The sequence below is a fragment of the Rousettus aegyptiacus genome, unplaced genomic scaffold (genome assembly GCF_014176215.1).
Source record: "Rousettus aegyptiacus isolate mRouAeg1 unplaced genomic scaffold, mRouAeg1.p scaffold_m13_p_1, whole genome shotgun sequence".
NCBI classification, from domain to species: Eukaryota; Metazoa; Chordata; class Mammalia; order Chiroptera; family Pteropodidae; genus Rousettus; species Rousettus aegyptiacus.
In genome coordinates, this window is record NW_023416284.1 from 22,008,142 (window position 1) to 22,073,714 (window position 65,573).

The following is a 65,573-nucleotide window of genomic DNA, read 5'->3' on the forward strand; positions in this document are numbered from 1 at the left end:
GTATCCTAGTTTATGTAGAAAACGAGATTTGGAATTACAAACTAAAGTTACTTTAATCCTAGCTTTTACACAGAAAATTGTTTTTTCTTCTTCTTCTACTTCTTTAAATGTATTAGTCCCTTCAATCATGGAGAAAACAAACAAAAAGTATAGTTACAAACCATTGCTACTATACTAGCTCTTATCATTGTCCATGTATTTACCCTTACGAGGATCTTTAGTTGTCTATTCAACTTCAAGTTACTGTTTAGTGTCCTTTCATTTTACTTTGCATGATGCCCTTAAGCATTTCTTGCAGGGTAGGTCTAGTTGTCAGGAACACCCTCAGCTTTTGTTTATCTGAGAATGTCTTAATCTCTCCCTCATCTTTGAGGACAGTTCTGCTAATACAGGATTCTTGATTGACAGGTTTTTTTTTTTTTTTTCCTTTTAGCACTTTGAATATGTTGGCTACTCTCTTCTGGCATCCAAATTTTCTGAAGAGGAATCTACTGATAATCTTACTGACACCTCCTTGTATATGATGATATGCTTTTTTCTTGCTGCTTTCAAGATATTCTTTGTCGTTGTCTTTTCAGTGTTTGATTATAATATGTCTTGGTGTGGGTCTCTTTGAGCTTATCCTACTTGGATTTGTTGAAATTCTTGGATTCTTCATGCCTTTCACCAAATTTAGGAAGCTTTCACCAGTACTTCTTCAAATATTATTTCTGCTCCTTTCTCTCTTTCCTCCTTCTGGGACTCACACAATGCATATGTTGGTTCACTTGATGGGTCCCACAGATCCCTGAGGTTCTGTTCACTTTTCTTACATCATTTTTTTTCTGTTCCTCAACCTCGATAATTTTCATTGTCCTATCTACAAGTTTGCTAATTCTTTCTTCTGCCTGCTTACTTCTACCTTCAAATCCCTCTAGTGGATTTTTAATTTCAGTTATTACACTTTTCATCTCCAGAATTTCTTTTTGGTTTCTTTTAATTTTTCTTATCTGCTTATTTTTCATTTTGTTCATACATCATTTTCTTGACTTTTCCACACATTCCTTTAGCCCTTTCAGCATAGCTAAGACAGTTGTTTTTGAAGTCTTTGTCTAGTATATCTGCCATTGGGTCTTTTTCAAGGACAGTTTCTGGTGCCTTATTTTTCTTCTTTTGAATGGTCCACACGTTCTTGTTTCTTTGTATGTTTTAGAATTTTGTTGTTGTTGTTGAGCACTGGACATTTGAATCTAATAATATGGCAACTTTAGAAATCAGATTCTCCCCCTTCCCCAGGGTTTGCTCATTTTCGTTATTGTTTATTGTGTGTGTGTGTGGGGGGGGAATATTTGTTTTAGGCTGTACCTGGCTGAGGATCAGACTGAGGTGTAAAATTAATGTCTTCTTAGGTTTTTTCTGAGCCTTTCCCTGGGCAAGAGTGGTGACTTTCTAATTTTCAATTTATATACAGTTTCTTTTGAATGTCCTAGTTTTTAATGCTTGGTTCCCAAAAGGAGGAAAGCAAAAATATGAAGTGGGTAAGGGTACAGGCCTTTTCAATCCCCTGTAAGTCACTTTAGCCGAGTTGGGTGTGTCTTTCAACAATAGGGGGAAGTGCAACAACAATGGCTTCCCATCTCTTTGTCTGCACCTCTGTTATCAGAATCAGCAACCAGAGCAAAGATCCCTGTGTCTGGAGGGCAGCATCATTGCTTCCTACTCTATTTCCTACACACTGTGTGCAAGCCGCTCCAGCAACATGTGCACAGCTGTCTGCCATAAGATTGAGAGGCGGGGAATAGGTCACTGCTAGTGGGCCAAGAGCTGAAACTGACCAAAATTAACAGAAATTTACCATCCAAGTTTTCTCTGGAAGTTGCAAACCTTCAACACAATCAAGTTCCAAAACAGTTACATCAGACAAATTCTACCAGTGTAATCATTGTCCAGGTGAGGAGACAGATTTTTGGTGCTTGCTCTTCTGCCATCTTCCCAGCATCCCTCCAAACAACAAACTTTTCTTATATATATTGCGAGACAGAAGAAAATATGGAAGTCAAAAATAATTATCACATCATTAGTTTTATACATGTTATAAGAAGTACAAGATTGTTTTCTTGGGATATACTTTATATGCAGTAAATTCCACAAAACTTACATGTACAGATCCATGAATTGTTACATAAGTAATCATCACCCAGATGAAGATTTAGATATTTCCAAATCCCTATAAAGTCTCCCTTTCCACTTAATACCTCCCAATACCTCTGAATTCTATCACCATAGAGTAGTTTTGCCTGCACTTTATGTAAAAACAGAACCACACATAATGTAATTTTTGTGTGTCTAGGTCTTTTGCTGAATTTTATAACTAAGTTTCATCCAAGTTATTGTATGCAGTTAATTCTTTTTTATTGCTGTTTAGTATTACAGATATGACTATATCATAATTTATAATCTATTCTACTGTTGATTTACATTTAATTTGCTTCCAATTTGGGGCTATTATGAAAATGCTACTATGAATATGCTATTCTATGTCTGTTAGTGGACATATGTATATATTTCTCTTGGGCATATACCAGGAACTTAGTTGTCCAGTCATGCAGCATATGTTTGTTTAGAAATAGAAGATTTTAAAATAACTAAGTGGAATTTCTAGATGTTAAAAATATAACATAAAAGTCGCTGGATGAGATTAATAGCAAATTAGACACTGGAGAAAACATATCAGTGAAGTTGGAAACACAATAAAAACTATACAAAATGAAGAACATGGAGAGGAAAAAAGAGACTGTGGGAGGGAAGAGGAGGGAGGTAAATGTGATAAAAGGGGTCAAATATGTGGTGACAGGAAGAAATCTAACTACGTGTGGTGAATACACAATTGTACACCTGAAACTAACTGGATTTCACTAACCAATGTTACCATAAAAATTAATTAATTAAAAGAGACTAGGAAAATGAACACACTCAATGGAACAATTTCAAATGGTTGAATATACCTATAATTGGAATCCCAGAAAAATAAGAAGAGAACACAAAACAATTTAAGGAACAATGACCAAAACTTGTCCAAATATGATGAAAATTATAAAGTCATTGATCTAGAAAGCTGAAAGAATCCCTAACAGGATAAATAACAAGAAAAGTACACAATGGCACATTATACTCAAATTCCTGAAAATAACAATATAGGGAAAATACTAAAAGCAGCCAGGGCAAAATACATACAGAGAAGCAAAAATTAAAATGGAAGCGAATTTCTTGTCAGAAACTATGCAAGTCAGAAGACAATAGAAAAACATCTTGAAAGGAGGAAAAAATATCCAGTCAACCTAGAATTCTATATGCAGGGAAAATATTCTTTGAAAATGAAGGCAACTGAGTGAATTTTATGGTATGTAAATTATACTTCAATAAAGCTGTTATGAAAATAAAGAAAAACTAAAGATTTTTCAGAACAAAAAAAGCTAAGACAATTCATAATCACCAGACCAGCACTTGAAAAGGTATTAAAGGAAACTCTTGAGGAAGGAGAAAAATGATACTAGATGGAAACATGGTTCTACATAAAACAATAAAAAGCGCTGGAAACAGTGACTGTAAGAACACTTGTACTATTTTTTAAATGTCTTTAAAATGAATTAGATGGGAAGTTGTTCAGTGGATGTAGAGTTCTTTGCATTTTCAAGGGTAACCTACCCCACCTCTGATTCCTGCTAAACCTTAGGACAGAAGCCCTGGCAGGCTGTAACTGAGGAGGGAGTTGACCACTCAACCTCCTGAGTGCCTGAGGCCAATAAAGAATTTGATAACAGACTTTGTTTATTTTGTTTCTATCAGTATTGAAAAGCTAATAATTCTTTCTTCCCTGAAAAATTACCATGTTAAAAATGTACTATGTAGCATAAATTACTTATGTTTATAGATAGATTTGCTTCCAGCAAGAGGTCAATTAACTTACTTTACTTTTATATGTAGGTTTTTGATTGGGTGAAATTATATAAGTGTATATAAATGTAAATTCTGCTTATTAATTATTATTCTATAATAAAAGAATTCCAAGTCTTGCCAATGTTATCTTCTCTACAGTTCTAAAATCAATCTTTTATTTTTGTGAATTCTAATTCTGTATTGAAAATATCTATTTTTTCATTTATTTTGTCCATATTTTCCTCTATTTTTGTAATCATTTTAATTATAATTATATGACGTCTTTGTCTTTATTATTCCAACATCTGGGTCATTTATGGGTTTATTTCTATCGTCTGTTCTTTTGATGATCAATCACATTTTCCTGCCTCTTTGTATGTCCAGTGACTTTTTATTGTATGTCAGTCATTGTATATAAAATACATTTAGAGGTTCTGTATGCTGTCTCCCACCAAAGTTTCACCTTTCTTCTGTTAGTCAGTCAGGTAGGATAAGGGACTAGTCACCTCAATCCAATCAGGGATTAAGTGAGACAAGGCAAGTTGTAGTGCCAGCATGATTCAGTCTACCTCCAATTCCTTCCTGTTTTCAGGCTGGCCCTTCCTGGGCTTTTGACTCAAAGTCTAGTGTCTCTTTGTCTCCCTGACCTTGAAGGACCTGCAGGAGATTCAGTTCTGCCCTTTGGAAGTTCTTCACTTGGCATTTTTTTTTTTTTTCCTCTTTAACCCCACAGTTTCAAAGTCTGAAAATTTTCTTACGGGGAAAACTAGCTATATTTTTGAGTCAGGCCTCATTTCTGTAATTGGGCTTTATGTCCTAAGCATCTCAAGATTAGAAGAGATTTCATTTTGTATTTAGAAGCTCTCAGCCTAACTTCCACACTCAGTCTTGGAACTTGGGAAGTGTCCTATGGTTACAATCAGCTGTGTTTTTAGAAACTGCAATTTTCCACAACAGCCCCATTCAATTGCCAAAAGACTTGCTGGTTCCTTTTTCTACCAATAGAGACTCTCTTACCGGTCAGACTTAATATCTAGTTTCACACACAGAATGAGCAGATGCTCCCAGGGAAGAAAACATCCTGTAACCATCAACTCAACTCAGAAGGGAGACTCCCTTGACAAACACAAGTCCCTGTCTGAGTCCCAATTCTTTTAGTCATTGTTGCCTCCATAGTTCTCCAGTATCTTTAAAATATGATTTTTTTTTGTAATTTATTTGGTTCTTTCTAGTTATTGCAATTGGAACGCAAATACCAAAAGTACCAAAGTACAAGCTTGACTTGAATGAAGAACCAAAAGAAAACAGCTTTCAATTCTCAATATTGATTTAAAAGGTTTCCAGGAGAAGTCTATGATCATGGTGCTAATATGATTAACAAAATAAGGTAAAAGTTTGGCTAAAAACCCAGAAATATTCTTTGGCCATGTATTACACATAGTTTGGATTTACTAAAAGACATGCCTTCAACTGTGCTAATAGCAATGACATATTTTAGAGTAATTTAAAGATTATATACACTAATTTCGGGATATGCCCAAAGATGGAATATAATGATGAAACACATTAAATCTGAGCTCAGAACCACTCTCAGACACATGGTAGGAATCTCAATTAAATGCCGCTAAATCAGTTACAATTAATTTACTTAAGATGTGATGTGTAGTAGAAAAGTTAAATAAAACAACTAAAATTTTCAAACAAAGAACAAACCATGGTCATTGGTGGAAAACATATTAATTTTGAATATATATTTTCAACAGTTACTTGATTTACATTATTGCTTACTATTAAAAATGTTAGTAAAAACTTATAAAAAACACTTACTCAATTTAAATGCTATATTTTAAAATTTAAAAATATATTTCTCTACATAAAAGAAACTGTTTTTTCTAAATTGGAGAAACTGCACACGAAACATAAAACCAAAGTAAGATTTCAATAAAATATAAAACAATTAAAACAACAAAAATAAAATGTTTATATGACAATGAATAAGATGCCCAGACAATCTCAAAATAATTTCTATAGAGACTACTTTTGATTGATATAGATTGAGGTATAATCTTGATTGAAGAGAGATTTAAACAAATTTAGCAAAAAGTTGTCATTTTCAGTTCTTTTAAAATAATAGCCATCACTGAAAAATTTGAGAAAAGAACTTAACAGATTCTGCATGAATATAGAAATGGCTTGAACAAATAGTAAAAAAAAAAAATCACATTATGAATGATAGTGATTTATATAATAAAATTAAAACATTTTTTATTTTTTGTGATAATAATTTATCACGCATGACCACAACGTAAATACAATGTTTAAACATAATATGTAAAATTGATAGCCATCTTTGATAATTTACTGACTTTCAGTTCTGAAAACCACAGCTTTACACGAGTTTTCTATTCTGTTATTATATAGGTATATTTGTTAATGTAGGTGGATGGAACACATTTTATTTAACAATGTGTTTCCTTGATTTATAACTTTTAAACATTTTAGACATATTTCTGTAGGTACACAGTATGTGGCCTCCATGTGTATACTCTTGCCCAGGATCCCACAAATGCTAGAAGTCAGTGTGAGCTCAACACCCCAACCACAAGTACATTTCATAACTAGACTTGTGCTTACTGAAAATTAGGGGTGGAGAAGCATGAGTTAATGACAATATCTCTCTTTTAGAGCTAGGTGCTGGCATGTGTGGAAAGGGGCAGTCCTGGGGGAGCCCTAGAAGTGATCGTTCAGGGAAGAAGGTAACGGTCCCTGAAGCTGGAATGTAGTCCAAGGAAGTGACTTCAGGGTCAGTGAAGGACAGCTGCAGACACAGGGGAAAAACACGATCCTCCTTCTAGGGCTAAAGGAGAGGAAAATAGATGTCAAGGCAAAGAATCAGCTGCAGAGAAAGTGCCTAGAGGCCTGAAGACAGAGAAATCAAGGTGAAGTCTGATAGGATTCCCTACAGAGGCTGAGGGAGCAGGTGGAGCTTGGTCTAGAGGTGAGATCTCAGGCAGAAACAGGCAAGGTCACAGGGGATGCAGGGCTGTCCTAGGGACCCCAGGCAGGCATGTGCAGAACCGAGGACCTGGACTACCCCTGGTCAAGGGCAGGAACAGGGTTGGATTGGATTTAGAGACCCGGACTGTGATTGAGCTGAGGAGGATCCAGTAGAGAAGGGAAACTTTATTCTTTCTGTGTCAGGGGTAGCTTCTCTGTACCACATTTGGACCCCACCACCACAGGGCATGGCCTGAGTGGGTAGGGCCAGGAAATGGGCATTTATGGCCCTGTAAGAAGAAGGCATACTAATTGATAGCCACTGAAAACAGTTGGCAGATGAGCTTTCTCTGGATTCTTGGGGAAAGGGGATGTCCCACATCTAATCAAAGACCAACCTGGGCTCCCTTCTTCTCCATCCTTCCCTTTGGATTGAGGGAAGGTTTTACATCAAATTCTTGAAGGTTTAGAGTAAATAAGGAGGCCAAGAATCCAAAAGATTGACAGTGCAAAGGAGTCTGTTCTTTCTCATTCCTCAGGCTCTTTGCCTCTGGGTCCTTGCCCCAGGTTCCTGCTCTCCCGAGTGACGGGAAAGGAGGAGAGCGATTCCCGCACACTGTAACTCTAGACAGAGGCTTTCTTTCCACCGTGTCTGACCTCCCAGAAGCAATCAAGTCTCAAGTTCTTTTTCCCCAGGTCAGACACAGAAGACTAAATTAGACATTTCCCAAAGGAAACTGACTACTTTACTAAAGGAAAGTCACATCAAAAACAAGATAGTACAAGACTGCAGGGATGGATGAGGCCACAGGGAATCATTTTTTATCTGGACAGTGGCAAATTCAGCTTCAGGAGATTCAGCTGCTTCTAGTGTGGACACCAGATCATTTCTGAGAGACCCAGCTTTGCATGGCCCCTGGAGCAGAGCAATTCATTCCACCAGAGTAAGTGAATTCACGATGTGGGCCCAGGCTGCCTCCTGGCCTTGGCATGAGATGCTGGTCAGCATTGCATGAAATGCAATAGTGGTTACTGATCAGGGAACCTTTATTTTCTATTTTACATTTTTCTCAACTGCTTTGAATTCTTTTCATGAAGACGTGTTACTTTTAAAATGTAAAAGAAAAAAGATTGAAGAAGGAATAAGTGACCAATGGAAGGTGATTTGTCAAAAAGAAAAGAAGAAACATATCAAATTTATCATTAGAAGGCAATTGAGCAATAGGGCCTGAAGATAAGACAGGGTGGCTGATTTGTGGACCCTTCCTGCCCCAGCCCACTTGGCAACATGCGCACACTGCTCTCATTCATTAAGCTCCAACTCCTCCAGACCCAAGCAGTCCTGTTGTGGGGCCCCTAGTAACATGGCTGAGGAGAGGAGTGGTTCCTTTCCCCACTTGAAGCCAACTGCTATGTCATCAATACATGAGGAGGGAAAGCACTGGTGGCCAGAACCGTTGGCAGGGATTTGCACCTAGTGACAGAGTCCCAGCTGAGCCAAAGTGAAAGGCAGCAAGTCTGGCAGATCCCTGTCCCAGCTAATAGCAGGATGGATCTCCAGCTTGGTTACCACCAAGTCTTGGCACAGAAGTCTTGGCACAGTGGAGGTGATGACAGAGTTGCAGGTATCCAACAGTCGCGGAAGAAAGCAATCATCCAGACTGGATTCAGGAATGCATCTGGGTAATACAAGCTTGGAGAATCCCAGAAACACTTGAAGAAAAGCAACCAGAGACCGGAATGTCTGAGGGCGCCCTCGAGTATTTTAAGCTAATGATATTCATATTTCATTCATTCATCTGATATACTGAGGTCATACTATCTGCAAGGCGCAGTAGCTAGCAGAGGGGATACAGTTGTGAATAAGGTAAACAGGGAATGTATTAAGTCAAATTGGATGAAAATAATATTGCCAATATTCAATCTTTTTGGATCTACAAAAATGGCACTCTTTAATGAATCAATATAAATATATTCTGGCAAGAGAGAAGGAAAAGAAAACCAATGAATTACCCAATTAATTGCTCGATTACAATTGTGAAAATAGCTATAAAGGAGCTACTTTTGAGGAAGCGAGAATGAAGAGGAATTAACTTAGTGAAGGAGATCGAGGGACATCATTTCTGGTAAAGTTAGATGCGAAGGCCTTTGAGAGCAGGAAACTGGTCTGTTACATGGACTGAGAAGGTGGCTGAACCAGCCGAGAGGAGCAGTGACGGAAGAGGTTGAGGCTAGGTGGGAAGCAGGAGCCAAATCAGACAGGACCTTGTAGGTCATTTTAAGGACTTTGGTTTTATCCTAAAAGATTTAAAAAACGATTACATATTTTTGGCATCCAAAAACTAGGAAAGTATAGGGAATATTCTGGTTACAAAGAATATTCTATCCTCTTTTCATAGAGGCGCCCAGCACTCTACTGCTACTGCGGCTAGTATGTAGTTGCATCAGAATTGGAATCTAGGTCCTTCCAAAAAGCTTTGTCCACCTAGGATGCCACTGGGAGATTGGCAGAGGTAAAGATGGCGTGGAGGCCAGAATCTTTCTAGAAAGAGGCAAAGGGGGACCCATGCGTCCCGGACCCCCGCCCCTGGGCCACAACTCAGCGCCCAGCGGTCCTAGCGGACGCAGCGCACGCAAAAGCAGTAGCAGAACAGGGCGTCCAAGCAGCTGTTTAGACTCAACAGCGCCAGGCTGAGTGTAGGCAGGATGTTGAGCGTGGAGGAGGCGGCCGGGTACGAGCCGGGTCGCCGCCGGTGGCGCCCTCCTGCCCGGCCATGAGGGGGTGCCAGCAGCAGGTGGTAGGGCGCCAGACAGAGAGAGAAGAGGAGCAGGAGCCCCAGAACAATCAATGGTCCTGGCCAAACGCCGGTGCAGACCGGACAGGCCCGGGCCCGAGGGCACTGTGAGCGCCAGTGCCAGGCTCACGAAGGCCACGAGCACCAGCAGGAAGGCGGCCACGAAGAAGACCACGGTGGCATAGGCCAGACCTGGGAGCGCCCCACAGCTGAAGCGTGGTTCAGCTATGTGGGGAGTGCTCGATGCAGCCAGAGGCACCGCCCACCGGGGAGCCAGGTGGTGGCACAGGCGGGGCGCGGCTGGGCAGCACATGTTGGGCGGCCGCCCAGTGTTCGGGCAGGCGCACGGAGCCACAAAGGCACGAGGTGATGGACGCAGCAAAGGCCACCGCCGCGTACGTGAACTCGTAGCAGGCAGCTGCGTGGCAGGTGGCCTCCGGGAAGGGCCAGTAGTCCTGACCCAGGTAGTAGGTAAACCATAGCGGCAGCGTGAGCATAAAGAACACGTGGGCCAAGGCCAGGCTGAGCAGGGAGACGCAGCACCTGGCCCAGGCATCTGCCGCTCTTAAGCAATGCCAGGGCAGTCAGGTTGGCCGGCAGCCCGAGGCCCAGCACTACACTGTAGGCCACAGGGACTACAACGAAGTGAGTGGGGTCATCCTAGGGACTGCAGCTGCCAATACCCAGATCCCCAACACTTGCAGTTCATCTCAGACTCCAGGGAGAGGAAAAGGAGTCATTGCCGAGGCTAGTCACAAAAGAAGCCCTCATACCACCCCTCCAACCCCTCTCCCCACCTCCCCTCATTCCCCTCTTCCTCAGACTTTGCTGGGAAGAGATGCAAGAAGAGAGGACGTCCACATTAGAGAGGATGAAGACTGAGCTCAGCCAGCATCAGAAGTGGGAGGGATGAAGAGGAGGGGATGGACTCCAGAATTATTTGAAGTAGAGTGGGTGTGTTGACGAGCTGTAGAAAATGAGGGAGACAAAAGTCCCAGATAGCTAGGAGATTTCCAACCTGGTGACTGGGAGGGTGGAGGTGCCCCTCACAGAGGAAGTGTGGTTCAGCTATGTGGGGCACAGGCACTTGCAGTAAGCCCAAGCAAGCCTGAGCCAACCAGCAGTTCCAGAGAAACCAGGCTGGAATATAGAGAATCCTTCCCAGAAAGAGCACAAGCCATCCAGGTCAATGGAGGAGGGAGCAGAGCATGGATGGATGGCAGGTCTTGTGATGCACTGATCCTGAGGACAGGATCATAGTGACCTATGCATAGTGACCTTGGACTTGTCTTGATGGAGGTTCTCTCCCGAGGCTTGCCTGGAGTACCTTGAGCAAGGTGAAAAAAGGTTTCACGACTCAGGCCCTCCCACCTGTTTCTTATCCCCTCAGCTTCTGACCACAAAGAAGTTCTTGGTCTGACTCAAAACTTTGGACAGGAAATCAAAAAGAGCAGATTCTGGATACACATGTTTATTTGCCATGTGGCCTTGGGCAAATTACTTAGCTTCACTGAGCCTGTCTTCTCTGCTGTAAAATGGAGATTAAAATATCTACCTCACAATGTTGTTGGGAGGATTATGAGAAAACATAAGTAAAATTCTGAGCACTGTGGCTGACACTGGGGAGATACTTCATAACCATTAGCTCCCCTCCCCTCTGGCAGCACATGGATAACTCCGTACACCCACACAAGCACACACACAGAGTTAGAAACGCAGACACCCCAGGTGAGCGAAACAAAAATGTCTGGGCCTATTCCTTTTCTCTCCTCAAGGTGGATAAGTGCGCAAGTCAATGTCCTGTTCCTATTTTGGACACATGGACACTCTTAGGGTATCCCAAAACTCGGTTTCCTTCAATACCAAAATGTGTACTTCTGCCTTTGAACCTCTCAGCTCCAATCCTTTGTGGGACCCTGAATGAATGTATTTCCTTCTCCTTCCTCGCAGCTCTGTCCACCATGGCTCTAACTCCCCAACTGCCCCACCCTGAACGTCCCCATGCCATCCCACTGTATCAGTCCTCTCTTATCTCTTGCTGTTCTGGCTGCTGCAGCTCTCTGGGACCCTTGGAGTCTGATTTTAAGAAGCTGAGACAGGGCAGATCCACTCCCACTCATACACCCCAGACCCTCCCATCAACCAGTTAATCTCAGGACATGACATGAAGATTGGGCCCAACAGCTGGAGGGGCTGGGGCCCACCCGTGGCAGCTGTGGGCTGAGTTTGTGGGGTCTGGCCAGGGCCCCAAAGGAAGGGAGTATCACTGCAAGGCAAGAGGGCACAGGGAGAAAGAAAAGCATAAAGAGGCCCTGGCAGCTGAATGTCATCGTGCTGACCTGACCTAGGTTTAGGCTGCAGTTTAGGGGCACATTTCCTGGGACCTGGCTTCTCCTTGGGCTGAAGAGCCACTTCTGGAGCTCAAGATACTCCTGCTCCTGTCAATCCCAACCGCTCCACCACGCCAGCTAGTCAGTCCACTTCTCTAGCACCCTGCTTTTTCCCCAGCTTCTGGGTGGGTCCTGCAGCCAAGCTTGGAGGACCCTGTAGCAACTCATCAGCTTACAGACCACGCTTGGGTAAGAAAGAACTCTCAACCTAGTGCCAGCTGTGAGAGGTTTCACTCAAAGTCCTGGCTGGAGACAGGCTGGCTGTAGAATCCTAGATGTGGTGGTGATGGTTAAGAGGTCAAGACCCTAGGGGCTCCAGGCTCTACTTTCATGGGCTTCAAATTTTTCATGCAGAGGAGCAATTCTGGAAAGCAAGACAGACTTAATCTCATTGGACAGATCATCCCATCTACCCTCAAGTTGGAGAGCTGGGGTGCCATGACTACCCACTTCCAACATTGGCGGCTGGTACAGTAGAAAGTGTGCATGTGGAGTCACTTAGGCCTCAATTCTAGTCTCAGGTCTGACACATAGGCACTCAAGCTTTCTGAACCCATTTTCTCATCTGTACAACAAACCAGTATTTAATAACAGCACTTACTAAGCACTTATTATGTGCTAGGCACTACTGTAAGCACTTTAACTCACAAAATCCTCACAGCAACTCCAAGTATTGTTATTAAACATATTCTACAAACAAGCTAGTAAGTGGCAGAAACCATTATATATAACTTCTCTTCTTGGCTGACCAGTTGTGAATAAATCTTAACTAGTTTAAGTCCATCATAAGAATTACATTCTCTTTGCTAGTGACTGGTCTAGGAATGAAAATGTGACATAATTCTGGCCGGCAGGATATGAGGGAAAACCTAGGGGTCTTCTAAGGGAGCTTTCTTCTCTATTTTCACCTTTGGATGTTATGTGCAAATCTGCTGTCTGGAGCTGCTGCAACTGTTTTGCAACTGAAGGCAGTAGCCTACAAATTGAAAAGAGCAGAGCAGAAAATGAAAAACATCAGCCTTTGATGTTATTGTAAGGCAGCCAAATTATCCAACACTGAAACCGAAGCTATGCTATCTCTGGCCCTCTTATGTGAGCAAAATCTTCTTTATTGCTTTGACACTCTATGTGTAGTAATATATATACTACTATATACTATATATATATATATATACACATATATATTACTATATATATAGTATATTTACATATACTACTATAATATAAAGTAACATGTATGTAATACACACATATATGTGTGTGTAGTGAAGACGGGTGACGTGATGGTAGGTACCCTAACATGGTCATTTTCCCTTGAGAACTGTCACACACATATCCTTCTGATACCCCAGGACCTCTGGGATTCATCCCAGGCTTCCGGCGCTGCACTAACAGGTAGCATTCCTTGGAGTTGGCTGTCCCCTGCCTCCACGTAGGTGTCCAAGGAACACTGCGCTGAGTGCCCCACTTCACTGCCAGAGACTGGCAGTTTCAGGTCCTGTAAAATGATGACTCAGTGCCCCTCTCTATTAGTTTTGCAAATCTAAAATGCCGGAGATAAAAAGAAACAAGAGGGAATACCTCATGTGGCTTGGAAGGGCACAAGCAGAAGCAGGCACTTAATACTCAATGTGTACATTTTAAGTATGTAATTAAAATCTTTAAAAAGTGCATGCCTTTTGAAACAAGACCTTCACTTCTAGGGAAATAAAATAAGCATGCATAGGTGATTTACTATGAGGTTTATAAAAAAAACTGGGAACAATCCAAATGTTCCTCAGTGGGGACTTGAGTAAATATATTATAGTACATCCTAACAATGGAATACTACACAGCCATTAACATCAACAAGGTAAAATAGACATGGAATGCTATTACAGTATGTTAGTTTTAAAAAACAGGTAATAAAGTGGTATATATGGTCTCACTTCCATTAAAAAAATCTGTAAAAAGGCATAAAAAAAGTTGAGAGGTATAGTTATACAAAGAAATTGAAAGTAGTTATTTGTGGGCATTAAAATTTGGGGAGGTTTAAGTTTCTGCTTATTTTTTATTTTTACACAAGAGGAATACTAGTAAATGTCCAAAAATAACAGTAAATGTCCAAGAGAGAAAGCAGGACCAGGTAGACAAGATGTCTACTTCATCATATTTTTAGCCTGGACATATTGTATTGGTAACAATGTGGTATATTCCGGGTGTTCCACAATGTTCTTGCTTTGACAGTGACATGGCAGAGAGGCAAGAGATACTCTACTCTCTGGATTTCTTGAATGTACTTGGAGTCTTCTTCCTAGTAGGTCTGACCACCTTCTTCTTAGTTGGGACTAAGAACCGGCAGATATCCAGCAGAAGCAGGAGTGCCAGGCAGACGATAGCTGGGATGCAAGTGTCCAGTGACTCTTTCAGACACACCAAAGTGAAGATAGCCCCTGGAATGAAGAATGAGGTCTCTGAGGCTCCCTGCGTACACCCCGAAAACTCAGGAGCTCAAGGCTCTCCAGCTTACACTGACCCAACCCAGCTCAAGCCCTCCCATGAAGAGCATGCCCAGGTGCGCGCGCGCGCGTGCACACACACACACACACACACACACACTAAACTAGCTGCATTGGTCTCTCAGGCCTCCCAGAGATAGAAAGACCAGAAATCAGAAGCTTTTTAAACTTATGTAACCCCTCTCAGATGGCAAGAAATAGGAACAATCCAGCCAAATAAGGCAGGAATGTGGGTAGATAGACATTTGGGGACAAATTCTCCCTGACCCTACTCCTTTCTCAATCCTACTAGGAGGTTGGAGGCCCAGGGGTTGGTGGTGGAAGTGAAGAAAGATCTGAAAATGAGGAAAACTCCAGAGATGGAAAGAAAGCCTGGGGGAGGGCACTGGTAGTGGTGACTGCAGTGGTGACACAAAGCTGGGGGATATAGAAGAGCCTGAAGATGTCTGGCCTTCGACGCAGCAGCTGTCTTTGTAGATCAGCATTTCCTATAGGAAGAGCTGATATGGGGGTGGGGGGGGGCTTCTAGGGCAGCTTGGGAAATTCTCTGCCTTTCCATTCAGGAGCCTCAGCTTCCCTGTTCCCAATGGCCAGATCGACATATAAGTCAAGTGTCAGCAGCTCTCCTCTCATTTCAGAGTGAGACAGGCGAAGAACAGTAGGGGTTTCTAGGTTACAATACATCCTCATAATGGAATACCATGCAGTCAATTGAAATGATGAGGTAGAAGGTATATCTGACATAAAATAGTGTTCCAGTATATTAAGTTTGAAAAGCAGCTGTCCTAGTCTGGGGATGATGGAAACTGCAGTAAAGCAGAAGTGCTCCTGGTTCCAAAGGAAAAGGAGGGGTGGCAACAGTAAAGAAGAAGAGAGGAACAGCCAGGTCTTTTCATCGTTTTCCCCCAGAAGTCCCCCTTTCCCCTGCCCTGGTGGACTCCCCCTTACCCATCATGAGCACAATCAAAAGAAGGTGACTGATCTCTTGCAGTATCCGTGGGCCCAGGACCAGCAGCAACCCCGCCAGCAGTTCCAGCCAGCCCACAGCCACTTGATAGGTCATGGGATCTGGCTGGTAGCCGAACACCTTCAACGGGAACACCTCAGCGAACTGGACGAACAGAGCTTTCTAGGGGAGGCAGGGAATGCCTGTCAGCCACTCACCAAGGACCCGTGGCTCAGGGGCTCCACAAGGGCATTTGGTGCCTGCACCCTTAACTCTAGGTCAGGACTGAGATCAGCCTGGAAAAGAGCAAGCTTCCCTAGGGAGCCGAGCTTCAAAATCAGGCAACAGGCTTTATGCTCCAAGGAAAACGGCTGGATGATGACACAGAGATGGACTGATGTTCTCACTGGACTCTCACTAGATTACAACCCAGCCCCAAATTCCAGGACGAGGAAGCAAGGCTTGGGCTGTCTCATCTACTGCCAAGGCCTTGGGAATTCCACAGCTTCTCTTTCTTACTGCCTGGACTGCTTTCTCTTTTGGGACTATGTAAGGAATATATTTGGTGTTAGGGAGGATGGAAGGCAGACTGCTGCTTATTAAACAGATTCTACTCTGAACCTCATATGCTGAGTCCTGGATGCCACCTCAGTAGACACAAGTGGAACTGAGAGACTCAAAATGACTCATCTTGTTAAGTCAGGCTCTGTCCTGGGCCACACAACTTCACCCCAACCTTCAAGTTAGCTAACTTTTCCAACTCCCCCACCACTATCTCCCCTACTCGGTGCTCAAGGAAGAAGTTCTAAGTTGTCTGGTTCTGAGGATGAACTTCCTAGAACCCACCACCCTAAGCTAGGAAGGAAAGGTAGGCTATGAAGGGGGTCGCCAAGTCTGGCTTATCTGAGCGGCTTGAGGGAATGGTGGGCATAAGAACATGAAAGCTTTCCTGAGAATCTGGAACTAGACAGAAGGCCTAAGGACGACTTCGAGGCCTCCCTCTCAGGCTCTGTCCTCCAGGAAAGGGCGCTCTGGATTCTAAGTTAGGAGAGTGTCTAGTTTGGGTCCTACTTCTTGACTAGTGTTAGAAGATACACTTCGTCTTCAGAGTGGGTTTCCCACCCTGCCAAGCCGGGACTGATAAACCCCTGCCTCGCGAAGCATCCAAGAACTCAAGGAAGGTAGGGAAGGGGGCGGGGAAGGAGCTAAAAGTCCCTTTTCCATTCCATCTTCCTCCCCCAGGGTCCTGGAGCTTCTAGGCCACCCATGCTCAGTTGGAAGGGGACGTGCTGCGCCACTTCCGTTTGTGAAGGATCCACGAAACTCAGAGGAACTTCTCAGGAAGGCGCCCACGTCGAGGTCCAGATCCGGGTTTAGGTGGTCTCCCTCCAGCTCCACCGCCAAGTCTCTCGAAGGCAGGCGGGCCTGCAGGGCACTTGCGCGGGCCGGCGGGGGCGGGGCGCGCCGGGGCAACGGCAAGGGTAACCGCTAGGGCCCATCCGCCCGCCGCCCACGCAAAGCCGCTCACCATCTGCTGCGACGCGGGAGCCGAGATCTCTTCGGAGAGCTTGGCCGCCCCCGTGAGCGCGAAGAAGCCACCCAGCAGGACACGCAGAGCGGTGAGAAGGAGCGCCATGGCTGCGCAGGCCCTCCCGGAGGGCGGGCTCGCGCGCCCCAGGGCAGGTTCAGCCGAGAACCCGCCCCTGCCGCAAGTTTTATTTCCTCCCGCCCCTGGGAGGCCGGAGAACTTGCACCAGGTCTTCCCTTTCCTCACCTCTTAGGGGTGTTGCCTCCCTCTTTTGTCACTGTCTTGGTGGTCGGAAATATTTGTCGCAGATGGGGACACTTGAGGCCCCCTGGCTCTTAACTGACTAAACAGGGGACCCTGTGAATCCAGGGGAAGTCTCTCAGTATGGAGTCAAACATGAGTATCTGGACGTGGCTCGCATAAGAGCTCTGTTAGGATCAAGAGACCAGGGCTTCATTCCTGCCTGTGCCACCTTAGCTTTGCGATTTGAGCTGTCACCTAACTTCAGCGGGCCTCAGTATCTGCTTCTGTAAATAAGGATAATGCCCTATCGGTCCTCTTGATTCTGTAACAGGCCTAACACAATGACTGGCACATGCAAGAGCTCAAAAAGTTATTTGCAAATTAGTAAACTAACTTATGAAATTATTAGTAATAAATCAATAACTAGTCTTTATAAAATAAACTGCTCTTTTGTATCTGCTGAAATGTATTTTTCCTCTAATTTTTCTCAGCTGAAATTAAAATGTAAAAGGTGTTTGAAAATTCAGATACTTGAAGCCCTGGGACAGGAGGCTTTCAGCAACAAAACACTACAGGCCACTCCTGGGCCATTTGCTCTTACCTGGAACTCTGTCTAGACTTAAAGGGGCAAACAAACTATGGGCCAAATTCCATCAGATATCTGGTTTTCTTTACTCTAGCCCCCTCCCCCAGCTAATAATGTTTGTTTACATCTTTTATAACAAATTTTAAAGGCAGCTTTCATGACACAGGAAAATTATAGGAATTTGTATTTCAATGTTCATAAAGTTTTATTGAAACACAGCCACACATTTGTCTGTGTATTGTCTACAGCTGCTTTTGTGCTGCAATCACAGAATTGAGTACTATAGTTGTCATGTATGGTCTGCAAAGCCTAAAATGTTCACTATCTGCCCCTTTATAACAAAGGCTTGTCAAACCCTGGTCTACTGGGCCAGAGAGGCCCCCCCAAAGGGGTCTCAAGCTCTCCTGCTGCTTCCATTTCCTAGTAGCCAAGTTGCTCAGATCTGTTTTCTACCTACACACAACCTCCTAGAGGAGGAGGCAGGCTGAAGACTAAAATGTCCCACATGCTTCTAAAGGCCAAGCTAAAGTTTCAGGTATGCTGTTACATTATAAATTGGGCCTTTCATTACCTACATCTTTGTCACTAATCCAAATTATTTTATCAATCAATAAAATAAATTCTCTACCTTGGACTATTAAAAGTATAATTATGTATCCATGTATAATTATTAAATTCTTCAACAAAATGAGAAAATTAAACATTTAATCACTGAAACACATATCCACATTAGGAAATTATATTTTAGGATACTTATCTCATACAAAATTTAACACAAAATTATAGAATTTGATAATAAGCAATATGCATTTACTATTCTTTCTCCTTTACTAATTTTTCTATCCTTGGAATTAAAGATGTGACTCCAAGTCTTAGGGCAGAGCCAGAAACCAACAGATTTCTTTGTTTTGACTCAGTCAAAGCTAAAAATGTAACATCACATAAATAAATAGTTGAAAAAGGCAATAGAAACTTCATTGCCTTTTCATGGAGTTCTGGGTAACTTGTCTTTGCATTTATCCAAAACTGAATTACAGACATTGATTTAAAAACTGATTGTAATCCTAAATCTGAAGATAATTGAGCTAGTTTTTCTTCTTCAAAGTCCGTGAGATTACTATTTTGGTGATTCATAAAAGGATTAATTATCCACAAATTTCCTGAATGCAAATCTTCTCGTGGATAACAGTCATTAAACAGTTGAGAAAGTCTTTCCAGGTGCTCAAAAATAATGCTTGCAATGCTTCTCATATTTAAGCCTGATGAATTTGAGAATTCGGAAAACGAAGGGAACATGTCAAAATCATTCTCTTTTGTGCGCTTCAACCACATTTTTAACTTTTCCTTAAATACATCCATTTTATTATACAGAGCGAAGAGCGTAGTCATAGTTCCTTGGAGACTTAAAGTTAGTTCATTTATAAGTGAAAAAATATCTGATAAATAGGCCAGCTTTGCAATCCATTCCTCATCAAGAAAATACTTGCCCAAATCTGAATGCTTTTGATTTAAAAAAATTTCAATTTCATGTCGTAATTCAAATAATCGTGTTAAAATTCTCCCTCTTGATATCCAACGTACTTCAGCATGAAGTGGTAAATTCACATGCTCAGACCCCATCTCTTCACACAAAATTGTTAACATACGTGAATTCAATGCATTGTTCTTTATAAAACTTAAAATTTGTGCTGACTGCAAAAGAATTTCATGTAAGCATGGAGACAACTTTTCTGCTGCTAAATGTTCACGGTGAATAAGACAATGTGTAAATGCCACTGTATTCACGGCAACTTCTTGAATTTTTGCCCTTAAACAAGAGTACCTGCCAGTCATGCTTGCAGCCCCATCTGTACAGAGACCAACACAATGTTTCCAATTCAGAGATTTACTATCAATATATTTATTTATTAGTTCAAATATTTCAAAACCAGTTATTTGAGAAGGCATTTCAATACAACATAGTAATTCTTCTTTTATATCACTACAATCATAATCAATGAAACGAATATAGCAAAAAAGAAGGGTGTTATTTAAGATTTCTGAAGACTCATCTATCTGAAGGGCAAACCACTTTGATTCTCTGACTTTTTGAATCAGCTGATCTTCAATGTCTGCAGACAGTTCATCAATCCTGTGTCCAATCGTGTTATTAGAAAGAGGAATGGTTTTCATTTTGTCTCCAGCACTTGAACCCAAAACTTCTGAACACATTTCTACTAAATATGGTTTAATTAATTCTTCAGCAGTGGAGAATGGCTTCTTGCTGGCAGCAATTTGGAAAGCAATTAAATAAGACGCTTTCACAAGTGACTTTTCAACTAGTAAACACTTTTTAAAAGAACTGTTTTGACACTCCATTTCAAGAGATTTTTGTTGAAAAAAATCTACTGGTTTGTTTTCTAATTCTGAATGTTTTGTCTTCAAATGATGAGAAAGATCTGCTGGCTTCATGTTTTCAGCAGATAGTATTTCTCCACAAATGACACACTGTGGCCTTGGTGAACTTTCTTTTGATCCCGGACAGATAATAAAACCAACTTTTAAATATTCTGCATCATAAGTCTGGAAAAAACCTATTCTTTTTTTCTTTGCAGGTGGAGAATCAAGTTCCACATCACTTTTCTCAATAGGCACAGGTAAATCTGAATGAAATATTTGAATTCTGTTATTTTCAAGAACAAATAAGCAGTATTCTTTATGCTTTCCCCCACATGTTTAAAATTTATATTTTTTACTGTTTTTATTTATCAAAGGAAAACACTGAAAAAGTTTAAACACAAACCATGATACTTCTATGTCATTAAAAACTGAATTTCTCCTTTGTCCAAAGCTTGGTCACAGACCAAAGTAAAACTGTAGGCTGTGGTACATAAACTAGCAATGCTATGTATTCAATAGATTACTAGAATTATGGCTGCAGTCCACAGACTACCTCAAATTAAGAATAAATTACTTCACTTTTTTAAAGTTCAGAAAAAAAGAAATCTTGCAAAAAGTTAACATTTGGTGAAACTAGATGAAGGCTATATTGGTGTTTATTGGGCTGTATTTTCAATCTTTCTGAATTTTGAATTTTTTCCAAATTAAAGTTGAGGGGAAAAGACAAGTGTTAGTGAGGGTGCTGAGAAGTGGATGCTCTCAAACACTGCTGGTTGGAGCACAAATTGATACAACTTTTTAGGAGAGCAATTTTGCAACATGTATCAAAAGCATTAGAAATCTATGATAGCTTTTGAATCTGTAATTCCGCTACTTAGGATTTAGCCTAAGGATATAATTAGACAATGGACAAAGATTCATTTATACAGCTTAACTCAACATCATTTATAATATTAAAAAACTGGAATGAATCTAAATGTCCAATCTTAGAGGGATGGATATGTTATATACATTGGAATCTAAGCATCCATCAAGAATCTCAATGTATATTTAAATTTATATTGACGTGGAATGGTTTCAAAGCAAAGTCAAATGAAAAAGCAGTTTACAACAGTATACAGAGTACAATCCAATATTTAATATAAAAAATTTTTTTAAATGTACACGCACCCACACACACATTTAGATGTCCACAGATCCTTTACTACCTTCTACATGTGAATGTATATATAATATAAATTCATGTACACAGAGAGTGTATCATTTTAACAGGAATATAAAGCAGTCAAATGTACTGAGGAAAGGAAACAGGATTCTCCTTGACTCCCACCAAAAGAAAGTCACTCTACATAAAAACTCAAGATTTCTTGTTGACAGACTAAACTTTTAAATACAAGTATATTCTGTGAAGTAAAATTATCAATAACAACAAAATTCAAAAAAATGCTTTGGGCAGAGTAGGCTGGGAAAGTAATTGAAAATATAAGGGTAGTGGGATTAAAAGCTATAACATGGACTGGAGCAATAATTTACAACCATTTCAAGTATGAATTCAAACAATTTTCCTGATTACTAACACCTCAGATATGTGGTTTTACCTCTAATTCACAAATCAATTCACGGTGCTTAAAAACAAGAACTAAAGTTAAATCACTAATGCTTTTAAATAAATTTATATCTTAATTATTATTACAGCTTGTTTGAACATGTGAAAAAATACAGTGCACACATAGGAAATGTTTGTCCACTCTACACATAATGCTTTATATGGGTATTGAATCAATTTAGTAGTTATTAGTGTTAATGACAATAATTATAAGGAATGAATTTAATATTTGAAGTATGTGATCCAAGAATTAATGAATGTTTTCAAATTTAAGATATTATCAATAATATTCATTTCCTTTCTTAAAAAAAAAAAAACAAAACCCAAAGAGAACAGAAAACAAACTTTCAATGTGTAGAAAGCACAAGGACACATACCTGTCTGACATTCCTTGTGTTGTATATGTGGTTTGCAAGAGATGGCCTTGGTCTGTGTGACAGGCTTGCACAATAATGCTTTGTTCTTTAAAAGCCTGGAAGACTGGGAAGATAGAAGTTTCATGGCATCTGCCTGTGTACTTCCCTAGTTCAAAACAAATTCAAAAACCAAAGAGATTTTTTTTAGTATCTTATTACTGACTATAACTGCTATCAATTGAAAGATGGCAGAAATCAAGAGAAATATTATTCCTCTTAAAGAGTAATTACAATAGACAACTCTTTAGAAAATATACACTAATTCCTAATACTTCTAATCAGTATTAGTTCCATTTACATATTTTTAAAAATACTCTGGCTAACCAAAGTGTCCTATAATAGATGACTGGCTAAAGAAGCTGTGGTACATATATACAATGGAATATTACTCAGCCATAAGAAGAGATGAAATACTGCCATTTGCGACAACATGGATGGACCTCAAGATAATCATGCTAAGCGAAATAAGCCAGACAGAAAAAGTTGAAAATCACATGATATCACTCATATGTGGGATATAAACCTAAAAGCAATGAATGAACAGGACAAACATACAGAGAGATTCATGGACATGGACAATGGACTAGTGGTTACCAGAGGAAAGGGGAAGTAGGATGGGTGGGGTTGGAAGGGAGGAATTTAAATCATTTCTTCAATTAAAAAAATAAATAAAAAATAAATAAATTCCTAAGTTATGCTTATCCTGATCAACAGACCACACAGCGTAACAGGACACTAGGTCATTAAACATAAGGCTTATATATTATCTCAATAAATGAATTTTTAAATAAATAATAATCCAAAGGAGAGGTAACAAAAAGCCTTAATTCAGATAGTTAAATGGCCAAGGTGTCATTAAAGGGGGTGGGGAAAAAAAAAATACTTTGGCTATAGTAAGTACGATCAAAACAATGAAAATAATCTTCGCTGATTACGACAATTGGCTATTCAGAAAATTTAGATCTGGCCTCAGATGAGATGCAAAAATATATTCCATATTGATTACAGACCTCAACATGAAAAATTTAACTTTAAATACACTGGAGAACTTTCAAATGACCAGAACAAGGAACAAATATTCTTAAATAAAACACAAAAGAATTACAAAGTAGAAAAGACTGATATATTTTACTACCTTGAATTTTTTTTGCAAAGTCAAACAATAATACAGTGAGAGAACTTAGAGTATGTTTTTTTTATCCAGTAAATATTTACTGAATGTTTACTACAAGCCAGGTATTGTTCTAAGTCCTAAGGATACAACAGAAAAAAAATATCCTGCTATTATGGGCCTTACACTCTAGAGGGAGGCAAAGAAGATAAAAAAGTAAAACAAATATAAAATGTATAATTTTAGGTAGTGATAAGTGCTATGAAAGAAATAAAGCAGGGTAAGAGAATAAAGAGAGATGGTATAGAGGAAGGGTGATGTTGGAGTAAACATCTGAGCAGAGACCTTTTGAATGTTCAAAAGAACAAGTCATACAAGGGCCTGAGGTCAGAGGATTCCAGGCAAGATTGTAGGTACAAAAGCCCTGAAGTAGGAAAGAGCTTGGCATTTTTTAGGAATAGCAATAAGAACAAGGCTGAAATAAAGTAGGCAGGGGCTAGAATGATCTGTTTAGAGAGGTAGGCAGAAGCCAAACTGTATATGATCTGGAAGGTCTGAGTAAATAAAGACAAACAATTAGGTTTGTATTTTAAGTGAGATGGAAAAGCCACTGGTTATAGATGCAATAATTTCAAGTTATGTAATAATGCAAAAGGTATAAAAGTGTTTACATAAAAAGTAAGTTTTCCATGCCTGTCTGCCATCTATCCAGACTCAATGCTGAACACAACCACTATTCCCAATTTCTTATACATTCTTCTAGAGATGGTCTGTGTAATTAAATAAGTTGCTTCTGATGGTAGCATATTATTAGCAAAGTTCTACATCTTGTATTGTCACTTAGGCAAGCTATCTTGGAGGTACATTTATATAACCTTGTATAAAGCTGCCTAGTAAAAGCTTTATACACTGAATGTATCTTAGGTAATTTGAAGTGTCTCTGCTATTAAACATGTAAATGTTATAAATATTTTGTTGTTATAAACGATGCTGCAATAAATATCCTTAAACATAAATTAATTATACATATGCTATTATATCTACAGAATAAGGTCTTTTAAGTGCTGTTTGTTAGGTAAAAATTATAATAAAATCTATATAATATATAGGCTCTAATTATGATGGTCCTGCCAAATTGCTTTTCATAGACATATCAAATTAAATAACCGTCACCAATGTATGTGAGCCTGTTTCCTAACACTCTAGTCAACAACAGTATTATCAGACTTTTCATTTATTTCTCAAGTGAAAATTATCTAACAGTAGGATGGTTAGGTATTTTTCATGTTTAAGCATTATTTATATTTTATCTTCTGTGAACTATTCATATCCTCTGCCCTGTTTTCCTTTAGCTTTAAAAAAATTCTATGCATATTTTTTGAATGAGTAATATAACATGTGACATAAATCCAAAGATTCAAATAATAAACAATGAAAAAATAATTCTGCCTCTTAAAATTCTCCCTCAGTCATTAAGTTCTCCTCAGAGGCAACCACTATTATCAATTTATTGGCTGCCTTCCAGAGCCATTCTATACATTTGTACAAGCATGTTTTGTGTGTTCTTGTGTATATTTAAAATACAAATGGCAGTAGTATGCTATAGTTTTGTCTTTTTTCACTTATTTATAAGACCACTCTATGTCTATACATATAGAAATGCTTCATTCTTTTTCTAATTAGTACGATAACTCAGGATGAACTCACAGTGGCCCTGATCACTGATAAAACTAGGTTGTTTTCAAGTTGCTGCTACTACAAACAATGCTGCAATTATTTTCCTTGTATATACTTCATTTCATAAACATGTGAAATATATCTGAAAGATATATTCCTAAAAATGGAGTTCCTGGGAAAATTGGTATTTACATTTCAAATTTTAACAGGTTTTACTAAATTGCCCTCTGTAGCAGTTTTACTGACTGCTATTGACAATATGTAAGAATGCCTTAACAGTGTTATCCATAATATTTATCTGCCAATCTGATAAAACTGTAGTTCTAACTGGCATTTCTCTAATTTTGAAGTTGAATATTTTTGTATATGTTTAAGAACTATTTTTATTTCCTAGTTTATAAACCGATGGGTCATACTTTTGCCCATTTTCCCAATGGGTGTTAGGTCTTTTTACTGATTCATAGGAGTTCTTTACATATAAAAAGAAAAAAAACTATCCTTTTATGACATTAACTGCAACCTTTTAGTTCTTGTCATTTCTCTTTTGACTGTGAAATATAAATTTCCCTAACAAATTTTTATGACTTCTGGGTTTTGTGGCAGATTTAGAAAGACTTTCTCTATTTCTGCATTAAAATTCTTTCCTATATGTTTTCCTTGTACTTTTAGTATTTTTTTTACATTTAAGCCTTTTCTCCATCTGGTCTTCATTTTAGCTTAACTTGTGAGGTAGAAATCCAATTGTATTTTCTTCAATATGTCTATTTAGTTGTCATAGCACTAGTTATTGAATAATCTAGATTTCTTCTATTGATCTAAAATACCACCTTTATTATTTCTAAATTCCCATATATATTTAGATCTATTTTGGATTTCCTTTCCAAAAGGAAAGTCTGGGAGGGATAAAAAGATCCTGTTTTAGACATTTATTTGAGATGGCTATTAATTGCTTAAGTGTAATTAATCATCTAAATGTCAAGCAGACAGCTGGAAACATAAATCTGGAACTCAGAGGTCAAAGCAAAAGAAATAAAACTGGGAATCAGCTACCATCTAGGTGGTGTTTAAAATCACAGGACTGTGTGAGTCTCCTAAGAAGTAATGCAGATTGAGAAAAGGGACATGGTACTTCAAGAAGGAAGGAAAGATCAACTGTATCAAGTGTTACTGAAAGAATGAGGAGAATAATGAGAACTGAAGTTTAACCATCAGATCTTGCAAAATAAAAACTGATAGTGACCTTGAAGAGCAGTTTCAATAGAGTAATGAAGACAAAAGCCTGACTAGAGTGAGCTAAGAAAAGATTACAGGTAAAAAAAATGGAGGCAGCAAGTAGAGGCTACCTTTAGAAGAGTTTTTCCAAAATGAAAAGCAGAGAAGAAAAATGGGACAGTGGCTAGAGGGCCATGGTGTTAAAAAAGTATTTTTTTCAAGAAATATTACTGCATGTTTTTGCGTTGATGAAAATGAAGAGTAGGAAGGGGGACGATTCCAGAACACACAAAGAAATTCTATAAATCAGGGGTCTCCAACCCCCAGGCCACACAGCAGGAGGTGAGCAGCGAGCGAGCAAGTGAAGCATCATCTGTATTTGCAGCTGCCCCCCCAGTGCTAGCATCACTGCCTTGGCTCCACCTCAGATCATCAGGCATTAGATTCTCATAGGAACACCAGTCCCTGGTACCAAAGAGGTTGGGGAACACTGCTATAAATCAATAAAGAAAAGAGACAATTCAAAACAAAAATGGGGAGAAATTAAAAACAAGAAATTCAAAGAAAATTCAGAAGTTCAAAAACAAATATTAGCAAACTCACTAGTAATCAATCAGTGATATGCAAAATAAGACCATAAGATATTACTAGCAGATTGGCAAAAAAAATTTTAAATCTAATAACACTAAATGATAGGTTATGGGAAATAAGTACAATCGTAAGCTGCTGGCAGGCATAAAAACTGGAATGGACACTCTGAGGGGCAATTTAAAATCTAAAAATGCAGATATGCTTTGACTCCAAAATTCCACCCTTCCATATCTACACTAGAAAAACACCTGCACATGTGCACAAGGAAACATCTACAAGGATGTTCATTGCAGCAGAGTTTTTGAATAGTGAAAAACTGGAAGCAACTTCATGTTCATCAATATCGCAATGGACAGATAAAAGATGGCACCTACATACAATATAATACTATTCAGCAGTCAAAAGGAATGTATCAAATCTATTAAATATCACATGGATATTTTTAAAAACAATATTATTTTCCATGGATTTGTGTATATGAATGTGAAAGATTAAAAATGGTCTGAAAGAATACATAGCAGACTCCTAATAGTAACATCTAGGAATATGAAAAGGGGACTGGTGGTAGTGATTCATTTTTATTTTATTTTTTTAGGTGAGGCAACCCTTGGTTGACCTCACAGATTATAAGGACCTTGTCAACTTACAATCTCTTATTTTTTATTTTTTATTTATTTTTTATGCCTACAGCACCTGGTCTTCCTAGGTGGTCTCCCATCTAAATACTAACAAGGCCTGACCCTGCTTGGCTTCCGAGATCAGATAGGATTGGGGTTGTTCAGGATGGCATGGCCATAGATGTGATTTATTTTTAAAAAGAGAAAACAGGTAGGAAAAAAAAGCAAATAAGCCGAATCCAACAGTGTTTAATTCTGGATGATGGGAACATGGTAGAGCAGGAGTTGGCAAAGTAGACTCTGAGCCTAGTCCAGCCCACCACCTGTTTGTAAATAAAGTTTTATTGGAACACCACCACTTACTGCACTACAATGGCAGAGGTGAGAAATAGCAATAGAGACCGGGTGGCCTGCCAAGTCTGAAATATTTACTATCTAGAACTTTACACGAAAAGTTTATTGACTTTTACAGTAGATTTTCTTCTATGTACTTTCTAGAATTTAAGACCATTTAAATAACCTGAAGAAGATTCACACTAAAGTCCCAGAGAAACAAAGAACAAATTCTAAAACTGTCAGGGTTTTTTAAAAGTATAGAGTACTACACATTATTATTATGCTTTTTAATGGACTAAACTGAAAATATTAACCAGAGCTACTCTGTAACACAGTTTAAATGACTGGTGAATTATAGAAGGACTCCACATAGGGAAAACATACATAAGGCAGTCACATTTAATATGAGGGATATGTTTCTGAGAACTGAATAATTCAAAACTAACACAATTAAAGACTAATTGTTCCATACATATGAAGTGAGAAGGGATACATTCTCAGAGGACATAAATTTACAATTCATATAGAACATTTTTATAATACATATTAATACTTAATATAAAAAATACACAGATTTTAATTTTATGATGTGGTTAATAATAATTCTATAATAATGATTAATCATGTGATTTTAAAATAAATATAGTATATAATATACAAATAACTACAAATTAACTTAATGACAGTCACTAATATAGTATACTGCCTTAAAGTAATTATCATTATCATCTTCCAACAACGCAAATGCTGGAAGTTAAGAGGTATCAAATTAGGACAAGCTATCTCTCCACATTATGGTGAAGCTGGTCTGATTCCCTGAAAAGACTTTTACTAAAGAATGAATCTAATGGGGTTTGTTTTCTCATTTTTTTTTCACTGCAGACTTCTTGATATGCAGACACATTGTCCATCTTTTGCCTTGCCATCATGTAACAGCAATCCTCAGTTGGATCATCTTCTTCAAAAACAGCAGCTTTTGCTGAAATATGGTCAAAAGCCTATACCAGTCACTTCGGTTGATTAATATCTTTATGGCCCAGGCTAACTGCTAGGCCCTCTTCTTGCTACCTTTGTTTTTCTAATTCTATCAAGTCTTCCTTTATTAATTCACGGGAAAGAACCCAAGCAAAATTTCAACATCCCCTTATAAACTGCATAAATTTACCTTCTTTACCACTTTCACAAATTCTTTAACAAGTATTACGTTGTCTTCCAAGTTAAAGCCTCTTTAAATTACAATAAAGCTAAAGTTTTGATAGCTCTGGAGTTAGCAGATATAGCTTGTCTGCTCCCTTTTACATTCTTAAAACCTTGGTGAACTTTAAAATTGGAAAGTTGCCCATGAGATGTGGTAAACCTTTTTGTCTCACTGTCACCCTCCTTTCAAATCATTAAAAAGACTTTATGCCTTAGCACAGATGATAGGTTAGTCTTAGTTAGAAGTGCGTTACGGCAGCATTGACCTTGTAGCCATGTTAATAGGATTTTATCCACTTACTACATTATCCTTGGCTGGTTATAAGATAATTTTGCAAACTAAAGGGTATACCTGCTTTAATGCTGCCTTTTTTTTTTTTTTTTTTAATATAATCTCTAATAGTCTGCAGGGTGCACTCTCCTAATTTAACAGAATGAGATATTGCGACAGTACTTGGCCTTCTTCAGAGTTTATTACATTTAACGTCTGTTCCAAATTTAATGAATTTTGGACACACTTTTTAGCACTAGCACCACCACTTAATGAACCTGAATGGGATCATTATTTGATATTTAAAAAATTATTTTTAATTGTAGCATGAGCAAATAAATGTTAAGAGAGCAGCACAACAGGCAGCAAAAACATTAACATAAGATCTAACACATTAGATTCATGTGCTATTGATAAAGCATGATGGGAATTTTGTTCTCCTGCTAAAGTGATACTGATACAGGACACCGGTGACATAATTTGTAATCCTTTCAGCGTGTCAGATATGAAATTATGCATTTATTCAAAAATTTTTTTAATTTTGAAAGTTTCACAATATTTCAAATTTAAGTCATAAAGTGAGAATTTATTTTTACTTTGCACTATTTTCAACCACACATAATTCAAAGATGCATAAAATGACACTATATTGAACTTTTTCAAGAGGTTTTCTAATCTAAAAGAAAATTACTCAAATGCAGTAAAAATAAGCAACAGGATGGAATTAACAAGTATTGAAAGAAATTAAGGAGCCAGACACAAATAATAAATCATGAATGCATTCTTATTAGTGATTTAACTTTAAGATTCAAAAACAAAAATTATGCATAATATATTAATCCACTTTTTTAAAGACTAAGCTGCAAATAGAAATGAACTCAGATCTATATTAGAAGGCTACATCCAAAATGAAAATAAAGTTGCATTATCAGGCAAAATATTAACAATAAAACTTACATCTTCAATGATCTTTGCTGCCTCTTTAGTTACTGCACCTGTTAGAAATTAAAACATATATTTTTACTCCCAGAATATACAGAAGTCAATGCTGAAATCAAGAAGTTACTTTCCTCTCACTAAGGTAGTCGAGTCTCTAATCCAGAATTTCTCAAAAATGGTCCAAGGGAATTTGGCATCAGTATCACCTGGGGTCCTTGGTAAAGGTAGGAATTACTGGGCCCTAATCGCATCCTACTGTGTTAGAATCTCTGGTAGTAAAAGGCAGATATATTAAAATGCTTTGGGTTCTTAAAAAAAGAAACGCTACATACCACTTCCTCGCCTATCCATGCCACTCTGCTTGCTCCCCACTGCCCTCCAAGACAAAGAAGCATGTTTCCTCATATAAATGTAAATGTTACCAATAAGAGCTACTCACACTAGATAACACTCACTTCCACAGTCTCACCAAATACCTTTACATCAAGTCATACCTTTTAAAACACTGTTAGTGTTCTCTGTAGGCTGGGCAGGAGACACTTTTGCCAATGACACCACACTGGTTATAACTGGCGTTGTATTTGTCCTTGTAGATGGGAGAGCCACAGAAGCAGTTGGTGCCTTAGAAATATTTACTGATTAAAAAAAATAAGACCTAGTTTAAACAAGAGTCACATACAAAAAAATACCCTGTTTAACAACTAAATTTTCAAGGTGAAATGCAAATATCTAACTCTGTATAATGTTGGATTGGGTGAGTCTGGTCGGATTAGTGTTCATTAGAGCTTTGAGAGAGGCCGATTCTCTAAAATTATTAACTTCAAATGATATTGAATAGGTAAAAATATAGGTATTAGCTTCAGGACTAACTTCAGGATGAGCTTTTCTATTCATGAATATTAAAATTCCTACACCTAATCTTGCTTCAAATAAAAATTTACCATGACGATTTTTATAAATAAGTTGTTGATATAGCTGTTCCGACCATGTTAAGAATACTGGTTTTATTAACCCACATTATGGAATAAAAATGCTACCTCCCACCTGAATGGTCTCAAGGAACACAAAAGATTAGCACAAGGCATTTCTGGATTAAGGTGATGATTTATTAATAAGACTGCAAAGGTAGACAAGGGCCAGACCATAAGAAGCCAAAGCACATGGCTTCTGTCAGTTCAGCAGCACTCCAGGCTTTGATCAGAAAACAGTATCAAATATTTTAAATCTAACTCAGAGAAGTCCTGCTTCAGGGAGCTAGCTACTCTAAAGATATGCCATGTATTTATTCATCTGGATATTTTGACCACATTATCTGTCCTACTTGCAAAAAACTGTTTTATTTTTAGCCAAGAAAAACTTTGCTACCCATGAAGAACTGGTCTACTTTATTTTTTCTCTTATAATTAATGTGTTTTTTTTTTTCCTTAGCTACAAGGAAGCTCTGGATCAAATCTTAGTCAGAGCAACTCAACATACTCATATCGTCTACCTTCGTTTGCCCCAATTTTCTATTTTTATTCTAGTTTATTAAGTGAATAGCATACATCCCTTAGTTTAAGTTATTTATGTACAGGTAAATTCAATCAAAAGCAATCAAATCTAATTTTACTATAAAGTTAGCATTTATACATTTATTATTCTTGGTGTATTTATGATACCAAAAAGCATGATTAATTTTCCCTTAAGGGTAATCTTCAGGATTCTTACAGGAAATTCAGGCTATGTGAATCTAGTGAAATTTTGTTATTATTTACAATATGCTAAAATGCTGATAGTATATCCCAGCACTAACATAAAGATCCCACTAGCCAAGTTTAATTTTACCTTTTCTTTGTGAAACAAGGTCATTTGTAATTTGCTGATGACAAAACTCCAAGACACAAAATAGGTTACAGAAATGTTTGATGTTTCCTCGCCATTTTATGGACTCACTTAGCTTACCCTGTCGTTTACAAGCATCACATTTGGCCATCTGAGAAAGAAAGGTAAAATAGGATAGGCTTAAAACTATAAAATAATGAAAAGATAACATTAATCATAAAACCAGAAGATACTATGAAAACAGGATATATGAGTCAGTCGAGATCATAAAATGTAAGGTTCCTACCTTAAAATATCATTGTTAAAAATATATTTATGGGGGTGGTATAATGGTTAGCACGTCTGCTTTGCACACAAAGGGTCCTGGGTTTGCACCCCAGGTGGAGTCACAGACCATACCCGGGGTACGCCAGGCCCAAGTGTCCTGGGGGTGCCAACCCCGGGTACGCCAGGCCCTGGGTACATGCCGCAAGTATGTGGGAGGGGACACCCCACCTTCAGAGATCCAGTTCTTAAGGCGAAACAGCAACATCCATGGGTCAGGGGTGGTTGAAGTGGGGGCGGGGGGAGGGCGGATTAAAGAGGGGAAGGGGAAAAAAATTATACACACACACACACACACACACATTTGTTTCATATAGATACCCTCAATCAAGAGAGTATAAAAGTTGATCTCCTGTATTAAAATTACCAATTAAGGAATCTAAAGATAGGTTCTATTTTTAAAAGGTTAGGAGGCAGCATACTGCAATACAAAGAATATGGGATTTGGGTCATAAAAACTTTGATCATTCAACAAATATCTAATGAGGTATCCTTTGTTTTGAGTGCTGAGATAGATCTGGTCACATAATTATGAAAAAGAATTATATTTTGAGGGATAGGCAGACCAGTAAACAGGTGATTTCACTGCAATGTTATAGGTGCTGTCATCTACCACTGTCTTCAAGGGCATGTTACTTAATCTCCCTGGCCCATACTCTTTTTCCTTATTTATAAACTGGCAATAATACACATCTATCTCTTGGGATAGTGGTAAGGATTAAGTGAAATAACACTTATGAAGCATTGGACTTGTATTAGTGGTTCAATTAATTGTAGCTTTCATTGTCAGACTTTCGACAAAGTAATTTTTTTTTAAAAAAGGAAGTGGGTAAAAAGGTCATAGTCATTTGACTTATGAGGTGAGAACAAAGTCTGACTTCAAATTCCTCAGGGTAACCTTCTGAATGAGAGAGGCTTAAGTCAGAATAACTGCATCAAGTTCTAACTTGAAAGAACTCAGTTATAACTAAGGTCAATGTGCCTTATAGAAAAGCAAAAAAAATAAAAGGAACATATCCTCAAACAACAGCAGTCTCCAGAAATTCTATGCTCTTTATCCCGAATATTTTAAGTTTATATCAATTGAATTTTGCTTTAGGAGCCCATAGTTTATTTTACCCAATTTTAAACACAAATGTTTATTCACAAAATCTGAACATATTTTAAACAGAAAATAATTTTTTTGAATTTCAAAAAGCCAAAGAGGTATAAACATTTACCTGGTAAAACAGAACTGTAAATTTGGACATGCAGTCTTCACAACAAAATTCTTCTAACTTGCCCTCCAATCGATTTTCTACCAAATTAGGGGATGTCTGTGAACAATAACTGCACATCCTACAGTAGTTTCCCCATCGTTCGCCAAAGTCACGGGCAGACAGGTATTTGCAAACTGAGAACCAGGAGGGAAGAAAGGAGAAACATCAAATTTACATTAACTTGAAGAAGGTAGAGTGAGTTCCTACAGTCTTATTAGATACCAACTTTAAACTAATTTCTAAATACCTGACACAATTATTTGCCTCTAGGTTAAAGAAAAATCTCTATATTCACAAAACAAACTCATCTTACTTTTTAAATATACTCTAAATATTACGCCATCTATATTCAGAAACAGAGATATAAAAGTTTAAGCCAAGAAGCCATAATTGCTTAAGTACCCTCTTCACAAATGAGTGCAAGAACAAAAAGATCTCTGAAGTCATACATAAACTTACCAAGAGATTTTCCATACTCTATACTAATACCATTGATCTAATTACATTTCAAAAGTTTCTTTACTGAGATTATTGTAACATTTAAAAGGACAGATTTTAAAGTGAATTAAGTATAAACTCAACTAAAAAACCTCCAATTATACCTCAAAGAACAAAAATTACTTGAAAATTAATTGTGCATTAATAGCCCAACTCATAATGAACACGTTATAACAACCACATGCTCTGGGAATAAAAGTGAATTTTCTTCTTTACCTTCACTACAGAATGGCTTATCGACCCCTGAGAATCGTACAGTCTCCTTTATAATTTTCTGCAGTTTACAGTAGTCACACATTGCTATAACTTTATTTTTCTTTTTGTAGTCATCAGAGCAAGTCTTGCCACAAAACAGAAACATTTTACCCTGCAGAGAAAGAATAGTCATTAAGACCTAATTAAAGTCACTTATCTGTAAGAAATCCTTTCCTTATTTTTCAAAGTAAATTGATTGTCAAAGATGAAAAGGCAAAAATGCTTCTATTGGATAAGCTTATATTAAATTACTTTCATGATCTCTTTTTACCTTGTAGAAAAGCAGTTCTGGTTTTGTGGCAAACAGATGGTTACAGTTCTGACACTTGAGTTTAACAACGGCATGGGTTGAAGTAACTTGGTGGGACTGTGCAGCAAGAGACTGGAGACTGGCTTCAGCAGAGCTGCTGATGGAGCTGGGGGAAATGGCAGAGGTGTTACCTCCTCCTGCTGACTTGGAGGGCAGGCTTACTTGGCCCTGAGACAGGGGTACCGCTGAAGAATTTGTTCCTTTTGGCTTGTTAAATACATTCTGAATGAACACAAATAAGGCAAACATTTTTACTAATAATTGAGAAATAATGGCACTTAGTAATTTTCATTTTCTCATTTTAATAAATTAATTCCCTGGAAACATTTCTTTAAAATTTATAAAGTAGTACTGAGAAAGAGTTTAAATGGCATACTTCCAGAACAGAAGGACTGAGAAAGGCAGGCTTTCCAGAGAAACACCTCTAGTATATATGGCCCTAATAAATTAGAGCAGGCCTCTCCTTTCCCCCAAGATACCCCTCCGCCTGCACTCCCATCACCAAGCAGCCTCTGATGGCTATTAAGGGCATAGTGGCCACCAGTAGTCTTGCTCTTCTTAGTGCCAGGGACACTGCCCCAGGCATCTTCCCACCCTGGAGGATCACCATACTTTCTGTGTGTCTGTGTGTCTCACAGAGAGTGAGGAGAAAATGTGACAAGAAATTGGAAGCTTATTATTCCATGCCAGGAGTCATTATGTATCTGGCCCAAGATGAGAGGGACCGACACATGAGCAGATCACCATACCATGTATCCAAACCATATCCTAGCATCCATCCTTTTGAAAGGGAGAGAGCCACGGGAAAAAGTGAGAGGGAAGGGTAGGTTAGAACTCTGAATAATGAAGAGAGCAATGAGGCTCAACACCTGGACTCAGACATTTTGCAGAAATGACCTCTGAGACCACACCTGAACAGAATTTTTTACTTTCTAACTTAATCTTTTGTAAGTATGGACCTTCGGCAGTTAACATTTTGCCAAAGACCAATCCCTAAGAGGACTATAGGGGTAAAATACCACCTTAGATCATACCTGGAAAGCCACTACACAACTGGAGCTGCAAAAGCTGTATATGGTTCCATTGGACATGGCTAGGTGATACTGAGGGATTGCTGATGTTTTACAACTATGACATGAAACCTGGACACCTTGGTAACAAAAAATAAAAACAAAGAAGTTACACTAATGAAAAAATAATCCAAAACTGTATTAGAATAAAAATGCAAATAATAATATACGAAACAAAAATCAAAGAACTTTACAATAACCTATAAAGCTAACTACAACTTCCTCAATTAAGTTCCATTTACACAAAAACTAACTTGGAACTTATGTGGGGTTTTTTTCTTCTTTTCACATGATACTACAAAAAAAATATTTCAACCAAGAAAATCAGTGAAAAACTATTTTCACTTGAACATTAGTTCTTTGAAACTAAACCAATATTGGGTTTTTATTTAACCATATAAATTTAGTTCATAATAAAATGAAAAAAAGTGGTTGCATTCTTCTTCAATAGTTAATAAATCTATAAAATTTATCAAATTTAAGCATTACCTGAAGAAATAACTGTCTTAACTCTATAAGCAGATAAGCAATTAATAGAGCAGAAAAGTTCTGTTTTTCCTGAGTCATTTGTAGTCTCAATCATTTCCGCTGAGGGCCTCAATGATTTCCCCAAGGCATATGGAGGAGTCTGGGCTGAATTCTGTTAAGAAAGTAAAGTAACATTCATGCACCCAATACAAGCATATATATACACATCTTGTTTAAGAAAAAAAGAAAAGAAAAGCTATCTACAACTACCACCTTTGGTTGAAATATTTGAGCATGACAACAAGGCCACACTAGGTATAGACTTTTCTGAAAGTTGGGATGGGGGAAAAATAAGTTTTTTCAGACAATAATAAAATGTAAACTGAAGAAAATTAGTAACTACTCACATGTATTATTAACACATTAAAAGTAATGAATTAGATAGTTATTACATACTTTTCTCATCATAAATAATCAGATAATAACCAGGTAATCCATGAACCAAAGAGCCATTGTCAGTACAGATATGGACATCAATCTAAGAGAGGAGAGTCTACCACTGTTAAGATAATATTTAACTAGTAAGACTCTTTAGGAGGAGACAGAAATGATGTTTAATGTATTTTAGGTCATCCTGCAGAACTACCTATTTTCAAGCTGAGTTTTATAATAAAATTTGCCCATAAATTTATTGTTTTAAGACACAATGATGGCTTCCATTTATATAAATTCCCATTGTTATTGACTGCTTACCATGAGCCAGGACCCATGCTAAGTAATTTATGTAATTTATGTATCACAGAATTCTTTCAATAACATACTGAGATACTTAAAAAAAAAAAAAAAAAAAAACAGAAAAGTAAGAGAGTAAACTTTTTTCATCTGACTCTTAATGTCCAGGCTCTTAAACACTAAATTAATACTGTTACTGACATACTATATGGTCTCTCAGTAAGAAACTATATGGAGAATTAAATAGTAGGATTATATAAATTGTGAAGTTTCACTATATAATCTTCCTGGTGAACGAGAAACATTATGCTGTTGACAGAGTATAATACTAGTAACAAAATTAGGAATGAAACTGATTTTGGGGTCATATCTATAAAAATAAAATGGATTCTATTCCTGACAGTAGTAACCAGATTGCCAAAAGTTGCAATTCCTTGAAAAGTGAGTTTTCAAAGATGAACATCCATTACCAACTGCGTAGAGGAATTAAAGATAAATCAAACTTGCTAACTAAAAAACTGTTTTAATTATTTAATTTTTATAAAAAATGTAAACTCTTTAAAGACCAATCATTCAGTGATAATTAAAGTGACACAAATTGATAAATTTAGTAAACCAAATGAATCCATTATTCATTACAGTAAAAATTAGCTAAAGTATTCTAATAAGGCAATGTTGGCAAAATAATTACTATTCATTCCAAAACACATTAAAGAAAAATATTTTCTAAAAGGAAAAGTTATGCTATAGATTCACTGATTATATTATCTTTTTAACTTTGGTCATAGTTTATTTACAATAGTATGGGGTTTTGTTTACTATCAATATATCACAAAATATTTCAGACTCATAGCAAATCATGAAATTACATTTGTGAATTCCTGGATATGAAGGAACCTTAAAAAATGATCTAGTTCATGTATACCATCTCACTATAATAATCAACCCTTACTGTTATCAGAATCTATCCCATTTTTCTGGAAGGGAAATCACATACCAAGATCAACTGATGGGAAGAGCTCACTCTTATTTTGCATTTCATCCCTCTGCAGCTCATACGAAGGGCTGAGCCTAACTATATGCAACAGACTGATAATTCATACCTGCTTATACGCTGTGACACTTGTTGAAGTAAAAACTTTCTGGGACTGGCAAGGACCAGAGCTGCTATAGCAATAGCTCCCACAGTTCTCACAACAGTTCATGGTGAGGTTGTTGGTAGAGTGAAATTTTGAAAAACAAGCATCACTACAAAGACCATGTACCATATTTTGATATTTAACTTCAAATCGAATCTAGGAAATAAACACACACAAACATATACAAAGTAAGCAGAGCCAGTTAAATATCTTGAATCTTTGAGCCAAATCTCAATAAAGATAAAATTAACTTACGTCAGCATTCTTCTGACACATGCTGCACTTAGTTGAAATGCTATTGGTATATATGGTAACGACAGGTTTTTTCTTTAGCTCATAAGACGAAAGGCATGACTGGCTGCAGAAATCTTTGCTAGGAGAGGAATTTTCAAATTGGGTTGTGATCACATCCTTTGGATTTAAAATGTCTCTAAAAATAAATAACAGGCAAAATGAAATGTGTTCTTCATAAATGTGTTCTTCCTTTAGCTTTGTGAGCTAAAACACTACATTTACTAAGGGCAGTTATTGTACAGTAGAAAACGGTTGACCCTGCATAAGGTATCTAAACCTGTGTAATGATTAGTTCTGTTACTTATCAGCTGAGTGACAATGAGTGAGGCAATTACTATCTCAATTTCCTCATGTATAAAATGGAGTTTTTAATACTTAATTTACAGATATGTGAAGAAGGATTATATTTAAAATATATCCAGCCAGATGCCCATGACCAAAAACAGTGAGGCTTCCAGCTCCAACCAAGTTTCATTCACTGGAGCCAATGGAATAAGTGGCCATCCCACAACTCCGGGCTGTGAATACTTGTCCTCTTACTAGCCAGTAGCTGCCAAAAGTAAAAACATGAATAAGGAAAAAAATTTTTAACTTTAAAGCAAGAATTGTAAAACAGATTAATATAATAATTAGCATGGTATTAAAATTTAACTAGAACTGAAGAGAACAAAGATACAGATGACAGAAGTGCTATTAAGGCTTGGTATCAGAGGACAGACAGAACAAGACAAAGAGAACACAAATAATTGAGCTGTTCTATGAGATTCCTAGAGTTATTTTATAAGAGTTCATTGTTTCAATAAGCACTAACAGTAAAAACAGAGGCTAAGTATTGCCATTCTTCTGACAAGTATAAAAAGTGAAGGAAACAGTTAATTAGAAACACTACTGCAAGCCATAAAATAAAAAATTAACGGCAATAATATTATATACTACAATAATGTGTATTGAGCAATTATGGCAATAATATTATATACTACAATGTGTATTGAGTAATTACGGCAATAATATTATATACTACAATAATGTGTACTGAGTAATTACTATGTGCAAGGGATTGCTCCCTTTACTTAAATTATCTAATTTGTCACAAAAACTCTATGAGGTATTATTATAATCACCATTTTATAGATGAGATGATGATGAAGAGACAAAATCAGAAAGATTACATAGCTTGTCAAAGTCATACGGCCGGTAAGCAGTGAAGCCAGAATACAAATCCCAGCAGTCAGATTCTATAGCCTATGGAGTTAAACATTCCACTATTCTGTCTCCCATCCTGTACTTTTATTATACAGCACTGTTCCATAATAAACTATGAAAGAATAACAATGAAGTACTTTAGTTTTCTAAAGTTCACCTAACCTTAAAAATATGACAGAGTGTATCTTGGAAACCAAGTTGATATGTTTAAGCACAACACATAAAGTACTAACTTTGAAAAGTGATTTTTCTCTAAACAACAGAAAAGCAATTTTTCTGTAAAAACAAAGCAATAAAGAATGTTATTTAATAATGTGAATCTGCTAGTGGCATTATGTATGTATAAGTATACCAATGAGAATGTCTTTTTAATGAAAATCTATGCGCATAATATAAATGCATTCTAAACCTCATGCATCCAAATGATTACGCCTTAACATATACCTTACAAAGCATACTCCTCCAACAAAAACATGGCTCAAACTTTTTTCTAGTTTCTCTCATAATTTATAAGAACTCTAAGAACAAATTTTAATTTTATAGCCAAATATTGTGTTTAACAGTATGACGCAGCTTAATCATCTACAATAGTCAGCTAATAAGGCATCAAGTAACTTTTGGCAATTTGCAAAAATCAAACCCACGTTGAAAAGATAGATTTGTCACCTAATTTAAGTCAAAAGTAATGTTTCATAGGCTCTGAAGGCAATGGCAGATCAAGAAATAGAAAAATTTTTTAATAAGAGCAGCATTGTGTTAAAAGTCTGACATTAGTGACAATTTTTAAGAAAATAATATGCATTTGGATGTAAATATTATACTGTTCTTTAATATTTAATTCATTTTCTTTTGATATTTGACATGTTGAAATAGAGCATCTTAAAACAGAAATCTAAATTACTATTCCAGATTAGTTTCATGAGAATGACATAAAAGAGTTAAAGTAAGGTATGAGAAGTGCATTTTAAAATAAAACTAAATTTTAAAATTTAAGTAAAATATGTTTTAATTCCTTGTTCCTTTTCGTTGGAGATTTCCATTTTAACGGGATTTATTTTTAGATACCTAAGCCCAACACACCAAGTAGATAAAGAACCTGTCTTATATCTCCAAAGACGAAATAGGGGCCTATAAATTCTATGTTAACTATACATAATAATATTATTATTAAAAATAATAAGATCCCACTTATTAAGCATTCGCTATGTGCTAGGCCTTGTGCTAATATTGTCTCATTAAAATCTGAGAAAGTAGATACTATTTACCAATGAAGAAACTGAAACTTAGAAAAGTTAAATATTCAGCCAACGTCATAGAGCTAATAAGTAATAGAGCCACGGTCTAAAACCAAGCTGTTTAACTTTTCTTGCTCTACATTAGTGACTACTGACAATGCAATGTATTCCTAGAATTACACTACCACAGGAATAGGCGAAGCATGCCAAATTCTTCAAACATACTAAGGTAGAGAAAGATGTTTATGTGACTTTGTTGCTATTTCTTTCTCTTCCTACATCTGTACATTATTTAAAACAACAATGATCCCCTAAAAAAGCTCACAAGGATTTTTTTTAGAAATAAACACATTTTCGTGGCTAGTTTTTACCTTGCAAAGAATTAAGTAATTTTCACATACTATTATAAGAATGACATTATATTATGTACTTCAGTAACATTCAAGATAACAAATAATTTTGAATGGCTGTTGTCTACAATTATAGGATATATGAGTAGTCCTACCATTCCCACAAATGGTTCATTTCTTTCCATAGTAAAATTTAAACTGAAGAGAGATAAGGAAAACTCATTTAGGCAATACTTTTAACACCAAATCACTTATTATTATAAAACTTTAGAATTTACAGATTTCTCAATTAGCCAAAAAACTATCTCCTAAAAATGTGCTAAAGAGATTTAGAGTAGTAATAGCATTTTTGAACTAAACTATTTGAAAACTAAAAATGTAAAGTAAATAAAGACGTAATGAAGAATTTTATACTTCGAGCAGTTTGTACAGGTTTTCTTGGGAGGTGGTGGTAGGCAGACAGGTGAAGAATATCTGGTGATGCACCGCGTGGAGCAAAAGAGCTGAGCAGATCCCGTCTTATGATATGCAGTTTGCCCCTTATAAAGCATTTTTTTACAACCAGAACAAATAGCCTGCAAAGCTACAGCTGGAACTGAAGGAAGCAATCTATTTGGGCCAGATGATGCAAGAGGAAACTGAAAGCCTGGGGTCAACTGCTGGGCTATTAAAAAAGAAAACAAAACAAAAAACTGTTTTAGTATCAATATGAACACATAATACATTCTCTGCTTTTTAGGACAAATTCATCAGTCTTGAGATACAATTTGAATGAGGCAATAAAGCAGTAGGGGTTTCAAACTTTTTAACCATGACCCATAGTAAAACCTACATCTCATATCATAGGCCAGGACACACATACATAGGTGTGTATGTGCATGTGTATGTAATTTAATAACTGAAACAGTGGTTTCAAGAAATAATATTTTTCCTTATTACGAGGATCATACTCTGATATAATCTCATTCTATTCTGCTTTTTACAACGCTAGTCAAGACCAACTACCCAGTTTGTTTTATCTAAAGGAAGAAAAAAACTTACATAAGGAGGTACTTTCCCTAAATTCTACTAGTCGGAATACAACAAATATTAATCATAATTAACTTTTGCAGTTCTACTTCTTACCAAGAGGACTGTCACTGACTGAAAACACAGCACTAATTTTCAGCTCACTTTCTTCAGTTTTTGGCTTTGGGGCATGTCCATACTCCTTAAAGAAAAGAAATAAATATAGTGTTTGTATCTCTATAAACTAGAAATTCAAGCAAAAAAATAATTCTGTCACATTCACCTCTTCTACATTCTAATTGTAATCACAACTACCTCAAAAGTCAAAATTTACAAGTTATTAAACTAGATTTAAACTTTACAAAAAGGATCTTTCAGAATTGGAAAATCTTTTATAATGGTTATATCTACTTTTCAAATGTAATCTTTGTATATAGGAATAATACATAGCTATTTTCAATGCTACCGTTTTTTAGGCTGTGTTTATAAAGGAACAATAAATTAAATTAAATCTGAATAATTTACTGTTTATATCAAATTAGTAACTTTAGCCAAGAGATTTGCAAGCTGTCATATCTGTTAATGGCAGAAAAAAACATAGGAGTTGCAATGCCATCTGTTCATTATTTATAAAATCATCACAACCTAAATCAGATTTACCCTTAACATAGTCATTAAAATGCTTTAAAATAAAACATGAAACAAAATTTTAAAAATACATATACCTATCTTAAAAAAGACTGTCTTTATTTTGAGATCACAACCATCCTATTTTTGTGTGTCAAAATAGCCTTACGTATTTCAAAATAAAGTTTTTAAAAACAGTCTTACTTTTCTCAAATAATGGTGATAAAAAAAAAAAAGGGTAATTGTATTTTTAATCTCCCGAAACATAGCAAAATAAATGACTGATATTATCAGTTCCCAAAGTTACTTTTGAAATTTCTTTGAACTATTAACTGCCAAAGACCAGGAACCACTGCATTAATTTACCACTTCCATGATGTTTGTTACAGCACCAAATAAGCTGCTGCTTATAAGGTACAGATGATGAAAGTGAAGCTTAGAGATGTTCAACAAATTGTCTAAGGTCACAAAGATACTAAGTGCACAGACGGAAATTAAACCCAAGTATCCAAAACCCGTGATATCTCGCTCATAGATGTACAAATACAACAAAACATAACTACTATAATGAATTCAAACCCTGGCCCCCAATTGAAGTAAGTTCTCCTGCTATACTCTCTTATATCTTCTTTTACTTATAGCACCTGTCATAACACATTGCATGCTGATTTGGGTGACAATTCATTTAATGTCTAACATCTTCTCCTCCCCTGCACACCACACACACACACACTCTGAAAGAACCATGTCCCACTATGGACAGAAACCATATTTGTTTTTCCACCTCTATACACTCAACACCCAGCACAGTTAATATAACGTAACAGAGAAGACTATGGGTTCTGACAGCAGAAACAGATGTGATCTTGGCTCAAACAAGTTATTTAATATTATTTTCAGTTTCCTTATATACAAAATAAAGATATTATCTAATCCATAGGGCCATTATGGGGACATAAATCATTTAATACAAATAAAGTATGTAGCATGATGCCTTAGTTAGCCAAAAGTTAAGCATGATTCACTCATAAAAATTCTAGCTCTTATTTTTATAATTATGATATTTAATAAATATTTGTTCAATGAATGAACCCAATGCCACTAAATCCAGAGTGGATGTTCCTAAAACATTATACTTAAGTAACAATATTTAGTGACACTTGCAAAAAGAGAATTTAAAAGTCCCTATATATATACCTTCTTCAACTTACTAAAAAGAACAGTAAAGATTCAATAAAAATTACTTTGCCTCATCATCCACTCAATCTCTAATATTTTTCTAATATGCCCATTACATTTCCCTGGTCAGTTCATCACTTACAAGTCCTAACCTCAATAGTTTCTATTCATAGTGATCTTTTAATTTCATCAAGAAAAGCAACTCAACATCCTGATTCTCCCTTCTGCCATGACTACAAATTGATCAGCAAACTGTCCTCCTATGTTACAAGAAAAGGCAACCTTCTTAGCCATGGCAATAACCATGCTTGCATTCAAGATCCCTTTCCTTCTTTCCTTTTAGCACCCCATACTATCTTTGTGTATCTTCAGCCTCTCTCCGCCTCCATATTGGTTTCTTCCCCTCAACTTATGTCAACTAATGGTGTTGGCACCAATTCAATGCCAACAGGAATCTCCAATTTGGGGTGCAGTGACAAAAGAGACTTTATTCAGAGCACACACCTCAACTGTGATAGAGCATGGCTGCGGAACAGATCAACAATTATTATAACTCAGTTATGAAATAGCATGGCTGTGGAACAGCACAGCTGCAAGGTGGCCCTCAGGTAAGGTAGCCCTCTCCAGTTAGATAGCTCTGCCCCACTCTGTTCAGGCCTAGTGAAACAGGACAGCTTCCGCTCTGTTCTGGTCCAGAGACGTCTTCAGTGTTTCAGCTTCAGCCAGGAAAAAGGTAAGTGTGGTTCAATGGAAATGGTAAGTGTGCACCTGAAGCCAGAGGGGAGCTGACTTATATAGAGAGAAGTCCTCACCTCTGGTCCCTGATTAATCTATCTTCATGCAAATGAGGACTCCAAATCCTCAGTTTGATTGGTCCAAAAAGCATTGTTCTGATTGGCTGGTAAAGATGCTAATGGGAATATAGATATGCAGCTCCAATCAGACATAGAAAGTCTCAGCCCTATCAGCTGAAATATAATTCCAAGAACTCCTTAAGGGTTGGCTCGGACCAGAGAAACACAGTACTGGTAGGCTGTTCAGTGTGGGAGGCAGGAAGTTCAGTTCAGGTAGCAGGCAGGTTAGTGCAGGCTTCTTCCTGAAGTGTAGCTTGCATGAGAGGCCCCTATTTAGAAATGGTTGCTGGCCTGTTTTTAAATTTGAGCCCAGTCAGCTACCAGGAGCCCTTCTTCGTAGGTATCTTCTTTCCTCCAGTTAACATAAGAAATATATTCCCTTAGGAATTACTGCCCTCTCTTCTCTCCCTTTATAAGAGAAAAAGTACTCCATTCTTTGTCTACTCTCTCACTTTGACACCCTCCAGAATCCAATGCTATTAAGATACTGCTCCAACTGAAACTGTCTACCAAGATAACCAATCATCTCACAATTGCATGATCCAATAAATACTTTTAGGTTCTATCTTTCAGGTATATCTGGCACTGCCAATGATTCCATTCATTGTTTTCCGAGTCTTTTACTTAAATTTATTACTACATCTTAGTATCCTTCATTGATCTTACATTCACCTCTAAAGTCAACGGTTCCCAAATTCAGTAACATCAGAAGCACCTAGAGATCTTGTTAAGACATAGATTGTTGGGCTTCAGCCCCCAAGATTCTGATTCAGTAAGTCTGGACCAGGGCCCCAACAATATACATGTCTGACAAGTTCCCAGGTAATGCTGAGGTTGCTGGTTGGGGAACTACTTTGAAGCCACTCTAAAGACCCTAAATTAATCCAGTTCCTAGCTTTCTATCCTGAGTTCTCCTCTCCTCTCTCTACTCTTGTTCCCTGAACAATTTCATTCACATTCAAGACTTCAACTAGGGTTACCAAATAAAGCAAATGAAAATATTAAAGTTAAATTTGAATTTCAGATAAACAACAAATAACTTTTTAGTATAACTATGTTACAAATATTGCATGCAATGCATTTATATAAAATAATCATTGTTTATTTGATAGTCAAATTTAACCAGGCATTCTATATTTTATCTGGCAACACTACACCTACAAGTGGATAACTTTCTAATCTCTAAATACCACATCCATACATGCACATATCTCCCAGTGCAAATTACCACTAAGATGTCCCACTAGCCCCTTAAACATAACAAATCCCAAACTACACTTATTATTTCCCTCCATATCCTGTTCCTCAGTAAATAATATCATCACTCAATTTACTGAGGCCAGGAACTTGTATTCCTGGACTACTCCTTGATTCTCATACCTTATATGCTATCTCTAAGTTTGATGGATTCTACCTATCTTTTTTTAATTACAGTTGACATTCAATATTATATTAGTTTCGGGTGTACTGTATAGTGGTTAGACATTTATATAACTTACAAAGCAATCCCCCATTAAATCTAGTACCTCCCTGACACCACAAAGTCAAATTATTTACTATATTTCCTATGTTGTACTTTACATCCCTGTGACTATTTTGTAACTGCCAATTTGTACTTCTTAATCCCTTCACCATTTTCACCAAGCCCCCCAACCTCCCTACCACCTGGCAACCATTAGTTCTCTGTATCTATGAGTTTCTGTTTCATTTATTTTGTTTTTTAGAGTACACATATAAGTGAAATCATATAGTATTTGCCTTTCTCTGACTTATTAGCACAGTACCCTCTAGGTCCATCCATGTTGTCACAAATGGTAAGATTTCATTCTTTTTACAGCCAAGTAATATAATATTCCATTATATCATTATATATATACCACCTCTTCTTTATCCAATCATCTATTGATGGATGCTTAGGTTGCCGCCACAATTTGGTTATTGTAAGTAATGCTGCAATGAACATAGGGGTGCATTATCTTTTTGAATTATTGTTATAGATTTCTTTGGATAAATACCCAGAAGTAGGATTGCTTGGTCATATGGTAATTCTATTTTTAATTTTTGAGGAATCTCCATAGTGTTTTCCATAGTGGCTGCACCAATTTGCAATCCCAGCAACAGTGCACAATGATTCCCTTTTCTCAATATCTTCTCCAACATTTGTTTCGATGACAGCCATTCTAACAGGTTTCTACCTAAATATCTTAAATCTATTCTCTTCCCACTTTATTGTTGAAATATTCAACCACTAAACATACTACATTCTCTCACATCTCCCTGACGTGGCGCATGCAGTTTTCTCTGCCTGAAAGTCTTAACTATTATAATACAAATGCTACCTTGCACAATTTTTTTTTATTACAGTAATTGCCTAATACTGTGATTCTGTATCTCTATAGAGGTGGCACAAAGCAATGGAAAGAATACAAGTTTGAAGCCAGTCAAAACTAAGTTCCTATTCAAACTCTGATGCTTACAGTTCAGTCAGTTACTTTACCTACCTCTCCTTGCCTCATTTTCCTCATTTGTAAATGGGGTAAGGCTATTTTCTTTATATGGTTGTAGAGCTTAAATGAGAATGCATAAAACATGCTAAGCATAGCTTCTGATGAGGCAGTCACTCAATAATTACCTATCTCTTATTCTATCAATTCCCTTGAGAGTAGAGACCCTATCTTTTCATCTTTGCAGCATTTCTGAAAGTAAATGACACAATTTAGACTATGGTTAGCTGGTTAAGGGTTTATGCTCTTGACCCAGACTCTTGGGTTCAAATCCTAGCTCAACCATTTACTAGTTGTGTGACCTTTAACAAGTTACTCGGCTTATTACTCTGTGTCTCAGCTTCCTCATGTGTGAAGTGGAAATAAAAACAGTACTTAATTTTTAGGGTTGTGAGCATCAAATGGATTAATATATGTAAACTGCTTACAACAATGTCCAGTATATGCTATGGATTATAGTAAGAAAGAAAAAAAACTCACTGAATGAATGAGAGCAACCATAACTTTAATATCCAGAGGAGACTCTTACTATATCAGAAAATAAACATTTCAATTTCTTGTCTCCTATTTTCCCTTATTCAACTGCAACATGGAAAACAGCTCACACTATGTTTAAATGACTTGTCTATTGTAGCCCACTCTCAATCATGAAAAATTACCTCTCCCTGATTCACCTTGAATAACCTTAATAGAAACTAAAGAGAACTGAGTCGGTCTCTATCTTCTTAAATTAACAATATACGCTGTTAGTGGGATTTTCATTATCATAATTTTTATATTCAGAACACTCAACTCACAGCACAATATCTGTTAAATTTTCATATTATAGAAAAGGTATAATAAAGAAATATTGGGCCTGGAATTTTAAAAAACTGGTTTGTATCCCAGCTTTGCCATGGGACCCTGGTGAAATTGCTTGTTCCTTCAGGCTGTTTCCTCATCTGTAAAACAGAGGCTCTTTTATTCCAGTTATCGAGCATGTATTTTGTGCCTGTCATTGTGCTAGGAAATGGGGATTCTGGTCAAATCAAAAAAGATCCAGTATGAAACAAAATTCATTGACCTATAGATGTCATAATAAAAGTGAAAGCAATATACAATAGAAAAAAAAAAGATTAATTCTACCCTTTAGTGACATTAAACTATATATTAGAGAAGAAAAATTTTGCCAGGCTACCTAGTTTAGGATACCACGGGCAGAAGAATTGGCATGTGCAAAGGCAAGGAAACAAAATTAAATAGAATATACCTTTGAGTGAAATGAAAATAGTTTTCAGAGCACAGATTAGAAAGAGTGGGAAGGATGAGTATTGATACTGAAGAGAGAAACAAACGCCTAACCAGGAACAGTTTAAAGACCATGAGACAGGGACTTTTAAGGAAATAGTGTCATCAGATCTAAAGAATACTATGTCATCACTAGACAATGTTTTGATGGGGACTGTGACTGAAGAAAAGAGGATGAGTAGGAGGAAATTGTTATAGAAGTTCAAATAAAAATAAAAATATAGGGAGAAAATGAATGAGTCAAAAAAAACTTAAAAGGTAGAATCCACAAAACCTGTCAAAAAAAAAAAAAGGTTACTTCTAACGGAAGAAAAAGAATTTACCACCAAGAGGGAAAATAAATATCATGAATGCCACCATCTATCCCCAATCCACATCCTATAGAGCACAGCACTCTATGAAGGCATTAAGTTGATGAGTGAAACAAAATCTACTTGGCATCCCTGTCCTAGAATGATACTGTCTTCGAGATGGCATGAGAAATAAAATATTATCAAATATATTTATTATTTTGTTATTTATATTATTTATATTTTAATATTATTGCTTTGCTTATGCAATAAAGTACAGAGTATAGAGCAAAAGAACGTCCCAAGAAAAAAGAGAAATCATTTTCTTGTCAAAACTAACCAGTCTCTCCACATTCATCTCCACGAACTCCAATCTGGGGCCTTAAATGGTAGCCATATGATCTTTCTGAACATGTTTATCTTACTCTCCCACTTAAAGCCCCACAATGGTTCCCCCTTGCTCTCAGGATAAAGACCAAAAATTCATAACGAGGTCCACAATGTCCTGCATAAGCTGACCTCAAACTACCTACAGAGCCTCCTCCTAGAAGCAGGATAGCATAGGCTTTGAAGTCTGACTACCTGGATTTGAATCCAGTCTTTGCCATTTATGACCTGTGATCTTTGGTAAACTGCTTGACCTCTTTGTACTCTGGTTTCCTGATCTGTAAAATGAGGATAATAATATGGTTTATGAGAATGGTGGCTGGCATAGTTCAAGCACATTAAGTATTAATAATGAATTAATATTTCTGTCACTTTATATAACATACACTATATATTGATATATTAATACCATCTGTTAGTATTGTATGATCGTCATCATAACATCATCACCATTTCCATACCTTCTGTTCTAGGCCCACTGGTCTTTCAGTTCTTAAAAAAAAAAATCATGTATCTTTCCAACTCAGGGCTTTCCTAGAACACTCTTCATGCCTTTGCCTAGTCAATTCATTCTCCATAAATTATTTTACATATCCTTTCCTCGGAGAAGCCTTTCCCAGCCAGTCAAAACTAGATTGGATTCCCCATTTTAGGCTTTTCTTCCATGGGACTTATCATAGTTTATAATTATATCATTTGCTCAATTACTTATGTAATGTCTATCTCTGCTACTAATCTATAAGTTTTATGAGGGAAGGGACTAAAATGACTTTGGTCATTTCTGGATCCCCTAGCATAGAGTAGGCCACTACTATTGTCAGGTACAAAAGAAAAAAAGGTACCAAGTATGAAAAAATGGTAACATATTACTTTCTTTTTACAAAATGAAACATTATATAGTTATCCAGGTCTTTTTTCAAAGAACAGAAAAAGTGGTTTACTCATCTAAAGGCGAGGGGAGGAAATCAGTTTGGGTTGTTTTAACTTACAAGCCAGAAACTGCCTAACTAAAAATTTGTATTCGGCAGATAGAAAAGAATAAAAAAAAAAAAATTTGTAAATCAAATGAAATGCTTACTTGAGCATTGTCAGGTTCCTCTTTAATTTTGTCCAGAAGCCCCTGCTGTGGTGCCATTGCTTTGCCACATTCACCATCCAACGGTTCTTTCATTCTAATTTTTTATGTAAAGGAATTCCTCAGTCTAAATAGATTTCTTCTTGGTAATGGATAGTTGGGCTCCTAAAACACAACATAAAAGATTGGTACTCAGGTTTATTCTTTTATATACACATATATATTCATGTTTATCTCTATTAAAAGCTTTGTGTTGAGCACAAGGCTTTAGGGTTGAGCACTTGGGGAAAAAAAATTTCCTTGGGCCATGACTCACTCTATTCTCCTTTCTTCCTGCTTTCTGTTCCTTTATTAGCTACCTTCACATAAGAAAACAGTCTTCTGGAATAGCTCTGACTTCCCTAATATCTTTAAAAACAAGGACTCTCCCCAGAGGGAATGAGACCAGCAGACCAACGTGGGAAGAAGTTACCAAGCTCTTAGAGAAAAGGACTCAAATAGTTTCGGACTCCATGAGTATTAATACTTGGAGGCCCACCTAAGCTTTTATTTCTCAAGGTGGGGCACACAGAGCTCCCCACCCCCATCACTAACTCAGGCTTTACTAGAGGCCTCCATAAGGGCCCCATTTCCTGGCCTTAGATGCCATCACAAGTGAACAATAGGTACTCCCTTACTTAAAGCAGACCGCCTGCACCTTCCAGAGTCTCCATGGGAGCCATACCCAGCAATGAACCCTTCTAAGCTCTGCTTCACCTTCGCCATCCCGTAAATAAGAAATTCTATTAGCCATTCAGCAGAATTCCCTTTCTCTAATAGTAAATGTACTAAATGGGACATAGTAAACCTAAAGCAAAAAGGTTGCTCCCCAAAGTTGTCTTTACCCGGGCAGTCAAGCCAGGCTTGGTTGGAATGGGCAACTGGTTTAAAAGCCTGTGCGGAAGAAGAGATGGAAACTTAGGTCCACTTGCTCACAGTTATAACAATCTAAGGGCGTTCATCCCTCCTCCAAGCATAGTATTCATTCCGAAATTCTCGTCCCCACCAATAATTCCCACGCGCGTCACAGAGTACAAACGCAGCAACGTTGTATCAGTTAGAGAGAACGCAACCTGCAAACGCCTGCCAGCGCGTCCCAGCGAAATCCGCACAGCGTCAGCCGCGCAGCCAGCCCGGCCCCGGCCCCGCCCCCACCCGGAGCCCGCCCCGTCACGTGGAGCGGCCCCGCCCCGCGCAGCTCCTTCCACCACCACCCGCCGCGCTCAACTTCTGGTCTCCTCTTACCCTGGAGAGCACCGGTCGTGGGAGAAGTGATAGGCTCCAAGGCCCCCGCGCCGGAGCGAGAATTATGTTCTCTTACTGGAATTCTTTCCCCGATACATCAGAACGCAACAACCGGACAACTGCGCGTGCGCAGCCCTGGTCTCCGCCCTCTTTCCCGTCATGCCCCAAACCTGAGCTGAGTAGATCTTCCCAGCATCCCTCTTTCCTCAGTTATGGCTGACTTTTTAAAGAGACCGGGGTCCCCTTACGAAAAGATAGAGGGAGGGGTTTGGGAAAGAATGTTAGGGGTGTTAGATGGCCCTTTAAGTGTTCTGCACCATTTTTTAATGCTCATTTCCAGGAAGGTGGCCTGCTAAAAGAACATAATAATAAATAATAGCTGATATTTATCAAGCTAAGTACTTGCTAAGCATTTGACATGCATCATTCCACATGATTCTCACCGCAACCCAAAGATGTACCAATTTTTATCTGGGAGATGTGAATGAAGAGGTTAATTAAGTTGTTCAAAATCAAGATTTGGTATTTTTTCATTCAACATTGTTTTGGAGATACATCCATGATTTGTAAGGCTGTTAGTCATTCATTTTGACTGCTGTGTAGTATTCCATTTTATGAGTTTGTTACAATCTAATCTACTACTACTGATGAACATTTGACTTGTTTCCAATTTTTAGCTATTAGGAATAATGTCATTGTGAACATTTCTGTATTTTGTGGCACATATGCACATGTGCTAGGTTTATACCTAGCAGTGAAATTGCTTATGTATTTGTAAAATTTAACTGGATAATGTCAAACAAATTTAGAAAGTAGTGGTTTCAGTTTGCACTCCCACCAGCCATGTATGAGAGTTTCAGTGGCCCCACATTCTTGCCAGTAACTACTACTGTAATCTTTTTAATTTTACCGTTCAGGTGTATGTATTATGGTATTTCATTGTGATTTTAATTTGGATTTCCCAGAATACAAATTAGGTTGAGTCCATTTTCATGTTTTTAGATATCTGGATATCTTCTTTTATGAAGTGCTCGGTCAAGTCTCTTACCCATTTTTGTATTGGACTGTCTGCCATTTTCTACAGACGTGTATTCTGGATATGAGCCCTTCATTGATTATATGTATTGCAATATGTTCTGCCACTCAGTGGACAGCCTTTCCACTTTATTATTGGTGTCTTTTGATGAACATAAAAGACCTTCATGCTTAGTGCTTCTTGTGTCCTGTTAAGAAATGTTTTCCCACCGAAGGTCCTTATTAATTTCTGGAATTGTTATTACTTCGTCTTTCTCATTTAGATCTACAATCTACCTAAAGTTGGTTTTTGTGTGTGGTGTAAGTCAAGTTTTATTTTTTCCATGTGAATGTTAGACTGATTAAGTGCTATTTTTTAAAGTCTGTCCTTTCCCCAGTGCTCTGTATTGTCACCTTTACATAAGTAAGTTGTCTATAAGGTGTGAGTTTGTTTCAGAACTACAGAATCTGTTCTTTTTGTCTCTTTGTGGAAATATCACACTGTCTTAATTTCTGTAACAGCTTTATAATAAATCTTGGTATCTGGTAGAAGTTCTCCTTCTCATTATGTTCTTCAAGACTGTTTTGGCTTTTCTTGGTCCTTTGCACATTCATATTAATTTTAGAATCAGTTTGAAAAATGCAACAAAATTTTCCTTATAAACTTTAGAATCAGCTAGGATTTTGTTTAGTATTGAACCAAAACTGTAGACTTGTTTTGGAGAATTGGCATTTGTTATTCATTGTTTTGAATTGTGTCCTCCAAGAAAATATGTTGAAGTCTCAATCTTCAGAATTTGACTTTATTTGGAAGTAGGGTTGTTGCAGATGTAATTAGTTAAGATGAGGTTATGTGGAAGTAGGGTTGGCCTTCAATGCAATATGACTAGTGTCTTTATAAGAAGAGGAGATGTAGAGACACACACATGGAAGTGAACACCAGGTAACAGTTGAGGTAGAGATTGAAGTGCAAGTCAAGAATGCCAAGGATTGGTGATAAACACCAGAAGCTAGAAGAGGTAAGGAAGGATTCTCTCATACAGGTTTCAGAAAGAGCATGGCTCCACTGATACCTTAATTTTGGACTTCGAGCCTCTAGAACTGTGATACAATATATTTCTCTTTGTAGCGTTTTGTTACAGCAAGCCTAGGAAACTGAGATAGCATCATCTAGGGTTGAATCTTTCATTCCGTGAAAACGGTATATCTCTCCATTTATTAGAGTCTGTAATTTCTCTTAATGTTTTGTACTTTTTAAATACAGGGATCTCACATCTTTTTTAGATGTATTTTATTTTTTTGATATTTTATGATTTTTAAATGGTAAAATTTAATTTTCTAATTACTTGTTTTCAGTAATAAATATAGAATTACAATTAACTTTTGTATATTAGTCTTGAAGCCATCACCCTAGCTAAATTCATTTATTAATTCTAATAGTTCATCCATGTATTTTTTTAATTTTCTAAGTTTTCAACTATATAGAGAATAATGATAAATTTGTCTCTTCCTTTCTAAGCATGTAACTTTTATTTCATTTTCTTGCCATATTGCACTGGCTAAAACCTCTAGTAATGTGTTAAATGAAAATGGTGATATTGTGTATCTGTCTCTTCTTCATGCTATATTGCATTCAACATAAAATCATTAAGTATTATATTTGCTTTAAAATTTTTGCAGTTACCTATGGGAGATTAAATATGGTAAATTCTTTGCAACTCCTTTCATCAAGAGAGTCTACTTCCCTATCCCTTGTTTCTGGGTTAGTCTTGTGAATTATTTTGACTAATAGAATAAGACAGATGTGATATCATGTGACTTCCTAAGCATAGGCCTCAATAGTCTTTGAAGCTTCTGCTTTCAATTTTTTAAAACATTGCCATTACCATGTCAAGGGTAGATGGATTAAAACATCGAGTGATGAAATATCGCATGCAGAGAGTGGCCCCATAGCCAGCACCAAGGCCCCATACATGAGAGCAGAACCATCTTAGATCCTCCAGGATGCTAGATGACTGCAGCCTCATGAATGAGTCCACACAAGTTAAGCAGAAGATTTCCCCAAACTGTAGAATCACAAATAAATAAATGGTTCTTGTTTTCAGCCAGTAAATTTTGGAGTACTTTGTTACTTAGCAATAGATAACTTACGGAATTGATATATAGAAGTGGAATACCGCCATAACTAAAACCTAAAACATATGACATTGGCTTTGGGACCAGGCAGCAGACAGAGTCTGGAAAGACAGCAAGTGGACCTTGGAAGAATAGTGAGGAAAATGTTATTGAAGGCTGGAGAAAGACTAATTAATGTTATGTAGTGGCAAAATGTTTGGCAGCACTGCCACCTCTAATAACTTGGAACATGGAAAACATACTAATGAACTTTGGATCTGGCTTAGGCGATTCCCAAGCAGATATTAAAAGTACCTATTGATTTATTTTAACTACGTATCGTAAAGTATTGCAAAAGAGAGAGAAACTAAAGAAGGAACTGTTTTATTTTTAAGCAGAAGTCAGACAAAATATTAAGTGTCCAGGATAGTCTCTCCAGCTAGCAAAATATCATTGAAATAAGAAAGGACCTCAGAAGGAAGATAGAATCTAAGACATTTCAGGCAAAATGTGGCCTTGGGGTCAAGATCAACTTAAGAGTTCAGCTGTAAGACCATATTAGGAATTAAACAGTGCCTTATGGACCCTCTCCTCTAGACAAAAGGGCTTCTAAGAAACATAAGGGCATTGTCCCATAGCAATTTGACACATCCAAAGTAGAGAGAGCTCTGTCTTAGAAGTATGGATGTGGTTTGAGGGGCATGGAATGAATCCCAGTAAGATTCATAAAATACCCACAAAGTTTTTAAGGAAAGTGTTTTGATGAAACCAAAACCTTAGACTATAAGAAACAATGACTATTTCAAAAAAAAAAAAAAAGATCTCTGGGTCCCCAACTTTCTATGGACAGAGAGAAGATGAAAAAGCTACACAGTTGTAAATACAAACCATTTCTTATGGAAAAGAAATGTTTCTTAGGGGGAAAAGCCACGAGCCCATAGGGCAGAAGCAAGAGCCTCTAAAAGGTGGATTATGAAACCATTCCCAGAGAACAAAATGAAAAACATCTCTGTCCTAGAGTATGAATATCTGACAACAAGTGCCTAGGTAGTGAATAACTATGGATCGGTGACTGTTATATGCTTTCTATTCTTCCTCTTTTTGAACAGGAATGTCCACTGGAGTCATTTTGTCTCTACATCATCAGGTTTATTAGGTGTGGAAGGAGGCAGGAGGAGCAGGGGGAACAGGGTGGATAGTAGCCTGTTTCTAACAATTCTTATGTTTTTGTCCCTGTGCCACCACTCACCATCTGAGATGTCTGGTGCTTTGCATCTTGAGCCTTTCTTGAGTTCTGTGGAGTGAACTGACTTCCTTCTAGGAATACCTCACTTCTGCTGGAATACAATAGTTTCCTCCTTCTGTAATTTACCACTCTTCCATAAGCTTACAGTCTTATAAAATATGTTGAACTCTTCCATTCTTTAATATTTTATTTCCCATTCTTTTTTCCCTTTTGTATATATCTTTTTTTATTCCTTTAATGTCAATTTAGTTGATTTTTAGGAAGAAGACCTTTTTAATCAGAATTTAGCCCCGTTAATTCTACTCCCAATACTTTTCACTGTTTTGCTTTCTGAGGGAAGCAGGGGGACACATGTGAAGGGATCATCTGCCATTTTGCCACATGGCAGGAAATGGGCCTGTCCTGGGTGGGAAGTGGTGGGGATTCCAGAAGGCCAAGGTTGATCCTATGGCTAAAGAAAGCCAAGGTTCCAGGCAGTTGCTCAGTACTGTTCACTATCCACATGCATTCCCACAACATATACCATGGAGGAGCAGCAAGGGCACTGGGGAGGGTGAGAAGACCCAGATCCTCTTCTTACCCTGTGTTAGTGGATGTGGGATGGCTTTCTTTTCAAAGCCGTTCCAGTTCCACTTGGAAAGAGAGAGTCTGTCGCACCAGAGAGGCATGCCTGTCTGTCAATCTGTTTACCTGCCTATCAGTGTGCCTCCCTGGTCTAGAGAGTCTGTTCATGCTTCACTGCCCAAGCACCACCACACCTACCTCTAGATTATTGGTCTGGGCCTCAGAGTTTCCTCTCTACCTCAGCTATATTGTCCTGCCCGGATTGGGAAGTGATTATGTTTAATTATTTAGTTTCTCCGTGTTGGTTGATTAATCCATCCATCATAGGCAGGCCAAGCTTTCTCCACCTCCCCCTCCTCTCAGGACTGCCTGGCCAATCCCAAGAGGAAGGAACTACATACCTTACCTGCACCTGGAGACAATGGAAGAAGTTTTAAATAAGACAAAGGAGTGCGTATAAATCTGAGCCAGTGAGTGTTTATTTAGTGATGTCCTTGGGTTTTAACATGTTTATCTGCAAAGGATATATAAAGATAAACATTCATAGCAACATATATATACAGGCAGGTGTTTTTGTAAATTGTATGTGAATCAAATTACTGCGACTATGGGTATGTATGTACAAGGACGGGATGGAAGGATTTGGGAGTTGATCTTCATATTTGTGCATGCTTTGCTGATGTTTAAGGCATATGAGGTATTTAAAAGTATCAACCATACTAAATTTGTAATTGAAATTTAAATTGTGTAAGGGAATTCATCAAATGGGTATTCTATATTTAATGCTCAAGAAAAAAATGATATTCACATTTTGTTTATTAGAAATATGACTTTGGTAAATCAGGCATTAAATAACAAACTGTGAGTTTTCTTCCCCAGACAAAAGAAGCCCCTTTGAAATGAAATAATCCATCAAAAATTCTGAGCCAAAGTAGATAATGTGCTTTTACTACTTCTTAGGAAGAAGGGGAAGTAATAAATGGAGGACTGAAATTGGGGGTTGGTTGAAAGAATTTGGGAAACTGTGTCACATATACTTTCTGAGAAGAATGACGGACAACCAAATGAATAATTAGTATACAGTGTGGTGAATATAACATTTGGGATTCTCTGAAAGCACAAAGAAACAAGCAGTTCACCCAAACTGTGCACCTATTATATACTAGACATAGTAGAATAATATGTGATTTGTAACCAAGTATCATGGAAACCTCACGTCGGTTCTAATTCCAAGGATTTCTCACAATGTATGGAAACCAGATTAAGCTAAAATGTCCCCATGGCTATGATTTAGACATGTCCTCCAGTCCTACCTAATTGATAGGATAGCCAGGAAGTCTGTCTGCCAAGGGACTTCTAGGAGAGAACTGATGTGAAGGGAAAAGACAGACCATCAGGACAAGCCTGGTACAGTAAGAAAGCTTCAGGGACAGAGGAGAGACAACTGAACAGAGTACAGTGTCTGTCACTTGGATTTGATTCAACCTCAGTTCAGATGGAGTCATGTCTAGGTCTAGGGAAAGGAAGAAAGACAGGAAGAATGAGATCTTGAGAAGAGGCAAGAAAGCAAAATTATCAAAACTGGAAATAATCAGTTTTTACTAAAATTTCTGACATATTATACTTCTTTAGTGCCCTTCTAATAGAGTGTAACACAAAAATGGGGAGAGATTGTCTCCTCACGTTATTATAGGTATCAAGATGTCCACATTACCAGGGAAAAAACCAGGGAAATGCTGATTACAAACATGCCTTTCTCATGGACACTTCTAACAAACACCCTGGTATCTCATTTTTTTTAGTTTCTCAATGTCTGTGAGCATTTCCCCATTCCATTCCACTTGCACTTCCTCATCCCAATGGCCACATCTTGAATCCTTCGATTGCCTAAAATTGCTCCACCTCTGACATAATATATTCAGATATCCTACTTTCTAACTTCAGCCCTCTATCTTTTCTGTCTTCTCACTCAATTTCTCCCTTTAAAGCTATACTTCTATTTCATAAAGATCTCTGGTTCCTTGAAATGTCTACTTTCGTCCTATTTATTAACCTTCTGCTATCTTCCTTTTATATTTTCTCCTAATCACTTACCAATATCATCAACTCTCTCCTTCGGACCTTCCATTGTACCTATCGGTGAAAACAATCCTGAATCAACATCTCCATGCCCACACCTGGGCTGCTTACTATTGTTAGTAAAAATTGTATAGTCTACTCACTTGGCGCAAATACAAATTTAAGGTCCTCATCCTCAACTGGGCTAATGGTATTGTCCAGAAATCCTCCTATGCCTCTTTTGTCTGTTCTCTCTTCCTTTATTCACAATGACTATTTAGTTTCTCCTTTCTCTTGAAATCTCTGACCCTATCAAGTCAATACCTGTATCACATGACCTGATCTCTTATTTCACAGAGAAAACATTATGTCATTACATAAGAACTTCCTTAGTCCCTAGCACCAAATTCACAGTTTTCTGCATTTTATACCCACCTTTCTTTTTTTCTTCCCATTACAAAGGAGGGAGTGTCTCTCCAGCTACCACCCTATCTTTGTCACAGCTGCACACCTCTTAGAAGGGCTGACTGCACTCACTGTTTTCATTTCTTCATATCACACCCACTCATCCATTGCTATGTGGATTCTGCCTTCTATGGAAACCACGCTTAGTAAATTTGCTAACGACTTTTTTGCTAAATTCTATGGATATTTATCAGTCCTTATTTCTCAATGAACAGTGTTGCTATTGCTGACCTTATCTTTTAGGCTCCTGCTTCACTTGGCTTTGTAATACCATACTCTTCAAGTCTTCCTCATACCACCTTGGCCATTTCTTCTTAGTCTCTTTTGTGTGTTCTCATATCTATACTCATTAATTACAAGTGTTCCTCAAGGTTTCTCTCTCTGGCCTCACTCTGCCCACTGTGAGTGTGCTTTCACCACACACTTCTGTGGCTGTAATCATCAACTCCATGTGATGACTTACAGAGCTAGAACTTTCCCAGCTATTTCTTCTGAACTGTTTGTCCAACTGTCTATTAAATACTTCCCTTGGTGTATTCCACAGCACCTCAGACTAACATATCTAAAATTGAACCCATTATTTGCCCCAGTGCCCCATGCCCTCAACTGCTCCTCTTTCTCCTGTGTTCCCTATCTCATGGAATGATACCACTATCCTCAAGGTTTTCCGATCATCACGCGTAACTCTTTCATCACTCACATTTATCTGTAGTAATTTTTCTCTTAGATATATTTTTAATCAGTTCATTTTTCTCCATCCCCAGTTCCACTGTTCAGGTTCAGGCCATCAGCATCTCTGATTTGGATTACTGTAATTCTCTCTGATCTGGTCTTCACAAGTGGTCTCTGTATGTATAGTTATTTTTCCCTTCCTACCTTTACTCCAAATAGCACCAGCCAGAGCAAATTCTCTGAAATGTAAACTGATCGAGTAATGTCCTCGATTAAAGCTCTTTTATGTCTTCCCGCTACCCTTCCCACTTCCTAGTCTAGTTTATAATGCTTAGCATTGAAACTGGAAGGCAACTAAGTCTGGGGCTCTTGCTGCCTACACCTCTCAGCCAATAGATACAGGAGTTGGGAGATTTAGAATAAGCATTTATTGTCAGAGCACTGGTGATCTGAGTAGGGAGCAGGTTAATACCTTCAAAACTGCCTTCTCAGTTCAGCTGAAAGTATTTAAGGGAAAATCTGGGCATTATTCTAGGAGCTATGTGATGGTTCATGGTGGAGGGGTGGGAGGGTAGAGGGGTGCTGTTATGCTTCACAGAGTCATTCCTCTGGCAATGTGGTCCTCCAGTGGCGTTAGCAACCCAGGGACAAAGATGGGAGTAGTCTGGAAAGAATGCTAGACCAGAAGGATTGTGATCAGTAAGCATAAAGGCATTAATCATGAGTTTCAAAGCAACTTTCTATGGCAGGGGATGTTGCAAGCTCTGGGTCAAGCCACTGGGGATAATCTATTGTTAAGCTACAGGGCAAGAAAAATGAAGCTGGGGGCGCTGCGATTCCTCTACTACAGGGGTCCTAACTGCACTCTTTTTCAGCATAATGTGACTCCATCTATTTCCAGCCTCAGTTCTTGCTACTCCTTCCACTTTGCACGACAGGCTTTAGTAGTAGGGAATTTATTTCAGTTTCTCAAATGCTTCGAGCTCTTTCTTGACTCTCAGACTTTCAACATGCTGTTTCTAGAATACTCTAGAAACTCCCCCTTCTCTTCACCTGGCTAAGTCCTACTCAGCATTCTTATACTTGTATGTATTACTATATGGTGATCTTTAAAATGAGATGAGCTAGAAGAAAAATAATACTCCAGGCTCTCAATCTTAAAAAGTGGGAGAATTATTATTTCAATATTATCAAGTGGCTCTGCCCAGACTAAGTGACTCTAAGACTTCCTTGGAGGTCAGGATGGAATCATTGGGGAACAGGTGCCAAATGCTGTACCCTGTAAGGTTTGATATCAACTGTAAAAGTGAGCCAGCTTCAAGGTGAATTTATTTAGTACTTGGTCATTTGGAGTCATTGCTGAGACAGTGACATTGAGACATCCTGAGGCAGAAAGGATATATTCACCCGTCTATTCCTTAAACTAACATTTATGGAGTGACTCCCTTCCCAATACTGTGTTAGTACTAGGAGATGGGCTGTAAGGGACAGACACTCAGTTTCAAAAACTTAGAGAAAAGTATATGTCAGGCAGAAATGCAGAACAAGACCTGCACAGAAAGTTTTAGGTGTGTTTGTCTGATAACCAGCAATAAATAAATAAACAGATAGATAGATAGCCTAAAATATCTTAAATAGTTGTCCTGAAGCAGGATGTTATACAAAATTAGGATGCTTTTAAAATTTTTTCATTAGCATAAAAAAACATGAAGAGGGAGACGGGCTCTTCAAGAAGACAATTATGATTCATTCTTACTCTCCCTATTACAAATTGTTTCACTTACTGGTAATTAACTGTGTGCTATCTGGTGAAATCTCATACTATTTTGCATTGTTTTTGACTCTTGATTTTTTAAAATAAATTTATGGGGCTTGTTTTTTCCATTATGAAAGAGATACGAGGTTATATAATGTTTTTCAAATTAAAATGTGAGGAAAAAGGAAATCTAGCCTGTCTCATTGTCTCAGAGACAGCTATTCTTTACATTTAATGTATTCCCCCTATATTTTTTTTTGTGTCATTTTTAAAAATGTATTTGAAATCATGCTACTTACGCAATCTTCTGTTTCAACGCTCCCCGCTGTGTGGCAGCTATGTGCTTTGAATGGGGCTGACACTACCCCCAACTCCAAGGGTAGTCCCTGATTAGTATAATTCTTTTTTTTTAGTGAAGAAGTTAAATGTTTTATTATTAACCTTTGTTTTCTTGCAGGGCTGTTGCTTCACTGTATAAAAATAGCACCAGCAAATGCAGTATAGTGCAGAATTAAGACAGTATTGTTCGTCATTTGACACTATAACAAAAACTTTTCTCCATTGCTAGTTATTTCCAGTGGAAAGATCATTAAGTATGTTGACCCAAATCCTAGATGAATGTAAGCAAGTTACAATATTATATAATGCTTAAAGTAATACTATCCTCGAATTACAAATATTTTATAGATTTTATCACAAAACATCAGGAATTCTGAATAACAGTCGCCTATCCTAAAAATCATAAGATGTTGTTTAAGAGGTACATATTGTGTTTATCTGCAATCATGAAAAAGTTAAGGGATATTTTCTGCCAGTAGTATTATTTTAGTTTATCCATCAGTATTATTAAAAGTTGCTGTTTTAAATCTTCTATCTACCACTAATTTAAGACAACTATGCTAGATTGAGTTGTTCCATACTGTTTTATTTTGGGGTGAGGGGGTTCCGTTTACACTCCTCAAAAGATTTTATGTATTTCTCCTATGCTTCTTCACTCATTAGTTCATCTAGTTCTGAAGGGTTACTTAGTGTCATTTTGATGAGGCAAGCATCTTCATAACAAATTTGTTGACAAGTCCTGTCAACAAATTTGCAAGAGCTTTATTAATTTCAGTTACTTCTCCTGATACAGAAGAATATAATTCACCAACAGCTTTCATATTTTCCAAAGCACCAAACTTATCTTTTTTGTTCAATTTTGTCCCAACTTCAGGCAAACTATAGTAAACATCTCCCAAAGCTTCCTGTGCAAAATTGCTGATTCCCACTAATCCAATGCCATTTTCTGTAGTTATCCATTCATGTTTCTCTGTGAATTTATGCACAGAAAGCAGATTGGGGCCAGAGTGCAGCATGCAGAATGTGGTGGGTGCAGAGATGTGGGCAGGCTGCAGGCAGCTTGGAGCTCCACGTTCACAGGACTGCAGGGGTTCGCAGCCCCTTATTAGTATAATTCAGTAACAGTATTCCAGCCTCCCTATGACACTAATTTGTTCGGAAGCAGCACAAGACCCCAAATAGTCCAGTTGGTCCAATAGTTGTGGAAAGAGATACCCTCTTCCTTCCTGGTTGTGAATGAAAGTATACACTCCATGGTAACAAACCTCCATGATAACGAATTTGCCACCTTGAAGGAAGCCAGTTTGAAAATAAACCCAATCAAAGAGGGTAGAGCTGAGAAAATTATGGAAAAATGGAACCTGATCCTGATTGAGCCAAGTATGGATCTTGTCCTCTTTCTATACTTTTCAATGTTATGAGTCAGTGTATTTCCTTTATTGTTTAAATCTGTTAAAGTTGGATTATAAACTACTTCCAGCCAAGCGTTTCAAACAGATACATCGTCCATATGGGATATTTAAATGAAGAGATTTTAGTGCTAGGCTCTAAAAAGTAAATGAAGCTTGCTTTGGGGGGTATGGAATACAAAGAAATAAAGTTGTGGGTATTCTCATTCTTTCTGAACTCCTACTCTTGTTCCCAAAGCAGAATACTCTTAATATCTGTGTGTTTTCCTAAAAGTTTAAATGTCATTGATTATGGATAAGATTCTGGGGACTTTTCTTGGACTATGACTTAACTATTACTGGACCTTTCTTTTCAGATACTTATTCAAAAGAGGTAAGTCAAGGAATCAAGTTCGGTTCCAGTATTTCATCCAAAAGTAGGAAGTATGAATTTGGGGGCATATTTATGTATGGATGAAATAACATTTATTTTTTTCATAATCAAATCCAAATCTGAGAACTCATATTGCTACACTGGCAGAAAATTTAATGTTATTATTGGCATTCCCAAGAAGAATGACACCAGAGGTACATATAGGTCCTAGGGTCGGTCTCACCCACCACCACTATCATGGAGTCTCTGTAGCCATTGGATCAATTGTCCAGACTGGTTATCAGAGATGGCCGTTGCCCAGTCTGCATGTTTTCATCAGGATCTTGGGGCATGAGTATCTAAGTCCTTATGCTCAGTTTCCAGCCTTCTTCTCACAGTGCTGTCAAAGAACATGTTGCAGCTCCATTCAGATCGACAACTACATACAGATCTTCACCTTTTTTCCTAGCCTTCTGAAATCTTTTTTCCTCAGTCTTCTCTAAGGCACGTCCCTGTCTCCTCAAACCACACACACACATACACACACACACACCCTCTTGAGTACTTTCATAATTTTTTCAATAGATTGAATTTTTTACAGAACATATAACCAGGTCTTGATTTCCAAGATTTTGATCCTACCAAAATTCCTGAGACTAGGATGCAAGGCAGGAAAAGTACACAGCAAACAATACAAATATCTCCAAACTAGGTAACTATCCCATAAACAAGCAGTTTGCGCACCCAATGGAAGTCCTCACCTGGGACAAGGATTCAGTCATTTTTAAAGTGCTTTTTTCCTCATTCTTGTTATCGGAACCCACTTCTCCAGTTCTCCTCAAGTTGTTACACAAAAGCTAGGGCTTATCTCTCATTGACATTTTTCCTCATCAGAGCCACTCATTTATTAGAAGCAGGTGCCCACACACCTTATAGGCTCAACTGCTTTATCTTGCTTAGTGAAACAAACTTTATTAACCTAGAAACTAAAATTATTTTGGAGAAAAACCAAAATAATTTGTTGCCAAAAGACCTCTAAAAGAATCGCTAAAGGAAGTTCTTCTGGTAGAAGGGAAATGGTACCTGAAGGAAACCTAGAACACCAATAACAGAAATGGTAAATATCTGGGTGAACATAATAGATTATTTTCCTCTTGTTTTAAAAATATTTAACAGTTGACAGCAAACATTATAACACTGTCTAATGGGGTTTACAATTCATATAAGACAACTATAACCTAAAAGGTAGGAAGGGGACAAATATATGGGGGTAAAATGTCTTCATTCCACTTGAAGTGGTCAAATACTGATTTTCAGTGGACTATAGAAAGTTACTTATGTTTATTGTAATCCCTAGAGCAACCACTAAAAATAATATACAAAGAGATATGGTCATAAACATAAAATAGAATACTAAAAAATGTTCAAATTAGCCAAAAGAAGACAGGAAGGGAACAAAGGCGACAGAGGACAGATAAAATGGCATACCTAATTTCTATGTACTATATTAGGAATGTAAGAATAACTGGTGAAGAAATTAACTTGTTACCAGTCTAGTTCAGCAGGTCCTCAAATAACGTTTCATTGAGTTGTTCATACCAAAGGAACTTAACTCTTTTTTATATCGATTAGCCTATGGTAAAAATGTTTTCATTACACTTTGTTTCGCTTAGTCACAGAACCTATTCATGTTAAGTGAGGACTTATTATATTCAACATCACCAAAGGGTCTGAATTTCAGGTTAACTGCAGAGGATATTTAAGGAACATAGCAGCAGGGGCTAGGAGGCCCTTTTGGCTTGGACATCGCATTTACGAGGGGCTTTGTATTTAGGCTTTTCATATCTCAAGGACTATGGTCAAAGTCAGGGGTGCAATAA

The 65,573-nt window shown here is 37.5% G+C and overlaps 2 protein-coding genes and 1 pseudogene across 7 annotated transcripts; all 3 read right to left on the reverse strand.

Moving 5' to 3' along the window:
- Positions 1-13,820: 13,820 nt before the first annotated feature.
- On the reverse strand, positions 13,821-17,228 carry TMEM35B (transmembrane protein 35B). Its single transcript, XM_016147285.2, has 3 exons — positions 17,070-17,228; positions 15,544-15,724; positions 13,821-14,529 (listed from the first exon to the last, which is right to left on the reverse strand). Exons 1-3 carry the CDS (start codon positions 17,175-17,177, stop codon positions 14,351-14,353), a joined length of 468 nt encoding a protein of 155 aa, XP_016002771.2. The 5' UTR covers positions 17,178-17,228; the 3' UTR covers positions 13,821-14,350.
- Positions 17,229-18,586: 1,358 nt separating this feature from the next.
- Positions 18,587-51,833, reverse strand: ZMYM6 (zinc finger MYM-type containing 6). 6 transcript variants are annotated; one of them, XM_036231528.1, is made up of 17 exons: positions 51,532-51,546; positions 51,304-51,352; positions 50,423-50,584; positions 42,334-42,418; positions 41,623-41,872; positions 38,382-38,556; positions 38,091-38,282; positions 36,277-36,427; positions 35,752-35,867; positions 34,679-34,939; positions 34,369-34,519; positions 33,616-33,788; positions 32,075-32,222; positions 30,745-30,885; positions 30,269-30,306; positions 22,261-22,405; positions 18,587-20,540 (listed from the first exon to the last, which is right to left on the reverse strand). In XM_036231528.1, the coding sequence occupies exons 3-17, from the start codon at positions 50,513-50,515 to the stop codon at positions 18,712-18,714; spliced, it is 3,948 nt and encodes a 1,315-aa protein (XP_036087421.1). In that variant the 5' UTR covers positions 50,516-50,584; positions 51,304-51,352; positions 51,532-51,546; the 3' UTR covers positions 18,587-18,711. The 6 variants fall into 6 exon arrangements, with proteins under 6 accessions (XP_036087421.1, XP_036087414.1, XP_036087418.1 ...); XM_036231521.1 differs by lacking the exons at positions 51,304-51,352; positions 51,532-51,546 and adding an exon at positions 51,704-51,833; XM_036231525.1 differs by lacking the exon at positions 51,304-51,352 and having other exon boundaries at positions 51,532-51,598.
- LOC118605393 lies at positions 27,572-27,690 on the reverse strand (annotated as a pseudogene).
- Positions 51,834-65,573: the final 13,740 nt, after the last annotated feature.

What these genes read in the sequence shown, in the direction of transcription:
- TMEM35B (XM_016147285.2), bottom strand. Translation starts at nt 17,177, where the DNA reads ATGGCGCTCCTTCTCACCGCTCTGCGTGTCCTGCTGGGTGGCTTCTTC. An exon ending in CTCCCGCGTCGCAGCAGATG is followed by an intron (nt 15,725 to 17,069) that starts GTGAGCGGCTTT and finishes TGCCTCCCCTAG; the next exon opens with AAAGCTCTGTTCGTCCAGTT. An exon ending in TTTGATTGTGCTCATGATGG is followed by an intron (nt 14,530 to 15,543) that starts GTAAGGGGGAGT and finishes TCTTCATTCCAG; the next exon opens with GGGCTATCTTCACTTTGGTG.
- ZMYM6 (XM_036231521.1), bottom strand. Translation starts at nt 50,515, where the DNA reads ATGAAAGAACCGTTGGATGGTGAATGTGGCAAAGCAATGGCACCACAG. An exon ending in TAAGACAGTTATTTCTTCAG is followed by an intron (nt 35,868 to 36,276) that starts GTAATGCTTAAA and finishes TTTGTTACCAAG; the next exon opens with GTGTCCAGGTTTCATGTCAT. An exon ending in CAGCAAAGATCATTGAAGAT is followed by an intron (nt 22,406 to 30,268) that starts GTAAGTTTTATT and finishes GTTTTGAACTAG; the next exon opens with GGAAGTACACAGGCAGATGC.